The sequence below is a fragment of the Dioscorea cayenensis genome, chromosome 5 (assembly GCF_009730915.1).
Source record: "Dioscorea cayenensis subsp. rotundata cultivar TDr96_F1 chromosome 5, TDr96_F1_v2_PseudoChromosome.rev07_lg8_w22 25.fasta, whole genome shotgun sequence".
In the NCBI taxonomy this organism is placed as follows: Eukaryota; Viridiplantae; Streptophyta; class Magnoliopsida; order Dioscoreales; family Dioscoreaceae; genus Dioscorea; species Dioscorea cayenensis.
The window spans coordinates 326856-397022 of record NC_052475.1 but is presented as its reverse complement, the minus strand read 5'-3'; the positions used below and the strand labels follow the sequence as shown (position 1 = coordinate 397022).

Here is a 70167-nt window from a genome sequence, read left to right as displayed (position 1 = left end):
GTGACCACTTTGATACATTTTAAAGTTGGGTGACCGAAGTGATAATTAGTCATAGTTGGGTGACCAACTGAAAAATTAACCCGTACAAACAAACATAGTTTTTACGAGGTCATATCACCGATCACCAACTTTTATAAGGACTATACAAGCAATTTTCTCTCCCTAGTCCCTAATATATATATAATAAGTGAAAAAAGAGGAGGTAAATCTGAGCTTAATGGGATCCTGCGGAACACCACACCTAACCGCCTCTCAAGCTCTCCCGCCACCTTCCCGCCACCTTGTCTTCCCGCCAAACCCAACCAAATCCCCAACACTCTCGCTACTAAACACCGCCACCCTCCCCTCCCACCTCCCCCAACTCCACGCTCGCCTCATCAAGACCAACACTTTCCACAATAACTTCTATCTCTCCAAGCTCCTCTCTCTCTACATCCACCACAACCTCCTCGACGACGCTCTCCTTCTCCTTCACCGTGCCAAGAAGCCCAATGCTCTAGTTTGGAACACTCTTCTCAAAGCCTACTCCGATCATGGCCTCTTCTCCGATGCGCTCTTGCTTTTCCGGCTTATGCTTCAGAGTGGTGTGCGTCCTGACTGTTATACTTTCCCATTCCTTCTCAAAGCCTGTGAAGTAATTTGTGTTGGTTGTTCAATCCATGCTCTTGTTTTGAAGCTCGGTTTGGAAGCGAATCTTCATGCTGAGAACTCGTTGCTTGGTTTTTACTCTAGATGTTGCTGTGTTGACGATGCGCAGAAGGTGTTTGATGAAATGGCTGAGAGGGATGTGGTTTCTTATACGGCTCTGGTTTCGGGTTATTCCAAAGTGGGAGATGTGAAGAGCGCGATGGAGATTTTTGATTTGATGCCGGAGAGAGATGTGGTGTCTTGGGGTGCGATGATTTCGGGGTTTGCTCAGAATGGTTTCCCTGAAGAGGCATTGTGTCTTTTTCAAGAGATGCAAGCTGTTGGTGTTCCTATCAGTGAAGTGGCGCTTGTTAGTTCGATCTCTGCTTGTGCGAGTTTGGGGCTTCGGAGTTTGGGGCTCTGGCTTCATGCGTTCATAATTAGGCGTGGTATTGCCATTGGTGTTTTTACGGGCACTGCACTTGTTGATATGTATGGGAAATGTGGGGACTTGGGTTGCGCTAGCCAAGTGTTTCAGTCGATGAATGAGAAGAGTGTTGCGACTTGGAATTCGATGATAGGTGGGCTTGCTATGAATGGTAGTGTGACAAAGGCTCTATCATTAATTGAAGAGATGGTGGGAAGAGGAATAGAACCCAATGAAGTTACTTTATCTAATGTTTTGTCTGCGTGCAGACACGGTGGACTTGTCAATGAGGGTCGACATTATTTTGATAAATGGAGCAGGGAGTATGGGATTTTGTTGAACTTGGATCACTATGGATGTATGGTTGATCTACTTGGCCGGTCTGGTTGTTTGGATGAGGCCTATAGATTGATACAGTCAATGCCAATGGAGCCTAATGAGGTCATTTGGGGAGCACTATTAGGTGCTTGTAAAATTCATGGCAATCTAATTTTGGCTGAAGAGGCTCTTAAGAGGCTTGTGGAGCTAGACCCGGCAAATGGTGGCAACTACGTGCTTCTTTCTAATATGTATGCCGAGCTTGGAAGGTGGAAGGATGTCGAGAGAGTTAGAGCTATGATGAGAGATGAAACTGTTGTAAAAACTCGAGGTTGTAGTTCTATAGATCTGGACAGTGTTGCTCATGAATTTTCAGCAGGCGAGGAATCTTATCCGGGTGTCTTGTGAGCGATGATTGGAACTATGTAGATGAGGAATAATTGTATGGCTACAATGTAGAGTATGTTCTGCTGATATACTTTGGATGTATTATTCGTCAAAATTTATCTTATTGTATTCATGCACTTGTAATTCATCCCATGGTATGAGAAATCATTATTTCTGAGAACATTCATTGTCCATCTGAATTGTGGTTCATAATATATTGCCATTGCTCCTGATTTTTATGGCATTGGATTGTTGCCAAGTTATCGAATCGAACTTATTTGCCTGCAAAATATTCATTTACTGTATTTGCTTAAACATAATTAGAGATTTGTTGGGGTTCCAATCATTGTTTCTTGATTTATTTTATATTTGAATGTTAATTAGAAAATGATACAGTTTCTCAGATTTATTGATATACTTAAATTTGCATACATGCTCCTATTATCATGAGTGGTAAATCATAAACTATGATAAACTACAATATGATACGCATCACTCTCCTTTATCAGAACGGCAGCAGATTGACCATTCACACTGTCTAGAATTGGTTATATGTTGATTAAGATAAGAGCTTATACTAATTAAAAATACTCTTAACATTATTTATACCTTAAAATAAGGTTAAACACTTAGAACCGGTCCATTTGTTCATTCTAGACTTCTTTGAATCTGAATAACTCCAACCAAAGATAACAAAAATATCCTCTTTGCAATTGACCACCCCCCTCTGCTCCTTCAAAGACGTTTCTTATAAGTAAGATCAATCTAATGATAATCTATTTTATTAGTGCTCCACTCTCAAAATGTTCACTTTTGTGGCCAAAAATTGGCAATCAATTAAAAAACAAATAATTGACAAAGATAAAAAGGAGTATATAGAATATATTTAACAAATAAGTCAATATTAGAGATATTATATCTTATAGCCAACAAGTATGGAGTAACCATTTGTCTACTATTAGCTTAAAGATGAGATTAATCCTCATTAATTGGATAATCATAAGAGAAGAATATTTTCTCTTGATTGCCATTACCACTTGAGAATTTATTCCTTACCCACCCTTCCATCTCAATCCTTGGAGATTCTCATGAGATATAAAGAACAATCCATTTCCTTCCAAAGCTTTATGCTATTCTTGAGAATCATAGATAAAAAACTGGTTGGGAAATTAGAGGACCATAACCCAAATATGAGGGAGCCTTCATTTAAGATAATGGAAGTTCTATTTAAATGTTAATTTTTTTTTATTTTTATTTTTGATGATGTGGACAAGCCACAGTTCATCCGTTGGAGAAAGAATTGATTTATCCACCTCTCAGTAAGGAATAAAGTTACCATTGTTTTACTGCAAAGATAATAATGTTATTTCATTTTTTATAAAAAATTAATTTTATTATGAAATAGAGGGAATACTAATTTTCTAACTTCACTAGTGAATTGAAGATGATATTTCATGACAACAGATTTTTGGTCTAGCGGCACTGATCCCATTACAAAAAATATCGGTATTAAAGAAGTTTAAATGATGAGTTTAAGTTCCGTCTCATGCAATATCTATAATGATGGGTCATCAGTTGTGAGAACGAGGCATCAGATAAATGCACTTGTTCGCATTTATAAAAAAAAAAAATCATTTTTTAATTAAGTGTAAATTATAATGAAATTTAAAGTTATTTAAAACAACTAATATTACATTATTTATATATAGAGGACCCATCATCTAGGGACATCTCTAGATTTCAAATCTAGTAATGTCCATAATAGCCATCGGATAATAATCTGACAGCTCTTATCATTATAAACAGTAGAAACCACGTTATATAGTGTTGTACAGTGATCATAAACTGTAAAAAAGTGTACAGTGTTTATATAAACAATCAACCATCGGATGATGATCCAATGGCTTAGATTTAAAACGTCTCTAGATTTCAAATCTAGGGACTTACCTAGATGATCTTTTACCATATATATATATATATATATATATGAAGATATATAATATACAGATACCAGCTGCTAATAACCTTTGAATCATTATCTAACAACTATTATTTAGATAGACACTATATAGCAGTTTTTTTTTTTTTTTAGGGAAGAGCTCAGAGAGCTGAGACACTATATAGCAGTTGAATATAATAGATTTATGTAGAATTGAAATTTACAGACGTTCTAAGATAATGAGTTCCTTATATATATATATATTATTTATTTAAAGAAATTACATATATATATATAATAATAATTTATTATTACTAATTATATATTTTATTTAAAAATTTTGTTAATATAAACGGCAGAAACAAAGGCAAAAAAAAAAGGTACGGAGTGAAAAAAAAAATCACACTTTGCTTTATGAGAAGGTCAAGTAGCTTTTCTCCTGCGTTTCTGGAACGTTCCATTCACACTCGAAACGTCCTGGTTGTCGATCTCGTTCTAAAAGGACAATAATACCCTCCCTGGATTCCCGTATTTCCCTCCAATCCCGCCCAGATTCCTCCCAACCGTCAAAGATCCCTCCTCTTCCTCTCTGACCCGGCGTTTCCTTTTGCTTCCAAACCCTAGCTCCGGCTCCAGCTCCAGCACTTGGCTTCTCGAATGGCAACGTAGCCCTCAAAGGCGTCCATGGAGGAGGCCCTGGAGGACATGGGGGAAAGCTCCTCGCCTCCCAAGGGGTTCGGACCCCCTGGGGTCTTTGATATCAAGTATGATATCTATGCGAGGCTGCTGGAGAGTAGGAACGAGGAGGAGTTGTTGAATTCAGACTTTAGAGAGCAGTTCATGGCCCATTTCAATCGGTTGCCTCCGAGGTATACTGGATATGATTTATTTGTTTGTGGTTTTTGGAGATTTGTTTTTGAAAAATTTCAGCTTTTTGGATTTTGTTTAGTGTTTCTTTTGATTTACTCTGGTTTCGTGTCGTGCTTGCTTATCTTTTTGCATAAATCTCGTTTTTTTGTTTGTAAAGGAGGGATTTTGATGGCTTTCGAAGTGTGTGAGAAAATGTTTGCTTGTTTGAGAAATAAAAGAAATCTCGTTGGAGGAAATATATCGTTTTCAAGCTCTTTACGAGTTGCGTGTACTGTGATTGTTGGTTTTGGTAATTGTTCACAGTGTTAGGATTTGGGCTTCACTGTTTAGAGAATTACTCAGGCAAAATTGTTTGCAGTTATCTACTGGATTTGAATGTTGACAGAGCAGAAGATGTTCTGTTACATCAAAAGATTCTAACTGAAGCCAAAGACCCAGAAAAGCGTCCGGTGTTCCATGTTCGTTTCATAAAGGTATACAACATTAAACCTTATTTGGGTGGGTTGACTTCTCCATATTCCTAATGTGTTGTTTCTATCATTTTTACTGCCAGATTCTCATCTATGACTGCTTTTGATGGTATCAAATGAAAAGTTTGCATTATTGTCCGCACTGTGGGTTGAATTCTCTACATGACACTATGGGCTGATTACCCTGTATGATAATTAAGATAACTCAGAATGCTTCAGATGACTTCCATTGGTTGCATCACTCTGTCTCATTCTTCTTCTTCTTTATTATTATTTTAAATCTTGTCCATCCTGGGAGCATGCTCTGGAATAATCAGCTCAGGTCTCCTCCACCTTCTTTGTTTTCCTCTTAAAATTTTCATGGTTGATTTGGGTTTTACATCCACTCGAAAATCATTATCTAGAATATTCTTTTTGAATTGTTCCACGCAAGGGAGATGTGATTGCGTAAAATTTGATGTCTTTAATGTTGAATTTTTCTATCTGTCAGCAGTCTTTAGCTTTATATGCTTGCGGTCTTCAGTTTCATACTAGTCATCTTACATTACGTTCTAAATTAAGGCAAGGTTTGTCTGCACATTTCTATGTTTTGGTGCAAGCTTTTGCTATGAATCAGTCTTAACTTGCCTACACATTACTAGACTGACTTCCTACTGAAATATTAAGAATATTTGAGTAGAAGTAAGAATTCTTGGTTTGACTTTGACCTTTTTCATAGCTTGATGACCTAAATGTGGATGTGAGAAAGAACTTGGAGGACATCGAAGATGGAAGTTATCTCACAGAGGCTCTTTCTGTAAGGTATATATCTGATGAGCCATGAAGCTGCAACATATATTCTTGTTAATCTAAATGTCCGGTTGTTGTTGTTGACATCAGTTTTAAGAGACCAGTAAAAGCACATAATTTGTCTACAAATTGGTTTTAATTTAGTGCAGATATTAATTTGACCTTGCTCTTTTTGAGGAATAAAAGTGGTGATGGAGAATATGGCACAACTTCTCTGATATTTCTCTCCTAATTTTACTAGTCCTCATCATTAACCACAAAGCTGAATGACCATAAACTGATGGCTTCTAGAAGTTTTAACTCTGACTATCACCTTTTACAATACCTTCTAGATTTAATGCAGTAGGATTTCTGAACTTTTTAAAAATTTGTATATCTTTGAGTTACACAAAGTAACTTTATTTTGGTTTGAAAATTTTGCTATTCATAATTAATCACTGTGCTTTTTAGAGCTTGCAGGCATGATACCTTTGTCCCAATTCATGAGATAATATTTTCTACTGTTGACAAGCCAAAGCTTCTTAGCCAGGTTGGTTGATGGGGGACCATGTTCCTTGTCTTAATCCCGAACAACCACTTGTTTGGTTAATATGTATCTATTAATCTTTGCATGCATGTTTCCTACACAAGAACAATGCTATCTGAACTAAATAATATAAAATTCCTTAGTTTTCTTTCTCAATTTCAAATGACCTATGGATGATTTCCTCTGATGGTTGCTCATATATGGTCATGGATTCCATAACTTCTCCATGGCCCATTACAAACTCTCTTTATCAACTTTTACATTTAGCCATGCTGTTCTGACAACTTTGAGTTCTTACTTTTATTTTCTCCATCACATCAATCATGAAGATTGGTTTTAATTATTTTTTTGGTTAATACTAATATACGTTACATTTGCTGTCAAATATTGGTGTCTACCTTTACCTGCTAGAAAATGATATATACATATTATATGAGTGTATATATATCAATGTATATTGCCTTTTAGATTTTTCTCACTCTCCTTTTGATCTAATTTGCGTTACCTTCTGTTCTTTAAAATTTTTAACTTGCTTGCACTTTCTTCTAGCTGTCTGCATTGCTGTCCAATATTGGGCTGAACATCCGTGAAGCTCATGTTTTTTCTACGACTGACGGCTATTCCCTGGATGTCTTTGTTGTTGATGGATGGCCTGCTCAGGTGTGACTAGTTCTTGATGCTTTATTTTTTTCTCTGGGTTTGTCTGTAATGTATGTATGTAGTCTACATTTTGTGATATTTATGCTCCTTTTGGTTTCATTGCTGGTATATTCCTATAATAATAGTAGGTAATTTTGGATACACACCATGCCTAATTGCAGGAATACCTCAAGATTAAGTGACACTGTTATCTGAGAACTAAGGTTTGTGGCACTTTATTTCAAAAAGTGTTGGTTAATACAAACTTTTGTATAGGTGCATAGTGGGTAAGAGTTGAGGTGCCTATTATTAAGTTCGTTCCATGTCACAAAAAAATGTGTTCTTCTAGTTGTTTACTTCCTGTGGATGGACAAAAATCTAAAGGAGGGTTGAATGCAAGAAAAAAAAAATGAGTGCAATCCTGCAACTGGAAATATATTGGATTTTAATTTGAATTGATCAGAGAATGCTAGTCTATTTTTACATTTGGGAACTTGTCACCCAATTATAACTAACTATGCATTGTGGTCATCAGGATGCAAATGGTTTGAGCAAGGAGCTTGAGGCTGCTGTTGCTAGAATTGAGGTATTCTAGCTTTGTTATATCAGCAATTCTTTCATTATTTAGTGTTTATGCAGTTTCCTTTTCCTGAAAATTAATGTTTTTTGTTTTTGATCTAGACCTAAATGGAAGGCTCAGTATAGTTTTCTTGAATTGCTAGAAATGGAAATTTTCAAACACGTTTCAGTTTAAGCATATGTGGAATTATTGATCTTTTATATTTTATTGAGTGGTAATGGATTTTGTGGTGGGTATTTATGAAAATGTAGGGGTCTTGGTCTGGCTCAACTCATTCTTCAGGTGCAGATAAGATACTGGCCATGCAACCAAAAATTGGTGATTGGGAAATTGATAAAAGATTGTTAAAAATGGGAGAGAAAATTGCCTGTGGATCTTGTGGAGATTTGTGAGTTTGTGGCATAATATTACCTGATCCATACATTTACTATGCAAAATTTTCTCTATATTGTGTAATTTACTTCAAAACTCTTGCAGGTATCGTGGGAGTTACTTGGGTTGGGATGTCGCTATAAAAGTCTTAAGGTCTGAGCATTTAGATGAGGCTTCGGGGGTGGAATTTGCTCAAGAAGTGATGATCTTAAGGTGAAGTTGTATGTGTTAGCTAAAGGTTGCCCATATTATGTTGGTCCAATTACAACGTTTAATGGACACTTAAAATGTCTTTAACTGTTACATATTGCGAAATTGTGACTAGTCTTCATTATATGATTTTCAGTCATGTATTTGTTCTTTCGTGAACCAGGGAAGTTCAACACAGGAATGTAGTTCGTTTTATTGGTGCATCCACAAAACCTCCACAGTTCTGCATAGTTACGGGTATTGTCATGTGACTGTCATTGTCCTCTTTTTATGATTTTCATATACAAAGAATTATGACGAATAATTTTTCCCTGCTTTTTCAGTATGTGGTTATCATTTTTCATCTATATCTGTTTTATTTTCTACCCTTGTGTCCGAAACTCACAAATTGACACAACTCTATAAATGGTGACTTCTGCCCTTTCATGTCCTTGAACCTCTTGTGAGTCTTCTAGGCCTCCTCAACCCTTTCTTGGGACTTGATGCATCATATTAATATATTCAAATGAAACACAGACTAAGTAAGCAGGGATGTTTAGGACTGACAATCTCCAGATCAGTGGGTGGCATGACATGGTTATGCTCAACACCAACAATAAGAAGACCGACAATAAGAAGTGCTTAAGGTAACATGTAGTCTGATCATTGAAAATTGATGTCAATTTGTCAGTCTTGAAAGGCAGATGATTAGTGATGGCAACAATTTTGATGTGTGGCAGCTGAAATGGAAGAATTTGCTTGAACAGCCTTTCATCTTAACTTATAACATGCCATTCTAGTTTCTGCTGGATGTAGATCAGTTTCTGATGTTAGATTTGTTATTTGCATCAAGAGAACTAGCACAAAATAGAAAAGTATTATTTTCAAAAATGCAGTTGAAGATTTCAGGTCACATGGCATGAAAAATGGTCATTGATGACTAGGTTGTGTGCATAATAGAATGGCTACTTTATCTCGATCCCTTTAAAGGCCTTTTTTTTTATTGCTTTGGAACTTTTTTTTTCAGGAGTACCAATTTAAGGCTGGACTGTGACAAGTATTACTTAAATCTGTTTGTTGATGAATACTCTTGCTTACTGTGCATGATGGGGTATTTATTATATCTTTATGGTATTAAATTGTGAGCCTAGCTACCTTTCTTACAGAGTACATGCGTGGGGGAAGTCTCTATGACTTGTTGCATAAGCATCACAACATCTTGGAGCTTTCTATGTTGCTCGAGTTTGCTCTTGATATCTGCAAGGGGATGAACTACTTGCACCAGAATAATGTTATTCACAGAGATCTGAAGACAGCTAACCTTCTGATTGATGAACACCGTGTATGCTCCATTCCAATAATATATGTGTATTAGAAGATGCATAACACTAACTTCCCGTACTCTAGAGTGGCAACAATTATGATACACTGTTAGAATGCTTGCTTGTTTTGTATTTTGGAAGATCTTGCGGGTTGAACTTAGGCTCTTATACTGCTTCTTGTTACACATTTAGGTTGTCAAAGTGGCAGATTTTGGTGTAGCACGGTTACAGAATCAAGGAGGGGATATGACAGCAGAAACTGGAACATACAGATGGATGGCACCTGAGGTATGTATGGATGAGTTAATCATTCTTTGATCCAAATATGCATGAAAATAAACAAAATGAAGAATTTTAGATGTCTTTCCTCATTAATTGGGTATAAATTATGAACTGCGTTCTTGAAATTTATGGCGATACTTTAGGGGTTCAATGACAGATGACATTGATCATCAAGAGAACTGCTCAGTGAGCGGAATTTCTTGAAGTGGTTAAAATATTCTACTCTATGTGCATTAGTTTATTTAGAGGCCCGTGATTTCATTATGATAGGAAAGTCTTGTTGGGGGCCGGGGAATTAAATTCTATTTGAAGATTTTTCAAACTAAAATTTTCTGTTACGACTTTTAAAGCTTGTACTATAAACCTTGCTATAACTTCACTGTAATTTCTCATGTATTCTTTCCAATCTTTTCTAGGTTATAAATCATCAACGATATGACCAGAAGGCAGATGTATTCAGTTTTGCTGTTGTGCTTTGGGAGCTACTGACATCAAAGGTAAGCATGTCCATCATTTCTTTTGCTTACTTGACAATAGCATAAAAGTGGCTTTGGCTTTCAGATTCCATATGACACACTGACACCCTTGCAAGCTGCTCTAGGGGTAAGACAGGTATGCAGATATCGATTATCATTTTATAAAAACTTCATTGCTATTGAAACCAAACCACTTCATCTTGTTTTTCCTTTTACTTGAGGAAATTAGTTTTAAGAATAAAAAATAAGGTGAAGTAAGGTTGTTGCATCAATCTTGGACTGTGCATAATCAGCACGTAGATCCTAGAGGGACGGGCCTTTTTAGCAAACATTAACTCATGTTGATATATGGGTTGATGTTTCTGAAAGATCTATGTACTAGAAAATTATTGATGTTAGTGAAGTTATTCTCGAAGTAAATCGTGAAATTTCTTTCCTTTTGCCATCTGTAACTAGCAGGGATTGCGTCCTGAACTGCCAGAAAATACACATCCAATACTGTCAGACTTGATACAAAGATGTTGGGAGGCAGATCCTGCAAAACGTCCTTCCTTTGCCGAGATAATAGTTGAACTCGAGGAACTCTTGAAGCAGGTTAAGGTAAACTGCTGTCTTTTATGTTATTTGGATGAGCACCCACCCAGATGCAGCTTGTTAATTTAAATTCTATGAAAGATAAATCACTACATAGATGACCATTAGTCCTACTGTTTGGCAGTCACCAGAGGAAACAAGTGATGAAAGACGAGAAAATGCCAATGATGATTGACCTAAACATGAACCAAAGATATTCAATTTTGATTGATCGGCGAAGTCTGCAAGCTACCATTTTTGAGCTGTAACATATAACAATGTAGCTTTCTTTCTTGTTTTTTTGTTTCTTTTTTAAAAGTCATGTTGCATTTTACAGTTGCCAGATATCATCATAAGTATTAAAGAACATACTGGAATGGTTGGAGCTTGATAACTTGATTGTGTTAGTTTAAAGGACAGAGTGAGAGTAACCATGTAAAAGGCAGTTTCTTTGTTTTACCATTGTAAAATGTTCCTTGTTGCATTGTGAGGTTCTCTATCAGGGGATGATGGTATAGGACACATGGTTTGGAGATTTATGCTTCAATGTATTTCACCATCTTTAATTCATATTTTATAAATGTCTTTTGTTTTCTCTGTAGTAACTTTTTTCTGGAAGGAGCTGATAAATTTGATGTTTATTTATTAATCTTTCTTTTATACAGTTACACTAGACTTACTGGAGTGGTGCGCTTCTCTGTGCCTTTTGTGATCGCATGAAATTTTGTCCTTGAAGAGAAACGTGTGATTAAAAACAGAGATTCTGTATTGTCATGTTATTTGCAAAGTATGACCTGATCCGTTTAAAAATTACTATAACGTTTAAAAATTCCTGTTAATATATCTTTGTGATACCCGGTGGATAATAAATCGTCGTAACTAGTGTATAATGGGACGACAATTCACAGTACTTCAATATGATACATATGATATTATTTATTTATTTTTTTAAAAATTGCTGCTAAAGCACTCGTTCAAACCAAATATTCTGTTTGAGTTTTAGCCCTGTAGATTGTCCCACGGTTTTTTATAATTATATTAAATAAATCCATTAATATTTATTAACTAATATTTTTAAAAAAATTATATGAGAAACGTTTCTTAGTATTCAGTTTATTATTATTGTCAAACATTGGCTAACGTAATGAAAAGTATGTGAGTACGAATGGGGCAATTGAATTGGGGGTTGATTTTCTCTGACATCAGTATGTAAAGGGGTCATTTGTCATCTTTACCCAAAAAAAAAACTTATTATTAAAAATTAAAATGAATCATTTTAATTAAATATCAATTAAAAAAAAAATCAAATTTTATCGACTAAGAAGGCAATTTCAAACAATTAAGATAGTCTTTGATTACTGGTAACTCTATATCCACATGATGAAAAATAAATAATGATGTGAGAGGATGTAAAACTATAATTGCCCTTTGGTTCATTGTTCTAATTTCTCCTTTTGCAATGCATTAGTGGTTCATTTATTTATTTATTTATTTTAAAACTACAATTGTGTATTTGATTAAATGGAAAAAAAAAGTGGATGTGCACTTCTTGTATTTGTTTGTAAATTTATCTCATTATAGGTGGGGATATGATTATCAGTGTGTATTTTACCTTTGTATTAATCTTTTGAATACATTGATTATTTAGCTAAATTGAATTTTAAATTTTTTTCTTAGTAATTAGTAATCTTCGTACATGAAATAAATGATATCTAAATTAATAATTTATATTAATGTATTTTAATTAATAATATCTATTTTTCCCATAATGAGGTAACTTGTTATGTATTAATTATGTCATACTTGACAATAATTGGAGTAAATTTTAATTTAAATAATAAAAAATGAAAATATTCTCATAAAACCATATACACAATAGTAGTAATATTATCATTTTAAAAACTATGATAAAAACTTAAAATTAATTTAATTATAATTTAAAATAAACTTAATTTTCATTTTAAATAAAAAATCAATATATATATATATATATATTTGATAAAGATGGCAAGCGCCCCATAAGAGGTGTCAAAGACAGTCAAGTACGGTGTTACACCAGTTGTGTCTCAACGACTTCATAGAGCTTTATTAATTCTGTTAGACGTCACTTCAGACGATTAGAGTTTTATGACATGCTATTTAATAATATATGTAATCTATTTAAATAAAAAAAATCGGATGGACACACTGAAATTCCTATTCCCTAATTCAACCAACCCGATTGGACCATTTACTCTGAGCTCATCTTGCCTGGTTCCAGAACCATGGTATTCCCTGGTTCTAACTTATCACAGACTAGCACATATCCCCATAAAAATTAACAATATTATATATGTTTTAATTACTATACAGGTCCCTGTAATTGTGTACTTTCTGCCTTTTCAATTCTTGTAATATTTTTAGATACAATTAAGTCATTATATTTAGTCAAATTAGGTCATTTTAGTTCGCTGTGTAGATGAGCAAGTGTAAATTGCAATGACTTAATTGTACCTAAAAATATTATTGTGGATTAGAATGATTTAATTCGACTAAGTATAAGAACTTCATTGTAACTAAAAATATTAAAAAGATTAAAGGACCAGAAAATACACAATTATAGGGACCTCTATGACAATTAAACCGTCAGACTATCCTAGTTCTGGAACTAGACAGGATGAACTCATCTACTCCCGTGCTCTTTCCCCTTTGCAACCGCTATCACACCAATGACCTCACTAGCAAACGGTGGTTCCTTCTCAGATTAGGGTTTCTGTCTCCGGTGAGTGTCTTTTTTGTTTCCTTTGTTTTCCATGAAATATCATGCTGGTATGAACCAACAATGAAAACATGGATGATTGTTATCCATGTCCATCTCTTCCCAATTGCTGGATTTTGTGTTTTTTTATTAGTCTCGGTGATCGAATAAGGTATTAGGGCATTTAGAATTTGGTGTAGAATCACAAATTACAGTGAGGTTTTCTTTTTTATGGTTTTTGGATTAGTTTTTTGACACATTCCTCACTTTCGTTTTGTAAGTTTGTGATCATTTTGCAATTCTTAATTTCGTTTCCCACAATTTGTTTGAAGGTAGTGATTTGGTGAGAGAATACATGTGTTTTGGAGTTTTCAGACGATACCAATTTATATATTTGAAAATTAGAAAAAGGGCACAACTTAGGAAAAGCCATCAGAGCCACATGCTTTTAAAGTGAACATGAAAAAATAAAGGACAAATTTATTCATTACTGATGCATCATCATCACCCACAGTCTTCACAATATAGCAGCAAAGGTAACTTTAAATAAATGCATTGTGTTCTACAAGAAAGGGAAGGCATAATTAATGAATTGCTTGTGGACATAATTTCCATATTATTGAATGAAAAGTAGTAAACAAAGACGACTTACATAGCTATAAGAACCTTGTGGTCTACACTCTTGTTGCATTTCTTGTTAGTAGTGATGAGGAGGAGGAGGAGGAGGAGGAGAAGTGTACTTGTAGATTGGTGGCGGCGGTGACTTGTACTTGTAGATTGGGGGTGGTGGAGATGTATACTTGTAGATTGGTGGTGGAGGAGGTGGTGGTGATTTGTACTTATAGACTGGGATAGGAGGAGGCGGTGAATTGTACTTGTAAATTGGAGTGGGAGGTGGAGGTGATTTATATTTGTAAATGGGAGTAGGAGGAGGAGGTGATATGTATTTGTATGGAGGTGGTGGTGATTTATACTTGTAGATTGGGTGATGGAGAGGCGGTGGTGGTGATTTATATTTGTAGACTGGATCATGAGATGGTGGTGGTGGTGATTTATATTTGTAGACTGGGTGATGAGGAGGTGGTGGTGATTTATATTTGTAACCTGGATGATAGGGAGGCGGAGGTGATTTATACTTGTAAATTGGGTGGTGGCGTGGCGGTGGTGGTGATTGATACTTGTAGACTGGATCATGAGATGGCGGTGGTGGTGATTTATACTTGTAGACTGGGTGGTGAGGAGGTGGAGGTGATTTATATTTGTAAACCGGATGGTGAGGAGGTGGAGGTGATTTATGTTTGTAAACTGGATGGCGAGGTGGTGGTGGCGATTTATATTTGTAGACTGGATCATGAGATGGAGGTGGTGGTGATCTATACTTGTAGATTGGGTGGTGAGGAGGCGGGGGTGATTTATACTTATAAACTGGATGATGAGGAGGTGGAGGTGATTTATACTTATAAACCCGGTGGTGAGGTGGTGGTGGTGATTTGTATTTGTAGATTGGATCATGAGATGGTGGTAGTGGTGATTTATACTTGTATACTGGGTGGTGAGGAGGTGGTGGTGATTTATACTTGTAAACTGAGTGGTGAGGAGGTGGTGGTGATTTATATTTGTAGACTGGATCATGAGATGGTGGTGGTGGTGATTTATATTTGTAGACTGGGTGATGAGGAGGGGGTGGTGATTTATATTTGTAAGCTGGATAATAAGGAGGTGGTGGTGATTTATACTTGTAGACTGGGTGGTGTGGCGGTGGTGGTGATTGATATTTGTAGACTGGATCATGAGATGGTGGTGGTGGTGATTTATACTTGTAAATTGGATGAGTAGGTGGTGGTGGCGATTTATACTTGTAGAACCAATGTTGAGGAGGTGGAGGTGATTTGTACTTGTAAGCTGGATGATGAGGAGGCGGTGGCGATGCATACTTGTAGGACCAATGATAAGGTGGTGGAGGTGAATTATACTTATAAACTGGATCCGGTGGTGGTGGTGAAGCATACTTGTAAACATGAAGAGGTGGTGGTGGTGGTGAGGTGTACTGGTAGTGTTTGATGGGTGGTGGAGGACTGAAACCATAGAAGTAGTTTGCCTGAGTTTCAAGAGGAAGGCTAAGAGAGATGACAAGTATTAGAATGGTAGGGATGAGGGAAGCCATGAAGGCTCCCTCTCCTATCTTCTTACTCATCTTCACTAGCTATCTAAGCGTGTCTTTTGGTTTTAAAACACATTGTCTTCATCTTCTTATATAGCTAGACAATTTTACCTAGGGGCGCTGAGTCTGCTGACAATGATCAACTTGGGTAATTGAAAACAAGGAAAATGCAGGAAGCCCAATGCCATGTGGGACAACTTTTATTAACTCTCATCTTAGATTTGACTTGTAAACTCAATATTGTATTATGCATTTAGAGATGCCTTTGACTAGTCTCATCTTTGAAGAGAGTTAATATTACATTACTACTTCAAAGAGGGAATCTAAGAATCCTAGTAATTATATCTCATCCACGTCATACATTTAACACATGATATTTTTACTCTAATTTGCTATGAGACTATTTAGTGATACAACTATAATCAATGTGTCAGATTTGGCTAGTAATTTTCATCAAGTAGTGTGGTAACTTGCTCTTAATTGGTTTTCATGGAACTAGTATTTGATATGTTTAGTTTAAATATGCATGGAGAAGGTGCCTAGATTGTTCAAATGAAGTTCTAACTTTAATATTGGTGGATTGAGGCAAACCTTGTTAGAATACACATGCATGACTTCGAGCCAAATTGGGTCTAGAATCAAGACTAATATATTATTCGCAGATCTAAGCTTATATGTATATATATAAATATAGATAGCTATTAAATAATAATTGGGCCACTGATGACCAAGTCTAGTGAAGCTGGATGGGAATCTTATACAATCACTCTTTGACTATGAGGGAAAAAGCACATGGTGATAGAAGAAAGTGGACAGGACGTGAGGTAAATATGTATGGAGTGCATGTTATTTAGATAATTTTGAGATTAATGAAACAAAAAGTGACAATTAAATTATTTTGTCTGTATGTATTTTTCCAACCAGGCAACCACTATTTTAATGGAGGGAAGCCTGAAATTTAGGTCCAGTTCACCTCTCACACATATGCATCCAAAACTAATTTGACTTGTGGTCCCATAACCGATTCTTGTTAAATTAAAGATGTGACTGATTTACTGTTTTCTTGATGCTAATTATCTGCTGTAGTAATGATTTCACATTGATTAGTCAAATAATCATTAGTTTCAATGAATAAATATGTTTTTTTTTCCTAATTGTTTAACTTGTTTTTCTAATATGAACTCTTATTTAGATCAAAATTATAAGATGTTATTCATATTACATTTAATTATTCATCTTTCTTGCAGTAGAGTAGAGTAGAGTTTACATAATAATTAGGGGGTGTTTGGTTGGCATGCTTGGAATGGGAATGAGCCATCAATGAGTCCAACCCTTTGTTTGGTTGTACATGCATGGGAGTGAGAGAGGCATGGGGAAGGAGTAAAATCATGTGTCATTGGTAATCACAATCCCCTCAAATTTGAGAGGATTCTTCATTCCTTTATGATGCCTTGGAGATAAAATGACACTTTTGCCCTTGCATTGAAACCATGTATCCTATTTTACCATTTTTTTAATTTAATTTTTTTTACATTCATTTTTTAACATTCAATTATTAATGTCAAAGTATAAATTTTTTTTTAAAAAAAATGAAAGTTTATAATTAGCAATTTAAGTTTTATAAAAAGCTCTTTAATTTTGATATATGATTAACACGATAATTAATAAATAATTAATGATCCCAATGAGCTATTAAAATTAAATATTTATTTATAATATTGAAATCATTTTAATATTTTTAATATTTTTTTAAAAATAGTTGTCACTTAAAAAAATTAATTATTATATATATAATTATATTTATTTACATAAGCGTATAAAAAAGTTAAAAAGTTATTTTTATCATTTTATAATATTTATTTTATCTAATGAGTTATTAAAAATTAAATATCCATTTGTAATAATAAAAGTAAATTTAATATTTTTAAAAAAATAGTTATCACATACAAATCATAATTAAATAATAATTAATAAAAATTTAATCATAATACTAACAAATATTTAAAATAACAATTGTTTCAAATAATAAAGAAATAAATAAATAAATTTAATTATAAATAACAATTGATTCAAATATTTTTTTTACTTTAATATGTTATATATATTGTTATTTATTTCTATCAAGGTTATAAAGGTCATTTTACCATATTTTCTTCTTTTACTTTTCCCATTCCTAATGAACTACCCTCTTATACCTTACCAACCAAACACATCCTTCATTCCCAATCCCTCTCCACTCCTCCTCATTTTCATTACTCCTTCACTCCTTTCCATTCCCAATCCGGGAACCAAACGGCCCCTTAGTTCATTCTGACGCCAGTTGCAAGACATTTGTCTTCTACAAGGCAAACTGTTGTAAGTAAAAGAATTATGCAAGCGTACTGTGAGAAGTACTTACTGATAGATGAGCACAAACACTCAATTCTAACAATATTTCCACATTTCAATGGATGGGCGAGCACACACCACACTGATAATTTACTTATAATGCCTTATATACAGACCACATATACTGATCTAAGACTAAAACTAGTCAATCCCATTAAAACTTAACATAGATAAGTGCACCTTGAAGTATATTCCAACTATGGATGCGGAGGAGAAGAGATTTCTGCACACCCCTCCAGCATAATGATCACATTCTTCATAGTAGGACATTGAGTTGGATCAGTTTGGATGCACCAAAGCGCCACTTTGACCACCCTCTGAAACTCCACCATGTCTACTTCTTCATCCAGCATGACCTTCTCTAATTCCCCTGCAAGATAACAACTGTAAATCCACTCTGAAAGTATGATCTGATCTGCCTCAGTCTCCAATTCCATGTTCTTTCTGCAACACAAGATCTCTAGCAGCACAATACCGAAACTATAAACATCTGTCTTCACAGTTATAGGTATGTTCTTGTGCCATTCCGGTGCGAGATATCCTCTTGTTCCTCTGATGCCAGTGAATGTTCTTGACTGAGTAGGCATTAGCAGTTTGGCCAGCCCGAAATCCGATATCTTTGCGGTCCAGTTCTCATCCATTAGAATGTTCTGCGGTTTTATGTCGCAGTGAATGATGTGCGTTTCACAGTCCTCGTGCAAATAATGAATCCCTCTGGCCACATCCAATGCAATTCTCAACCTTTCTTTCCAAGAAGGTCTGTTTTGATGATCAGGCTTGAAGATGATGTCAGCCAGTGATCCATTGCTCATGAACTCATACACTAGAAGCCTATTAGAGCCTTCATTGCAGTAGCCGTGCAGTCGGACTAGATTTCTATGGTGTGTTCTTCCAATCGCCTTCATCTCTGTTTGGAACTCTCTTTCACCCTCTTCCACCACCTTCTCAAGCTTCTTCACTGCTACCAACTTCCTGGTGCTCGTTAAGGTGCCTTTGAACACAGTCCCAAAGGCTCCCTTCCCCACCTCTTCCTTGTAACCTTCAGTAGCCTCATATAACTCATAGTATGAGAAAGATCTCGGCGCAATCTCATCCGTCAAGGCCAGCTGTTTGCTTCTCCATATCATTCTACACATTCCAACTTGACACTTGAATACTATGAAAATAAAGACGAGATTGGAAATGATCAACCCAGAAACAATAGCTACGAAGACTATTAGAGGTGCACCACTGAACTCTTTCTTGATTACAGTACGGGGAACAACATCAAGGCCTTGAACTGTTGTGTTCCTGTGAGCAGTTCTCTTGATGAAGACTATATCCGGATCAGTTGTGTCTGTGGTTTTCCATGCATACTTCAAAGGCAGTGATTTTTTGGAGCAACTACCATTATTTTCGTAGTATATTGCAATGTCGCAGTTGCAATCATCCAAGCATGTTTGTCTACAATCGTCTTTGCTTGTCAATTTTGTCATGGTAGGTAGAAGCTCTGTGAACCCCTGGACATTCTTCACCTCATCCATGGTGTTGTAGTATGTATGATTATCACCAACACCCAGGCAGGCAGTCGAAATGAAGTTCCTGTGACATCCAGCCTGAGTATCCTCACTGATCTTATCAAAATGAGGCAAACACAAGCACACCTGCTTTCCTCCAGAGAACGTGCAGTAACTGTTGAGCCCACATACACCCTTCACAGCGCACTCATCATCTGGAAATTTACCTACAGCTTTAGATGTGTTCTCCAATGAATCATAGGCATATACATGCAGCATTCCATTTGGTTCAAGCCTCGCAAGGTGAATGGTATTTGGGTTGTAGCTCTGGTCACCTTGTGTTAAATCTTGACGCTGTGATTCATTATATTAATTTGTAAGAAAGAGGATTCCATCCTGACTGAGGTTCAGGTTGTCGTATGGCTCTGAGGCTGTATATGAAGCCCAGTAGGCATTGACAGTGTTATCATCAGTCCCCACAGGATACATGACCAGGTTGCCATCGAATTGCATTAGAAGCCGAAACCTCCCACTGGAATGATTCATTTCAGAGACGCTTGAGATGAGCTCAGTTTCTTTGTGCAGCACCTGTCCTACCATTAGTGTGTCAGTTGGGAAGTCGAATGTTTGCCATAGAACAGTGTTGTTTTTTTTTTTTTGGGGAAAGAGCTCAGATAGAGCTAATTTTATTAGAAACAAAAGAGGATTACAAAGAGTTTAATACAACCAAAAGATGGAGGAAGAAGAAAGCTAGAGCAAACGAAAACCGGAGAAAAATGAACAAAGATTACAAAAAAACTAAAAACAAAAAAACTAGAATGTAAAAGCCAAAAATCAGAGAATAACTTCATTAACCATCGGGGCAAATCCCGACGGACAGGAAGAGATTAAGGTTGCAATTGATGGAGCCGACGCCAAGAAGAGCGAGTGCGGGTCCATTCCAACGACTAGGAATGGCCACCAAAGAGGGATTACCAGCGAGCTTGGAGAAGATGAGAAGTATCCAAGATCGCAGGAGCGAGACGCCAAGAAACAGGATTGTCGGCCACCGATAAGATCGTAGAGATGTCGGGGTTGCAGTGGAGAATACGACGAATGTTCATCTGACGATCAATGGAAGCACGGACAGCAATCCCCAAAGCCATGATCCCAGCTACACTGCAAGACTTAGCAGGAAACAAGCCACAGCCTGCAAAATAGACAACATTGCCAACGACCTTTGGGTCTATTGGTACACGGGTCGCCGATAGAGCTCTCACCGAGTGGTGAGAGTTCGATTCTCGACTGAGGGCACATTTCTGGGAGTTGTGAATAGTGGTTGTGTATGGGTGGTTCCAGCGCCCATGTGAGCGCGGCCCCATCCCCATTTATTCCACCGAAGCTTGTGCACGTCCCTGGGTCTTTAGTGGGTTCGCCCCGCTCCTCTTTCCCAAAAAAAAAAAAATAGACAACATTAGAATGGTTGGAGACAAAGAAACCCAGTTTAGTTTACCTGTCTTAGAAATGTCGTTCCAGGTGTGAGCATAAAAAGCAGAATAGGCCATCTGCAGTGGAGAAATTATTCGAGGAAGACGACCCGTAAGACCGTAGTTTCTGTCGAGAGAAGTCTTTAACATGGGCAACAGCAAGAAAAGCAATATTAGAGAAGTTTGGAGCAATGTTATGAAAGATAGCATCACATCTAGCCTTCCATATGAACCACACGATAGGGCACGATAATGAGATATTGTATGCATAGAGTAATTACACTCGATGAATCCAATAACCAGAGAAATAGAATCAGTAAAGGATACATTGATATTAAGAATACGATTAATGGAACTCCAGCAAATATGGGCATAGCAACAGTCCTTGAATAAATGATCAATAGATTCAGATTGGATATTGCAGAAAACACATAATGTTCTGGGGCCAAGATTAATGCTACTGAGAAAATCAGTAGTAGAAACTCTGCCATGAAGCAACAGCCAAATGAAATGCTTAACTCGGGGGGCAACCATAATCTTCCACATCTTAATCCAACCATCCCAAACAGAGTTAGGATCAGAACAATGATTGAGATGATTATAAATAGCTGAAGAAATCTTTAAATTAGAAGACTGAGGATGCCAAACCCAAAAATTGCAGCTATCCATGTCAAAAGTGCAGGAATTGATAATCATGGAGCTTAATAAATCACCAAACAAAAATAAAAGCAGGTCATGATTCCAGAGACCATCAGCATAAAGATCCGAGAGACAAACCTCATGGAACTCAGCAAAAACATTGAAGTAAGTTGGTTTGAATGCTAAAGGAATTTCAAATAACCAAGGGTCCATTAAGAAAGAAGTTTTTAAAGGATTGACAGTTTTGATCCAAAGATTAGGTTTCAAAATACCCGCAACACGGCAAATACCACGAAAGATCCAGGAACAATTAGAAGGTATAGGGTTGGACCAGAAATTAATGTATCCATACTTGAGTCTAGCAATATCAACCCAGAAAATGTGATCAGAATTAAGATATTTAAAAACATTTTTTGCCATCAGGGAATATTTTGCATAAAGGAGGTTCCGAAGCCCTAAACCCCCCCCTCAGATTTTCTATCAGTCACACAGCCCCAATTGACTGCATGGATGCCCTTTCCATTGCCGCCTTTAAACCAAAAAAAGTCCATGACAATACGGGTGATATCATTTAGAACAGAGTCAGGAACAGGGTAGGCTGAAAGGTAAAAAGTTGGAATAGAAAGGAGAGAAGAATTGATAAGAGTAGCTTTGGCTGCCAAAGAGAGCTTGTAGGTTTTCCATCTAGCACACAGAAATCTAATCTTATCAATCATAGGCTTGAAGGAAAGAACACTAATTGGTTTAGGAGAAATGAGGATGCCCAAATAAGTCAGAGGGAAGGAAGCAGGATTGAAGCCCAAAATATGACAAATGCTGTTGGCAACTCTACTATTAAACCAAGAAGGAAGAAAGATTTGAGATTTGGCTTGATTGGATCTCTGACCAGTTAAGCGTGAATAAATGGTCAAACAGAGATTGATATTTCGTGCCACAGATCTGGTGGCACGAGTAATCAAAATGATATCATCGGCAAACATTAGATGATTGAAGTTTGATTGAAGATTGTGATTAAAACCAGGAATCATGCCCATCATCATGGCACGATTCAAAATAGCAGAAAGGTTATGAGCAACAAGAATGAATAAGTACGAGGATCAGTGTTGTTGTTGTCATAGATGACAAAGTTGCCAGAGTCCAGCATGGAGGCACAGTAAACAGATGTTTGACCCAAGTTAACAATGTTCTGGTCCTCGCCTTGTGAGGTTGCCAGGAGGAGCTTGAGACCTCCTTCGCCAAACATTAAAGTTGCATTTTTGGAGACTGGTGAGTCATCTCTGTGTGATGTCCAAATGACTGTTGTCTTATTTGGTAATTCTATGAACTGTATTCCGACTTTGAAGCCGTCGCTGCCTTCCAGGTAGAAACCAAAGGCGAAGCGGCCGGAAGGGGAGAGCCATGAGGAATTTGTGGAGAGTGTGGAGTTTAATTTTATCTGGCAATTGGCTTTTGGTGCTGCTGCTGATTCAGAATCTAGTGTTTGTAGGATTAGAAAGAACATGAAGAGAAGCATGTTTGGAATTGGTGATGATTGCGGGTGGTTTGGAATTGATGGAAATTGTTGGAAGATAAGCTTTGAGATTTATTTAAATCTAATAATTGAATTTCTTGTGGGAAATGACTACCTCTACGATAGCGGCTCTTGTCACCTTTGTTAAAGAAAAAGAAAAAGAGAAAAAGAGTACTAGAATAAAGGTATCATTGTTATGACTTGTAATCAATCTGCTTTATGAACAAAAAGCTCCAAAGTTTCAAGTTCGCCTGGTGATTTTAATGTGGAGGGAAATAAAAGAAGGCATCATTGAGATGACCTGAAGGCCTCTTTCTTACTGGAGGGGATGCTACAATGATCCATTTTGGTTCGCTGGCTCCAGCAAAGGCTTCTTTCTTGTGGGAGTGGAATCTGCCACTTTAAGCATAAGAGTAAGATTGAAGTTATTTAGCATGTTTCCGATATTGAGTCTTCTGATTTGAATGACACTGAAGATTGTTTCATAAAGTTGTACTCGAAGTTGTGGAGTTGCTCTAATATTGCACTCTTTAATGTGGGGATGCCTAAAATTTCGGTTGCCTTCACCTCTCGCCCAAATGCTTCCAAAGCTCATGTAGAGTGTGGTTCCCATTACCTATTCTTGTTATAGATGTGACCAACTCCCTGTTTTATTTATGCTTTATCTGCTAGAGTAATGATTTCATATCGATTAGTTAAATAATTATTGGTTTCAGTGAGAAATATGTTTTCTTTTCTATTGTTTGTCTTAATTTTTTTTTTGACAAAAATGGCAAGAACTACCTTATTAAAAAGTTGTTAGAGGACAAATAAATATAATAGTGTAATAGTTACAGTGGCTTATTGATCACCAATAAATTTATTAACTTAGACATCATATCAGGCGATGAAGGTCTTGTCATTGTTATGAAAATTTGTCATAAGTACATCTCTTGGATTCCAGTGGTCCCTGCTAGGGAATTACACAAGCTTGAGGAGTCCATTGCTGCGGTCCGGCGCTGCATTCAGTTCTCAGGCCCCCCTCGCGAGGAGTTGGCGCCCGATAATCACGAGGAGCTCTCTGGCTAGTGTTCCTCTGTGGCCCTGAGTCTTAGAAGAGTCCCTCCCTCCCCCCTTCTGTGTCTCAGGGTGTCCTTTCTGTCCATGTTGGACTGTCTTTCTTGTCTGTCTGTGTCCTTTTGTTTCCACTCCTAGTGGATGATCTGTTTGCCTTTTGTATTTTGTATTTGCTCCCTTTGTTTAATGCATTTGTGGTTTATCCACTTTATCAAAAAGGTCTTGTCATTGCACGTTTAAAAAAATTTTCATCAAAAACCAAATTGGGTCAATAAGTTCCTCTTGCTATGTAACTTTGAAAGATAGGGATACAACGGCTCCTACAAGAGGCCTACCGAACCCAATAAATATTTTTCATATTATTCATATTACATTTAATGATTTATCTTTCTTACACTAGAGTAAACATCACATAATAATTGGTTCATTATGACACCAGTTGCAAGACATTTCTCTTCTAACAGGGCAAACTGAACTGATAAAACACGGTTAGAAGTAAAAGAATTATGCAGACTTACCGTGAGAAGTATCTGGCTCAAATATATTTGATAGATGAACAAACACTCAATTCTAACAATCTTTCCATATCCCAGTGCATGGGCAAGCACACACCACACTGATAATTTGCATATAATGCGTATGTCCAGACCACATATATTGATCTTAGACTCAAACTAGTCAATCCTATTCAAACATAACCAAGATAAGCATAACTATAGACGATAAGGCAAATCAAGATGACACAAAACGCTAACTACTAATTATAATAAAAATTTAGAGGTAGCTATGGATGTGGAGGAGAGGAGATTTCTGCACACCCCTCCAGCATTATGATCACATTCTTCATAGAAGGACGTTGAGGTGGATCAGTTTGGATGCACCAGAGCGCCACTTTCACCGCCCTCGCAAACTCCACCATGTCCACTTCTTCATCCAGCATGAGCTTCTCTAATTCCCCTGCAAGATAACAACTGCAAACCCACTCTGAAAGTATGATTTGATCTACCTCGGCCTCCAACTCCATGTTCTTTCTGCAACACAAGATTTCTAGCAGCACAATACCGAAACTATAAACATCTGTCTTCACAGTTATAGGTGTGTTCTTGTGCCATTCCGGCGCGAGATATCCTCTTGTTCCTCTGATGCCAGTGAATGTTCTTGTTTGAGTAGGCATCAGCAGCTTGGCCAGCCCGAAATCCGATATCTTTGCTGTCCAGTTCTCATCCATTAGAATGTTCTGTGGTTTTATGTCGCAGTGAATGATGTGCGATTCACAGTCCTCATGCAAATAATGAATCCCTCTGGCCACATCCAATGCAATTCTTAACCTTTCCTTCCAAGAAGGCGTGTTTGGATGATCAGGCTTGAAGATGAGGTCAGCCAGTGATCCATTGCTCATGAACTCATACACTAAAAGCCTGTTAGAGCCTTCATTGCAGAAGCCGAGTAGTCGGACTAGATTTCTATGGTGTGTTCTTCCAATCGCCTTCATCTCTGTTTGGAACTCTCTTTCACCCTATTCCACAACCTTCTCAAGCCTTTTCACAGCCACCAACATCCCTGTGCTCGGTAAGGTGCCTCTGAACACAGTCCCAAAGGCTCCCTTCCCAACCTCTTCCTTGTAACCTTCAGTGGCCTCATACAACTCATAGTAGGAGAAAGATCTCGGTGCAATCTCATCAGTCAAGGCCAGCTCTTTGCTTCTCCAAATCATTCTATATCTTCCAGCTTGACACTTGAATACGATGAAAAACAAGACAAGGATGAAGATGATCAACCCAGAAACAACAGTTATGAACACTATCAGAGGTCCACCACTCAACTCTTTCTTGATTCTAGTGCTAGGAACAGCATCAAGGCCTCCGGCTGTTGTGTTCTTCCGAGCAGTTCGCTTGATGAAGACTATATTTTTTGTGTCTGTGCTTTTCGATCCATACTTCAAAGGGAGTGATTGTTTGGAGCAACTAACATAATCTTCATTGTATATTGCAACATCGCAGTTGCAATCATCCAAGCATGATTGTCTACAATCTTCTTTGCTTGTTGATGTTTCTGTGGGAGATAGAGGCTCTGTCAACAATTGTACATTCTCTAGGTAGTCCATGGTGTTGTAGTATGTTTCTTTATCACCAACACCCAGGCAGGTACTGAAAATGAAGTTCCTTTGGCATCCAGCCTGAGTATCCTCATCATTGATTTTATCAAAATAAGGCAAACACAAGCACACATGGTTTCCTCCAGACAAAGTGCAATAACTGTTGAGCCCACATATGCCCTTCACCTCGCACTGATCATCTGGCTTTTTATCTAAAACTGCAGAGGTGTTCTTCACTAAATCGTAGGCATATACATAAAGCATTCCATTTGATTCAAGCCTCGCAAGATGAAGGGTATTTGGGTTGTAGCTCTGGTCCCCTTGTGTTAAATTTTTACGTTGTGATTGATTGTAATTTGTAATGAAGAGGATTCCATCCTGGCTGAGGTTCAGGTTGGAGTATTGACCCTGCAGGTATGTTTCTGAAGACCAGTAGGCATTGACAGCGTTATCATCAGTCCCCACGGGATACATGACCGCGTTGCTGTCGCTTTGCATTAGAAGCCGAAACCTCCCGCTGGAATGATTCATTTCAGAGACGCTTGAGATGAGCTCAGTGTTGATGCTCAGCACCTGGCCTACCATTAGTGTGTCAGTTGGGGTGTCGAATGTTTGCCATAAAACAGAGCTGTTGGAGTCATAGATAATGAAGTTGCCAGAGTCCAGCATGGAAGCACAGTGTGCAGAAGATGTTTGATCCAAGTTGACAATGTTTTGGTCCTCGCCTTGTGAGGTTGCCCGGAAGAGCCTCAGACCTCCTTGGCCAAACTTTAAAGTGGCATTTCTGGAGACTGGTGAGCCATCTCTGTTTGATGTCCAAATGACTGTTGTGTTGCTGGGAGACTCTATGAACTGTATTCCGACTTTGAAGCCGTCGCTGCCTTCCGGGTAGAAACCGAAGGCGAAGAGGCCAGAAGGGGAGAGCCATGAGGAATTTGTGAACAGTGTGGAGTCCAAGTTTATTTGGCAATTGGCTTTTGGTGCTGCTGCTGATTCAGAATCTAGTGTTTGTAGGATTAGAAAGAACATGAAGAGAAGCATGTTTGGAATTGGTGATGATTGTGGGTGACTTGGAATTGATGAGAATTGTTGGAAGATAGGCTTTGAGATTTATTTAAATTTAATAATTGCCAACGACCTTGGGGTCTATTGGTACACGGGTCGCCGATAGAGCTCTCACCGAGTGGTGAGAGTTCGATTCTCACTGAGCGCATTTCGGGAGTTGTGAATAGTGGTTGTGTACGAGTGGTTTCATCGCCCACGTGAGCGCGGCCTCGTCCCCACTTGTTCCACCGAGGCCATGCACGTCCCCCGGGTCTCTAGTGGGTTCGCCCGCTCCTCTTTCCCAAAAATTGAATTTCTTGTGGAAAATGAGTACTCCGCAGCTCTTGTCGTTTTTGGAGAAAAAAAAACCCGTGGCTCTGTGATACGACTTTTTGATCAGTATCACCGTGAACTTTCTATTGCTGGGGCTGGCTTTTATATATTTGATTCTAATGCCAAAATTCTTATTGCAGGTAGTTACAGATTCAGAGCAAGCTCTAGTTTTGAAGCCGACACTGAGGCTATGAAGACTTTTCTACACTATATGATCCAAAAGAATTTGAAGGCAAGGCATCTGTTCAACACCAATGATGAGATTGTCAAATCAGTTAACCTTGGTGTTCAGCTTCACTGTTGGAGATCGAATAGATCGATGGAGATTATACGCAATCTTTTGAGGTCTTTGGGAGAGGTTAAGCTGTTTACTATCCCTAAGAACTGGGCTAAAATTGCATCCTGTCTAGCATCTCTTAGTGGGAATCTGCACAACTTATTTCTTTTCTTCCAAGTCAGAGAGCTCCCAAGATGGTTAATGATAAATGTGCACAAGTTTGGTTTAAACTTTTAGGTAGTGTTTGTTTGGAGGGTTTTTGAGTTACATGTAACTTGAGTTACTGGGTTTTCTGAAATCCTGTGTTTGGTTCACAGGATTTCAAAAACCAATGTAACTCATATTACATCCAATGAGGAATTTGGTTTTACGGCCAAATTGGGCGTAAAACCAAATCCCTTATCTTTGAATTTCTTCAAATGCATAACTTGTGACCTATATGTGACCAATTAAAGAAAAACAAATATAATTAAACATTTATGGATATTTTTGTGGAGTGAAAAATTATAAAATTTAATAATAAATTTAATAATTACTTTGATAATTAATTTAATAATAAAATTAAGAGTTAAAATGATCAATGTGATAATTAAAATCATTAATAACATGCTAAAAATATATGAAAAGTTCAAAATACTTTTTTTATTGGGTTAAAAATTAAATTTAAAAATTATAAATATAATAAAATAAATAAATAAATATACTAATAAATTTAATAACTAATTTAATAATAAAATTAATAGTTAAATTAATTAATACGATACTTAAAATCATTAAAAAATTTATAATGTAAAAAAAATTTCTAATTTCAAATTTATAAATATCTCTTATCAAATACAAAATCCTATAATACATCATCTACAGTACATCTAACCAAGCACTAGATTTGACTGTACTGTATTATAAAATCCATGGATTTTCAGTTACATTGTAACTGTATTTACAGTTACACTGAACCAAACGCCCCCTTAATGTATTTGTTTTGTCCTCTCTGTTTGTTAGTTTTAGTTTCTTATTTTCTATCTCTGGGTTAGGCTTTGTTCTGTGCCCCCAGTGTTTGGCCCGTCTTGGCTTTTGTATTTTTTCTTTCTGCAATAAATTAGCTGCTGAGCTCCTCTTTATTAAAAAAAAAAAAACCTGCTTTATGAACAAAACTCTACGAAGTTTCAAGTTTGGCCGGAGTTTTAATGTGGAGGGAAATAAAAGAGGGCATAATTGAGATGACCTGAAGGCCTCTTCCTTACGGAGGAGATGTTACAATGACCCATTTCGGTTGGCTATTTTCTTTTGGAAGGGGAATCTCTTCCTTACGGAGGAGATGTTACAATGACCCATTTCGGTTGGCTATTTTCTTTTGGAAGGGGAATCTGGCACTTTCACCTTATGGCCATGACTGGGGTGAGCAAAACCGGGTACCTGATCCGGTTTTTTAAACTGGATCGGGTACCCGGTTTTTCGGATCGGCAAAAGCTTGACCCGTATCCGACCCGGTTTAAACCGGATACTAAAAATCGGATACCCGGTTTAAACCGGATCGGATATCGGATATCCGGATCCAAATTAAGTTTCATCTACTCCATTGATTTTTTTTATATAACAACATCAACATTCATAAAAAAAAAAAACAAATATGAGAAACTTGTAACTTATAAATAGGATTAAAACCTTACATTATTCTCCCCACAAAAAAATTCAAAAAAATAATAAAGAGTTTCACCGATCTTAGACATAAAGATTTGAAATTTTTTTCCTTTTACTTTTAACCCTATAAGAGTTTAAATTTATTAATATGTATATATATATATAATAATGTAACTATATAAGTAACTCTTTAAGTATTTAAACAAGGGATTTTAATTTTTTTTCTACTTACGTCCTTGTAAAATTTTAAATTTATTAATATATACATAATAAATTTAAATTTTATATGGTCTAAAAAGTAAAAAAGAAAAAAAACATCTTAGAGGGTTTAAATGAGGGATTTGGAAAATTTAAACTAAAGGGTTTAAATGAGGGATTTGGATTTTTTTTTTCTTTTTTACTTTTTAAACCATATAAAAATTTAAATTTATTATATCTTATTATATATCTATATCTAATTATATATATATGAATGAATATATTAAAAACCTGATCGGATTCGGATACCCGGTTTTTAATTTCTCCCGACCCGTATCCGATCCGGTTTTCACCTTAAAAATTCGGACCGGGTACCCGACCCTCTTTTTCTGATCGGGTACCCAAAAAATTCGGGTAAAAAAACCGAATATCGGATCCGGATTTTTTTGCTCACCCCTAGCCATGACAAACCCCTCTTCTTTGGATTTAATAAGCTAAGGGCCCTCTATACTTGCCACAATGTTCTGCTCAAACAAAACTCCATTTCTTAGGTGCAAAGAGCTTGACTCTTACGAGTCAAGAATGGGGACATGAACACTAATCTTTTTCATAACTAATAGGGGTGGCCCACGCTAACGCTACGGGTATCTTTCAATATATATGAATAATATTTCATAAATTAGGGTTAATAATTTAATGATAATAAAATTTGTCATTAATTGTATTTTTAAATAAATTTACATATAAAGTTTTTACATAAGTAGGTTCTAAAAAATATTGGAGAAGAAAGTTCAAACATTGTAATAATTGACAAAATATTACATAAAAAAATGTATTTGCATTTTCCATGAATATTATCAAACAAAAAAATATCTTGAATTTCTATTCACACATATCTTTCAATATTCTTCTTCTCTACATTTAAATAGTACGAATAAAAAAACTAACAAACTCAAATTTTATATCAAAAATTCAAGCAAACATTTAAATTTTTTAAAAAAGGGAAATTAGTGCTTCAACTCTTTTTCTTTAAAACGTAATATCTGTCAAAAAAAAAAAAAAACAACAATATCAAATATTCAATTCAAATTCAATTTGGGGATAAAGATTGAGTTCTTTTTTAGTCTCATATATTTCATTAAAAAAATTTTAAATAAAAAATCAAGGGAAATTAATGAAAGAAAATATCACTAACTCTAATTCGCCCCTAATATTTTTCCTTATTCTTACACTTATATCTTCTTAAAAATAAATTTTCTACTCTTACTTTTTATCTTATCACTTGAGATATTTTTTTCATATTAGCAAATAAAAATAGTTATCTTTAGATGGACCGTCTAAATATAGTCGCTTTTCTCTTATTGTAATCACGGGTTTAGTTTATATTAAAGGATTCAAATAGGTTTGACTTTCAAAACCTATATTGCGGACACCTTAATAAGAGTTTAAATTTATTAATATGTATATATAATAATAATAATAATAATAATAATAATAATAATAATAATAATAATAATAATAATAATAATGTAACTATATAAGTAACTCTTTAAGTATTTAAACAAGGAATTTTAATTTTTTTTCTACTTACGTCCTTGTAAAATTTTAAATTTATTAATATATACATAATAAATTTAAATTTTATATGGTCTAAAAAGTAAAAAAGAAAAAAAAAATCTTAGAGGGTTTAAATGAGGGATTTGGAAAATTTAAACTAAAGGGTTTAAATGAGGGATTTGGATTTTTTTTTCTTTTTTACTTTTTAAACCATATAAAAATTTAAATTTATTATATCTTATTATATATCTATATCTAATTATATATATATGAATGAATATATTAAAAACCTGATCGGATTCGGATACCCGGTTTTTAATTTCTCCCGACCCGTATCTGGTTTTCACCTTAAAAATTCGGACCGGGTACCCGACCCTCTTTTTCTGATCGGGTACCCAAAAATTCAGTAAAAAACCGAATATCGGATCCGGATTTTTGCTCACCCCTAGCCATGACAAACCCTCTTCTTTGGATTTAATAAGCTAAGGGCCCTCTATAATTGCCACAATGTTCTTCTCAAACAGAACTCCATTTCTTAGGTGCAAAGAGCTTGACTCTTACGAGTCAAAAATGGGGACATGAACACTAATCTTTTTCATAACTAATAGGGGTGGCCCACGCTAACGCTACGGGTATCTTTCAATATATATGAATAATATTTCATAAATTAGGGTTAATAATTTAATGATAATAAAATTTGTCATTAATTGTATTTTTAAATAAATTTACATATAAAGTTTTTACATAAGTAGGTTCTAAAAAATATTGGAGAAGAAAGTTCAAACATTGTAATAATTGACAAAATATTACATAAAAAAATGTATTTGCATTTTCCATGAATATTATCAAACAAAAAATATCTTGAATTTCTATTCACACATATCTTTCAATATTCTTCTTCTCTACATTTAAATAGTACGAATAAAAAAACTAACAAACTCAAATTTTTATATCAAAAAAATTCAAGCAAACATTTAAATTTTTTTAAAAAAAGGGAAATTAGTGCTTCAACTCTTTTTCTTTAAAACGTAATATCATCAAAAAAACAACAATATCAAATATTCAATTCAAATTCAATTTGGGGATAAAGATTGAGTTCTTTTTTAGTCTCATATATTTCATTAAAAAAATTTTAAATAAAAAATCAAGGGAAATTAATGAAAGAAAATATCACTAACTCTAATTCGCCCTAATATTTTCCTTATTCTTACACTTATATCTTCTTAAAATAAATTTTCTACTCTTACTTTTATCTTATCACTTGAGATATTTTTTCATATTAGCAAATAAAAAAATAGTTATCTTTAGATGGACCGTCTAAATATAGCTGCTTTTCTCTTATTGTAATCACGGGTTTAGTTTATATTAAAGGATTCAAATAGGTTTGACTTTCAAAACCTATATTGCGGACACCTTAATAAAAGTTTAAATTTATTAATATGTATATATAATAATAATAATAATAATAATAATAATAATAATAATAATAATAATAATAATAATAATAATAATGTAACTATATAAGTAACTCTTTAAGTATTTAAACAAGGAATTTTAATTTTTTTTCTACTTACGTCCTTGTAAAATTTTAAATTTATTAATATATACATAATAAATTTAAATTTTATATGGTCTAAAAAGTAAAAAAGAAAAAAAAAATCTTAGAGGGTTTAAATGAGGGATTTGGAAAATTTAAACTAAAGGGTTTAAATGAGGGATTTGGATTTTTTTTTCTTTTTTACTTTTTAAACCATATAAAAATTTAAATTTATTATATCTTATTATATATCTATATCTAATTATATATATATGAATGAATATATTAAAAACCTGATCGGATTCGGATACCCGGTTTTTAATTTCTCCCGACCCGTATCTGGTTTTCACCTTAAAAATTCGGACCGGGTACCCGACCCTCTTTTTCTGATCGGGTACCCAAAAAATTCGGGTAAAAAAACCGAATATCGGATCCGGATTTTTTTGCTCACCCCTAGCCATGACAAACCCCTCTTCTTTGGATTTAATAAGCTAAGGGCCCTCTATAATTGCCACAATGTTCTTCTCAAACAGAACTCCATTTCTTAGGTGCAAAGAGCTTGACTCTTACGAGTCAAAAATGGGGACATGAACACTAATCTTTTTCATAACTAATAGGGGTGGCCCACGCTAACGCTACGGGTATCTTTCAATATATATGAATAATATTTCATAAATTAGGGTTAATAATTTAATGATAATAAAATTTGTCATTAATTGTATTTTTAAATAAATTTACATATAAAGTTTTTACATAAGTAGGTTCTAAAAAATATTGGAGAAGAAAGTTCAAACATTGTAATAATTGACAAAATATTACATAAAAAAATGTATTTGCATTTTCCATGAATATTATCAAACAAAAAAATATCTTGAATTTCTATTCACACATATCTTTCAATATTCTTCTTCTCTACATTTAAATAGATACGAATAAAAAACTAACAAACTCAAATTTTTATATCAAAAAAATTCAAGCAAACATTTAAATTTTTTAAAAAAGGGAAATTAGTGCTTCAACTCTTTTTCTTTAAAACGTAATATCTGTCAAAAACAACAATATCAAATATTCAATTCAAATTCAATTTGGGGATAAAGATTGAGTTCTTTTTTAGTCTCATATATTTCATTAAAAAAATTTTAAATAAAAAATCAAGGGAAATTAATGAAAGAAAATATCACTAACTCTAATTCGCCCTAATATTTTCCTTATTCTTACACTTATATCTTCTTAAAATAAATTTTCTACTCTTACTTTTATCTTATCACTTGAGATATTTTTTCATATTAGTAAATAAAAAAATAGTTATCTTTAGATGGACCGTCTAAATATAGCTGCTTTTCTCTTATTGTAATCACGGGTTTAGTTTATATTAAAGGATTCAAATAGGTTTGACTTTCAAAACCTATATTGCGGACACCTTAATAAGAGTTTAAATTTATTAATATGTATATATATATATATATATATAATAATGTAACTATATAAGTAACTCTTTAAGTATTTAAACAAGGGATTTTAATTTTTTTTCTACTTACGTCCTTGTAAAATTTTAAATTTATTAATATATACTTAATAAATTTAAATTTTATATGGTCTAAAAAGTAAAAAAGAAAAAAAAATCTTAGAGGGTTTATATGAGGGATTTGGAAAATTTAAACTAAAGGGTTTAAATGAGGGATTTGGATTTTTTTTTTCTTTTTTACTTTTTAAACCATATAAAAATTTAAATTTATTATATCTAATTATATATCTATATCTAATTATATATATATGAATGAATATATTAAAAACCTGATCAGATTCGGATACCCGATTTTTAATTTCTCCCGACCCGTATCCGATCCGATTTTCACCTTAAAAATTCGGACCGGGTACCCGACCCTCTTTTTCTGATCGGGTACCCAAAAAATTCGGGTAAAAAAACCGAATATCGGATCCGGATTTTTTTGCTCACCCCTAGCCATGACAAACCCCTCTTCTTTGGATTTAATAAGCTAAGGGCCCTCTATACTTGCCACAATGTTGTGCTCAAACAGAACTCCATTTCTTAGGTGCAAAGCGATTGACTCTTACCAGTCAAGAATGGGGACATGAACACTAATCTTTTTCATAACTAATAGGGGTGGCCCACGCTAACGCTACGGGTATCTTTCAATATATATGAATAATATTTCATAAATTAGGGTTAATAATTTAATGATAATAAAATTTGTCATTAATTGCATTTTTAAATAAATTTACATATAAAATTTTTACATAAGTAGGTTCTAAAAAATATTGGAGAAGAAAGTTCAAACATTGTAATAATTGACAAAATATTACATAAAAAATTGTATTTGCATTTTCCATGAATATTATCAAACAAAAAATATCTTGAATTTCTATTCACACATATCTTTCAATATTCTTCTTCTCTACATTTAAATAGTACGAATAAAAAAACTAACAAACTCAAATTTTATATCAAAAATTCAAGCAAACATTTAAATTTTTTTAAAAAAGGGAAATTAGTGCTTCAACTCTTTTTCTTTAAAACGTAATATCTGTCAAAAAAAAAAACAAAACAATAATATCAAATATTCAATTCAAATTCAATTTGGGGATAAAGATTGAGTTCTTTTTTAGTCTCATATATTTCATTAAAAAAATTTTAAATAAAAAATCAAGGGAAATTAATGAAAGAAAATATCACTAACTCTAATTCTCCCTAAAATTTTCCTTATTCTTACACTTATATCTTCTTAAAATAAATTTTCTACTCTTACTTTTATCTTATCACTTGAGATATTTTTTCATATTAGTAAATAAAAAAATAGTTATCTTTAGATGGACCGTCTAAATATACCTGCTTTTCTCTTATTCTAATCACGGGTTTAGTTTATATTAAAGGATTCAAGTAGGTTTGACTTTTAAAACCTATATTGCGGACACCTTAATGTATAATGTATTGGCATTGAAATCAACTTTTTTTCTATGAATGTGAAACATTGATTTTGTCATTCCATGATTGATTTGAACTTTAATTTTAAAAAAAAAGTGGAGATTCCCTCATCATTGTACTTGAATATTTTTTAATAATAATAATAATAAAAAACAATCTCTGGAACCAAAAAAATAAAATAAATCTAACCTATACAAAAGTCACATTAGGCTAATAATCAATGCTAATTCATTCCAAAATTTCATATCTGTCTTTGAAAAAGTCAAGAACGAAACTATTAAGATTAAGATAACGTAATTACACCTTATTATTTGTTTATTATTAGTATTCTACTTAATATTTATTTTTTCTATCATTTTTTTTTCTAGGGAGAAAAGAGGACAAAGTATTTTTAACTTGCAGAAAAAGGCGCACGAGTTTGACATCTTGTGTGAGTTGTAGGCTTGCTTTTAGATTTGTGCAAACAACCATCTTGATAGAAAGAAATGGTAAGATTTCAGTTTTATGTGAGTTGTTTTCCTTCATTATAGAGAGAAAAAACATTGTGGATAAGCACATGTAATTTATGTTTTGCCATTAAAAAGTAAAACTCTATTTATTGTTTATTCATGTCATCCTATCCAAACTTGAAAATTTGTTTTAAATTGTTATGAAATAAAACAAAATAATATTTTACTACTTTTTAAAATTACATTTATCTTTGATATCAGTACACATTTTTTTATTAATAATCTTATAAAACAATAAAATTTTATTTAAGTTGTTAAAAGAGAATTAGTTTTTACTAATGAAAAAAAAAACATGATTTATAATTAAAAAATATTGGAAAAATTTTGAATTTAAAAAAAATAAAAATTGAAAAAAATGTGAAAATTATAAGGTTTTATAAGTAATGGAAATAATTTTGTAATTTTCAAAAATAAAATAAAAAGGACTGAACTCAAAATAGGAGTAAGAATGGATTTCCTTTTCAAGATTTTTTTTTAAAAAACTCATTCATTAATTCATGTATGATCATTTTTTATGTATATTTCAATCAATGGTTATTAAAAAATTTAAAAATAAAATAGATCATGAAATAAAATAATTGATAAAGTATATCAGAAAAAATCTTACAATTACATTGAAAAAATCTCATGAAAAAAATAAATTTTCATTCATTAATTTCATGCATGATTATTTTTATCTATATTTTAATCTATGATTATTGAAATTTTTTTTAAAAAATAGATCATTACATAAAAAATTTGAAAAAGTACATCAGGGAAAAATCTTGCAATTACATTAAAAAAAATATCATGGGACAACAAATAAAAATTTTGTCATTACTGTTATCAATCTTCTCCTATGCATCTAAAAAAACATTTTAAAAAAAAACAAATAAAAAAGTATTCAAAATTAAAATGAAAGATATTTACGTGAAATTTTTTTTTTCAATATTTTTCTCTCCAATCTAGTAACTGTCAGAAAAAATAAAACAAACAAAATAAAATATTTAATCAAAATTTAATGGGAAAAAATTGAAAGAAATTGGTAGTAGAGGACATTGAAGCGGGCAGGAAATCTTCAGACTTTACCATCCAATGGAAACTTCTCTTCATACAATTCAAAAAGCTGGTGGCCTTCATCTTTTGCACCATCTACTAATTTATGAAGGGGTGCGTTTTCATCTTCAAGCGGAACAACTCACTGAGGGCAAATGCATAACCATAAACGAAAGGTGTTCAACAGAATCGAAATGTTGATGATAAGGAAAATTGGAGATTATTAACTTCAATAAAATATGAATGAATGGACAACAAAATTAAAGAGGTTCTTCTCTTCTTTTGGCGTGGAATCAGCCTCCGTCACACTTGATGAAAGATTTTTCCCAGTATTTGGTGGCAAATAGATGAAACTTTTTTCCAAAACTTGACTGGATCTAAAGCTATTCGTGCTCCATCAGATTAGCTCTGTTTCACATCAGCTAATTATGTCATCTTTGTTAAAAAACCAAAAAAAAACAAACAAACAGATTCAACTGTGGCAGATCTTCGCTGGCGCCATATCTCCTAACTTCTTGCAGTTTTCCTTCTCCGGTCATCGATGCCGGATCTCACCATGCCGCAACAGATATGGCTCTCTATTGTGCCGCGCTAGATCTTCCGCAAGATTGCTTGTACAGCCAAATCTCTTTTCCTCCTCCGGTTATTGATGTAGAGGCAATCTCACCACATCCCACCAGATCTGCCACCGGCTTGCCTATCAATCGATCCGTCTCTTGTTCTCTTTTTTTTCCCCTTCTGACATATATCCGCTTTTGGTGGACAATAATGGTGGACGAATGCATCATTTTTTTTTTGTTTTTTGTTTTATATATTTCAAAAATATCCGAAAAATGTTAGTATTGCTTCTTCTACGGACCATCAAAAATCATGTTGACAACGTGTCATTTTTTAAGATCATATTTTTTTAATAGATTTTTGAAAAAAATTTGGAAAATGTTAGTATTGCTTCTCTTGCGACCATCAGAACTCATAATTTCCAGTTTTTGAAAAATATTCTGAAAATGTTAGGATTTCTTCTCCAACTGACCATCATAACTCATAATGTTAGGTTCACCACGTGTTAGTTTTTTAGATAATCAAGGATAGAATTAATATATAGTATAGATTCTGCTACTGTGGGCCCCACCATTTTTAAAAAAAAATTCTAATATTAAATTCTACAGTTTATTTATTATTTATTAATTTTAATTTTATATTATATGTTTCAGTTATTTTTTTTTTATAAAACTCTACGCATCCCTTCGTCTCCTTCTATCTTAGTCTTATTGTTTAAGAAAAGTTAGATCCAACATTTTTCCTTGATTACGTGTGGTGCTGGGATGAGGAAAAAAGAAGGATCTCGCTGTCACAGGTTTGGTTGATTCACAGGTAAGAACCCTCTTCCTCGGATCTTTGAAAAATATTGTAGAATTATTATTGTTATTTTTATAAATCTTGATCAATTAATGTCGGAGTTTGAGATTAATTTGATAGGTTTCAGATTTTGTTTTTGATAATGGCAGAAACCCCTCTTCGATTTTAGGGTCTTAAAGGCATAATTTGGAGGAGACTAAAATAAAAAACTTGTAGAGTTTGACGTTAGCTAAGGACCTGCTAAATTTCAGAATTTTTGGAGTGGTAACCTGTAAATTATAGGCTTTAAACTCAGGTGACACGGACAACATTTCTGTGCAACCCTTGAGAAATTATTAATTTATTTCATAATTTTAGAGTCTGATTTAGATTTATACTTATATAATAAAGTTGTAGAAGATGATTTTATCTTTGCCTCTGCCAAATTTTAGAATTTTTACCATTGTAAATTGTGAGATATGATCAGATTTCTATAGGTGTGCTCAATGGCATTTCTGCAGAAAGCATGAAGATTGATTTGAGAATTTGATGATCTTAGAGGTTGAATCAGGACTCATGTTTAATAAGAAAGTTGTTCCATTTTGAGTTAGTTATATGCTTTTAAATTTTGATCTTATTTGAAGTTATATGTTGTGAGATATTTTTATTGGAAGAGGCATGCCTGAAATTGTTGGTTTGCATAATTATGATTTTTAAAAGTGATCGCTTAGATTTTGCGGTTCTCAAATCTTTGTGAGATTTGGTATGTTATAGATGTAGATGTCTAGTTTTTTAGAAGTTTGAAATTTCTGATTTGGGTTAGAATTTGCAAAGCTATGCTGATTTCATTCTTAAGGGGAATTAGTTATGAGTCTCGACTTTTGTAGCTTCGTTAGTGTCTTGAAAATGTTTTTGCATTCATGTGAATTTTAGAATTTGTTTTGTCTGTAATTATGATGGGTTATTCCCAAATATAGGATTTTCTGAGAAAACTCGATTGATGTGAATTCGAAATCTGGTCGTTAGACAGGTAAGTATCCCACATATAAATCCTACTATATGTATATACTCGAACATTCTAGTTTTATGAGCTTCTAAAATTTTTGAGAAAAATAATGATTATTTCGATTTATATTTTGAATTACTTATTTATCTATTATTTGCAATTCATATGTAACTATTTAGATTTGGAAATGAATTGGAATTATTTTCTATATGAAAATGGGGTCATTGAATCTCTGTATTATGTTTTGATAAATGTTTGGACATAACTTATTTTGACATAGCAACTTGTAGTCCCCAACTAACTTTGCAATAACCCTGTCAGTGGGAGTTAAAATATTGACCGTGTCAACGTGTACCTCTGAAATAGAAACTATAGTTTCCCACCACTTTCTGTCGGTGAAGACTAACGACCTCTGATAATTCTGGCTCCGGTCATCGAGGGTAAACATATGATCTCTGATATTCTGGCTAGGGTCACTGAGTGTAAACATATGACCTTTGACATTTTGTTTTGGCAATAGTTATTTGTGGAACATATATACTTGACTTTTTGATTAGTTATGTTTTATTGAAAAACTTGATTTCTGAATTTGATTCTGATAAACTTGTATTTTATTATATTTTGGTTGTCTTTTGAAATTTTGAAACTTTTATGATCCCGATATGTTTAGTGGGTACTTACTGGGCTGTCAAGCTCATAAATAGTTGTTTTCTTCTTTTTAGATCAGGAGTAATATCCGGGTTGTAAATTAGCGGGCGGTCAAGTATTTTTTTTTCTCAGTGTAGCTGAGTTGTAAATTCTCTTGTTGCAGTCCTTGAATTTGTACTCAAAAGTTGTTGTATTTTGTTACTTGTATTATGTGGCTTTGTTAGATCATTTTTTGCTTTGAGTCAGGTTTTAGGCCTTGCGTGCCTGCGGGGTTTTTGCCCTGTGTGTGTGCTGCCATTTGTCTGCCACTAGCCTGGGTTCAGGGCATAACAAATTTAGTGGTATCAAAGATTTAGTAAAATTTTGATGATATTATTGTGTCCGATAGAAAGTTTAGTTCCAGTTTTGACCTAACCTATAGCTTTGATTTGTATCCTTGAACTTGTTCTTGATTAGTCTTTTGTTACTGACTTGGTGTTTTTAGCACCATTCGAGGGATGTCTACTAGTGACCCTCTTTATTCTTAGTAAAGAAAATTTTGGTGGTCATGGACTGTTGGTAATTAATTAGCATGTGTATTAGTTACCTCCCTGCATTAATTTTCTTAGACTTCCATAATCTTGTTGATTGATAATGTTAAGACTTTATGGGGCTAGAAAAGGATTGGTTGTCGCTATATTCTTGTAGATGCCATTTTTTTCTTTTGTTTTCGTTGTCGGAAGTTGCATGTCAAAACTCTTACTTTGGTTGGAATTTGTGATTGGATCTTGTAGGATTGTATTGTATTTGATTTTATTTGACTTGGCCATTTGATATGAGGAGAATAAAAGGATTTTGAAATTTTCAATATGATGATTAGAAAAAAAAAATGATTAGAGTTGAGCTCTTGTATGGTTGTATATTGAAGCATAAGAATTGTGACTTTCGAGATTTTGATTTGAGCTGCCTGAAATTTTGTCCAAATTCAGAGACTATAGATATAGAATTTGGGGGATTTTAAAACTAGAGAAACGTGAAATTATCCATAGCTATCTACCTGCAAAATTTTGAATTTATTAGTGTGTATCCTAAGATATATTCTCTTATAATTAGGTCTACTCCGGATATTACTGTTGTGCAGGACTTGAATATTAAATGGTATTTTTCATGATTCTAGATGAAGATTTAGCCAAAGTGCATTATAGAGAACTTGTTCAATATGGTCTTAGCTACTTGTATGTAAAATATTTCTACAATTGGATGTGTAGTTTGAAAGATATTCATAATCTTGTAAGACTAACCTGGAATATAAATGTGCTGAAATTGGGTGAGATTCATATTGATGCCATAATTTGAGGAAAGCTAAGAATATTATGGAACTTGGCCACATTGTATCTTGGTGAGTCTAAATTTATTTGAAATAGGAATCGTGAGGTTTGGCAAGTTTAAGTACTGCTATAATATTAATTTGGGCATCTGGAATTTTTTACTCAGATTTTTCATCTACCTGATCCCCCACTGACTTTACAAAGCATGTGGGAACAGTGGAGACCCTGGCTATCTAGTGCAGTTAGCGAAGCTAGGGATCTCATCATTAGGGCTATTACATGGAACATTTGGCTAGAAAGAAATGCACGCATATTAAATAATATTTATTGTGATTATTCTGTTGTGATTTTCAAAATCATTTACATGTTTCTATCATGGGTGGCCACAGCTCTAGAAGCAAAGAGAATTAGATTGGAAGGGCTTGTTGCAATAGCTAAATGCAGTCTGGTCTTCCTCGGTCAGCGTATAGATTCAGGCGATGAGGTGCTAGCAAAGTAGTGAGAGAGTAGGGAGCGAACCCCTTTGCTTTGCTCGCAAGTTGGGGTTCTTAGGCTCCTGGGGATCTCTTTATCTTTGTTTGTTTTGTTTTGTTTCTCTTTTGGTGTTTGTATTTCTTTTTGTGTTTCCTTTGTACTTTGTCGACTTTTCATTTCCGTGGACCTGCTTTTTATTGCTCTTTCTTTTAATGCATGTGGTTTATCCACTTTTTCAAAAAGAAGTATATGACACTTTTGAATGGAATATTATTTTTGTTACTCTTGAAAAAAAAATGATTTTTTTTTTTTTTGCTATTTGGATATTTCTTAGATCAAAGCATGTATTAGGTCGACTATTGTTTTCTTCTTGATTAATGGTCAACTTAGGATATGGATAAAGGTTAACAAGGGAGTGAGACAAGTGGATTTGATTTCTTTTTACTTTTCAATCTTAGTAACCCCTTGAATCATACACTATGCTCATGTTGACACTAGTTTGTTTATGGATTTCAATTGCTTTTTTTGTGCTAATGATTCGATCATTATTGCTTGAGTCTTCATATTTGTGTACATAAATTCTAAACTTTGCTTGAATATCTATAATGTTTTCATTGGTCAAACCCCTAATTTGGGTAGATCTGTGATCTGTGCAACAAAAAGGATTTTAGGGAAATTGGCCCCATTCTTAATATTAAGCTAAGCTAGGCACCTTTCCTTTTCTTTATTTAGGTTGTTGATCTTTTTGAGCAGACTTACTATCAATTAATTTCATTTTTTTTACAATAAGCGACAAGCACCTTCCATTTAAGGGTTTGTCAAGAAACATACATGTATAGAGTTGCGCTAGTTATGGTGCTTATTGACTCTCTAGAGACTTATCAATTTAGCTAGTCACCATATGGGGCAATGAATGTCCATCACGTGTAAGCTCAGAAGATTTGCGGGAACTATACCAAATTAACAAGTCCTCATTACCATGCAAACTGGAGGGAAGAGATATGACTCCTCCTAAGGGAGATCCACTTGGGACATATTTGAACAGTTTTGTGAATAGTACCTAAGCTCGGGAACAGTAGATGAACAATATTGCAAGAGGATTTTTTCCAAGGAAGTGAAACCGCGCAACTAGGAAATGATTTACTTTATAGAGTGGGATTTGGTATGGTAATTTGAGATAAAATACTCAAGTCCCACTTTGGAACAAATTAAACTCTTTTATAATATTTATATATTTTTTTTTGAGAACTGGGGACTAAGTTATGAGTTGGAATTGAATGAAATATCAACTGCTATTTCAAGGGTGGTTTTTTTCTAATTAATTTTTTTAAAATATTATATATAAAATATCTTGAGAAAAATTAAAAATTATGTTTATACCCATATTTATATATAAACCCTTTATAAATCTAAGAAAAAAAAAACCCTTTGCATGCTATTACATATTTACATGGCTATACATTTATATATATATATATATATATATATATATATATATTATAAAAGTGGATAAACCACTAATTAATTAAAAATAAAAGATAAATATAATATAAAACAATAATGTCCATTGCTACGCAATCAAATGGGTATGAGCCCAAACCAACCCATTCTAACAGGCTCGAGTCCAAATCAAACCAAATTAGGAAGAAAAGGTCTTACTCCATTGAAGCCCTAAACTCTAAGAAAGCCAAGTTGGAAGACTTAGCTACGATTGCTAAGCGTGGCTTCGAGTTCCTAGTCTGCATTATAGTTATAGACAGTCCATAAAGAGGCATCAATCAGCTATGGAGGCCTTCTCACTTCCTGGAGACCCCAGGATTTTCTCCTATTCTTCTATCTTGCTACTTCTTCAGTTGTTTTTGTTGTTGTAGTTTTCTTGTTTGGTGTCCAATTCTAGTGGGCCCGCTATTCTCTATGTTCTCTTTGTTCATCTGTTGTCCTTGTACCTCTATTTTATTTATTTTAAACGCACGTAACTTATCTATTTTTTTAAAATAATAAAACAGATAAATGGGCTCATCCACTAATTATGGAAGAAAACACACAAAGTTGATTCCTGGCCTTGCATTTAAAGTTGATTTTGTGAAAGCTTTCGATTCCTTGGACTGGAATTTCCTTTTAGAAGTCCTAGCGGCCATAGGATTTGGCCTTCGATGGATCTCCTGGATTCAAACCCCATTATCTCCTCTACCAAAAATCGAATTCTAATTAATGGCTGTCAGCATGGATATATCAAATCAAAGCGGGGCCTTCACCAAAGGGATCCCATATCACCCTCGCTCTTTGCCCTAGCAGTAGACACCTTAAGTGCCATGCTCACCCATGCGCTTAGCTCCAAAGTCTTGCTAGGAGTTCTTATAGGCCAACAAGAAAAGATTATCCACCTGTAGTATGCGGACGATTTGATTATCCACCTGCAGTATGCTTGTATTCCACTAATTTTGGCTTTCAACTAATGCGAACGCATATGAATTGCTTAACTGTTCAAGGGACTGCCTTCCCTTAACCTATTTGGGTGTACCAATTTCAAGAAGAAGACCAAGACGACAAGATTGGTTAAAGCTCATCTTAGTGGTCCGATCTAGGCTAACTTCCTGGAAAGCCAATTATTTATCTCCAGGAGGAAGACTCACTCTTCTAAACTCAGTCCTGTCTTCCATCCCTACCTACTAGATGTCAGTTTTTAAATTACCAGTCTGGGTGTCCAAAGAGATAGATAGGATTCATCGAGACTTCCTCAAGAAAGGACTTGATTTGGGACCCAAAGGAATTCGACTAGTTTCTTGAGTAGGATTTGCAGGCCTTGCAAGATGGGTGGTTGGGGTATCCTCAACATCCTAGATTTCAACAAAGCCCTTCTAGGAAAATGGTGGTGGAAGATTATTACTAACAAGAATAATCGTTGGCTTAAAGTCATCAACTTTAACTACTTAAATAGAGGGTCTTTCGAACCCCTATACCACACGCCTCCTAGAAACAAATCTTTCTTCTTGGCATGAATCACACCCATCTTGCCTTTCTTCAGATTTTGCTCCTCTAAGATAGTCAAGAATGGTGCTTCCACTCTTTTCTGGCATGATAATTGGTTACATGGTCAAACTTCTAAAGACATTTGGCCGGATCTCTATAATGATTACATCTTTCCTTGGTCTTCCGTAAGAGACCTCCTCTATGAAATTCACTCTCCACAAAGAATTTTCTGTTAAGCTATTCTAGCAAATATTTCGCCTCTTCTTTCTGCTATTCTAGAACATCTTGATGAGCAAGATGATGTGAGAATCTGGAAACTTGAAGGCAAAAGGATCATCTCGATAAAATCCTTTTATCAATTCTTAGTGGACGGAGGTACTCGTAGTCCCCTCTATCACAATTTTTGGAAAATAGGTTGCCTTAGCAAAATTACCCTCTTCTGTTGGCTTGCATGGGAAAAAAATGCTAATTCTTCCTAATTTAGCCAAGAAAGGTTGTAACATTCAATGTGCGACAGACACTTGCGTTCTTTGTTACAGGTGCTTAGAATCAGTTGACCATCTTCTAATTAACTATGATTTTTCCAATCGTGTTTGGTTTTTTTCCAGTAAAACCTATCATTGTCTTATATTCCTAGATTTATTTATGAGGTGTGGACCACTTGGATTCCCACCATTGATGATCAACATCGACTTCTCTAGGATCTTCTCTCTAGAGCTATTTTTTTTGGAATCTTTGGCTTGAAAGAAATAACTGCATTTTTAACATGCAGGCACATTCCCCCTTTACTGTTATTTTCAAAATCAGTGACATGTTACTTTCTTGGATTGCCACAGCTAGGGACCTGGACCAATGCTTCCCAGGAGATTCCATTCGCACCCTCAAGCACTCTCTCGACTTTTTGAGTACTAGACCAGAAGACCACACCGCCGCATCGACCTTGCCTACAGCTCAGGAGTGATCCGCCACATCGTTAGCTAGAAAAAACCTCGGACACCAGAGGGTGGACTTCTCCTTCTCAGCTGCCCCTTCTACTTTCTCTCTCCTTTTGTTGTGTGGTCTACTTCTGTAGAAGCGTGCTTCACCCCTGGTGACTGCGTCCCGCTTCTACTCTGTTGTGTTAGTTGTTGTTCTTCTCTTCTTTTGTTTCCTGTTTGTCTTCAGACTTGTGTGGTTTATTGCTTTCATTTTTAATAAATTTGTGGTTTATCTACTTTATTTAAAAAAAAAACACATACACAAAGTAAATAAAAAAAGAAAAAAAATACACACTAGAACAAAACGATCACGTTACTTCCAAGAGACGATCAATGGTGTAGACGTCTGTCCAAGTGGCATGGCCGAGCAAAGTTGGAGCAGATCTTTTATGGGGTGCATATAGATATATATATATATATATTTCCAAAAAATCACAAAACCTAATGCCACCTCTAACATCTTTATTCAATCTAATTCCTTATAATTTGATTAATCGTGTGTCCAACTAGCAGGGATTTTCTCTCTATTCCTTGAAAAAGGTTAAATTTGTTTGAAATGATAGAAATATTAATTTTGTAAGATCTGAGTTTTATGGCAGTCAAACTGGTTTGCAGATGGTTGTCAGGTTGTGTTGATGAATTGGCAGGTACGTTACTGTTAAAAAACATTTGCTTCATTTTATCAGACATGGGAAGTTATGTGTTGTCTCTAAGGTAAAACGTAGAGTTGTTATAAAAAGGAGAGATCAAGGCTAACACAACAGAAAAGTTTGGAGTTTATATTGATGCCAAAGGGTGAGCTGAGTAGCCCAGAGTGATGCGTGACAGGCAACAACAGTGGCCCAGTTTGATCAAATGTCTCACTTCACTAGAGCTCTCTTAAAGAATCCTTACTCTCTTGGACGGGCTTGTGAGTTATTGTAGTCGGATTGTGATATTTGTTTCTATTTGTTCCATGTCTGGTGGACTATTATGTCTCTAGTTTTTGTTGCTTTCTACTTTGTTTATGTTAAATCTTCTGTTATACTTCGTTTGTCCCAAAAAGGGAGAGATCAGCACTGGTGTTTTTGCTGACAAAAAGCAAGTGTTGCAGGGCAGTGAACAAGTATATTTAAAAGAGATACTAAAAGTAACATGCATGGGTTGACTTGACCCTCCATTGTTTCCAATTCACAGGAAACTATGTGGGGACCTGACGTCCAGTTTGGAGTTACTGATAAAGAGATTCATTAATGATAGTGAGCTTGTTAACCATTTTGGATGATTATGTTAGCTTACAAAAGACAACATTCATATAAATAACCTACAATAATTTATTTTCTTGTTGTGCAGTAGAGGAAACATGATAAGTGGTTCATTCTGGTAACTGATACGACACAATAACTTCTATTAAGGCTACTTATGGTGATACAAAACACAAACGGCTAATTAATTATAAGGAAAATTGAGTAAGTAGCTATGGATGTGGAGGGGAGGAGATTTCTACAAGCCCCTCAAGCATTATGATCACATTCTTCATAGAAAGACGTTGAGTTGGATCAGTTTGGATGCACCTGAGCGCCACTTTCACCACTCTCTCAAACTCCACCATGTCTACTTCTTCATTCAGCACCAGCTTCTCTAATTCCCCTGCTATACAACAATTGTAAACCCATTGTGAAAGTATGATTTCATCTACCTCAGCCTCCAAATCCATGTTCCTTCTGCAACACAAGATCTCTAGCAGCACAATACCGAAACTATAAACATCTGTCTTCACAGTTATAGGTAAGTTCTGGTGCCAATCCGGCGCTAGATACCCTCTTGTTCCTCTGATGCCAGTGAAAGTTCTTGTTTGAGTAGGCATCAATAGCTTGGCCAGCCCGAAATCCGATATCTTTGCGGTCCAGTTCTCATCCATTAGAATGTTCTGCGGTTTTATGTCGCAGTGGATGATGTGCGTTTCACACTCCTCATGCAGATAATGAATCCCTCTGGCCACATCCAATGCAATTCTCAACCTGTCCCTCCAAGGAGGCCTGTTTGGATGATCAGGCTTGAAGATGAGGTCAGCCAGTGATCCATTGCTCATGAACTCATACACTAAAAGTCTGTTGGAGCCTTCATTGCAGAAGCCGAGTAGTCGGACTAGATTTCTATGGTGTGTTCTTCCAATTGCCTTCATCTCTGTTTGGAACTCTCTTTCACCTTCTTCCACCACCTTCTCAAGTCTCTTCACAGCCACCGACTTCCCGGTGCTCGGTAAGGTGCCTCTGAACACAGTACCAAAGGCTCCCTTCCCTACCTCTTCCTTGAAACCTTCGGTAGCCTCATATAACTCAGAGTAAGAGAAAGATCTTGGTGCAATCTCATCAAAAAACGACAGCTCCTTGCTTCTCCATATCAATCTGTACCTTCCTGATTGACACTTGAATATGACGAAAACAAAGATGAGGATGAAGATGATCAACCCAGAAACAACACCTACGAACACTATCAGAGGTCCACCAGTCAACTCTTTCTTGACTCTAGGAACAACATCAATGTCTCTGCGTTCAGTTCGCTTGATGAAGGTTGAAGTTGGATTACTTGTGCTTGTGTTTTCCTTTCCATAATTCAAAGGGAATGATTGTTTGGAGCAACTATTATCATTTCCATTGTATATTGCAGCGTCACAGAGGCAATCATCCAAGCATGATTGTCTACAATCATTTTTGCTTGCTGTAAATGTTTGCTTGGCAGATAGATGCTGTTTCAACCACTGGACATTCTCCAGATCATCCATGGTGTTATAGTATGCATCATTATCACCAACTTTGATGCATGACTTATAAGTGAAGTTGCTTTTGCACCCTGCTTGAGTATCCTCAGCATCGATATAATCAAAATTAGAAAAACACGAGCACACCTGTTTTCCTCCAGAGAAAGCGCAGTAACTGTTGAACCCACATATGCCATTCACTTTGCACTCATCATTTGGTCGTGTATCCAAAACATTAGAGGTGTTCCCCAATAAATCATAGGCATATATACATGCAGCATTCCATTTGGTTCAAGCCTCGCAAGATGAACGGTATTTGTGTTGTAGCTCTGGTCACCTCGTGTTAAATTTCGACGCTGTGATTGATTGTTATCTGTAAGGAAGAGGATTCCATCTTCGGATAAGCTCAGGTACAAGTATGGCCCCAAGTATGTGTTTGAATCCCAGTAGGCATAGTCAGCAGTATAATCAATACCCACAGGACACATGATCAGGTTTCCATTGGTTTGCATTCGAAGCCGAAACCTCCCACTGGAATGATTCATTTCAGAGACGCTTGAGATGAGTTCAGTTTCGTTGCGCAGCAACTGGCCTACCATTAGTGTGTCAGTTGGGTAGTCAAATGTTTGCCATATAACAGAGCTGCTGGAGTCATAGATGACGAAGTTGCCAGAGTCCAGCATGGAAGCACAGTATACAGAAGAAGAAGATGATTGATCCAAATCGGAAACATATTGGTCTTTTCCTTGTGAGGTTGCCCGGAGGAGTTTGAGACCTCCTTCTCCAAACTTTAAGGTGGCATTTTCAGAGACTGGTGAACCATCTCTGTTTGATGTCCAGATTACTGTTGTCTTGTTGGATGGCACTATGAACTGTATTCCGACTTTCAATGCGCCACTGCCTTCCGGGTAGAAACCGAAGGCGAAGCTGCCGGAAGGGGAGGGCCATGAGGAGCTTGTAGAGAGTGTGGAGTCAAAGTTAATTTGGCAATTGGATTCTGGCGGTGGTGGTGGTGGTGGTGCTGCTGCTTTTGGTGGTGGTGGTGGTCGTACTGCTGGTGCTTTTGGTGGTGGTGCTGTTGTGGGTGCTGCTGGTGCTTCCGGTGGTGATAGTGGTGCTGCTATTGCTGGTGGTGGTGGCGCTGCTGCTGCTGATTGAAAGTCTGGCGTTTGTAGGATAAGAAAGAACATGAAGAGAAGCATGTTTGGTTGGATTGATGATGATTGTGGGTGACTTGGAATCGATGAGAATTGCAGGAAGATTAGCTGTGAGATTGATTCAAATCTAACAAATTAATTCTTGTGGAAAATGAGTACGTGTGGGTGCCCCCGGAAGAAGACAATTGTTGATGTGACGCAACATTTCCATTAATTGTTATTGACTTGTAGCCAACCTGATTAAATGAACAAAATCTCCAATGTAGCATGATAGTCAAGCTCATTGTGAAAAAAATGCAGTATTCACTTTGCCGTGGAAATTTTTTTTTTGAATAAATGTAGATAAACTACAGTTTTATTAAAATAAAAAATTGAACATGACACATTGTAAAGAAAAAAAAACAAGAGGCGTGTAGGAAATTGTCAAAACACTTTAAAAGCCTTTTTCTCTAAGTCTTTAGGGGAGTTGTTTTTGTTTTTGTTTTTATTTTTATTTTTATTTTTAAAAGAGCTGCAAAGCAGCTAATTTATTAAGAAGCCCAAAAAGGACTAACAAACTACAGAAGAAACCTGAAAAACCAGGAGAAAGAAAACACAACAGGAGAAACTATAAATTGAAAAAAAAACTAAAAGGTTAAACAAAACTATAATTGTTCTTTGAAAACCATTTCATCAGCCACCTTAGGAGATCCAGGCCCTGATGAAACAAAGAGATGCCATGTCTTGATCTGCATGTGTTGCAAGCTTATCATCTAAAGTATTCCACTCCCCTGGGATAACTTCAATATTCACTTGATCAATGTTCAACATACTCTGAATATTGGAAATTCTAAGCTTCAACCTCCAAGCTATCACATTATTTGTATTAGTCAATGCTCTTTGAAGGCCAACACTGTTAGTGAAAATGGGAGCTTTTGGAAGGAAAATTAGAGGGCAACCAAGACTTGGGAGGAAGAGTTATTACTAGTAATCTCATTCTCTATGGATTAGACTATCCGACCTTTGGGTATATTGTATTGCTTGTACAACCTCTGCACTTGCGGCACTCGTTAAGGGTTGCTCACACAAAGCAATCAGTTTCCATGTTACAAAATATTCAATGTTTTTCTGTATATTGTGATGCTTCATAGGTTGGAATTGATACTCCTACTAGACTAGGGCTCATTATTAACTCTAATTTCAATCAAAATTGTTATTGCAAGTGCAACAACAGAGTTTGCTGAATCTAGTTTAGCTACACAGCTTCTCGTTGTCAAGCTATGGTTGGAGCAATGTTGTTGGAGGAATTTACTATATTCTATGTATATAGATTGCACGGGTGTGGTGGGGGTTCTAAGGAATGAAGATGTCCAAGTCACTTGGCGAGTTTTAAAAGGTACATAGGAGATGAAATCCTTGATGCATTGAGCCTCTGTGTTGAATATGGGGGCTATTCTTAGAGTTAGTGATGTTGTGGTTGATAGCTTAGCCTGTTAAAATGTTGAATATAAAGATGAAATTAACTTTTGGAGGTTGTCAATAGTGATGGTCTAAGGTTCTATATTCTTTGTTCACAATGTAGATTACATTTTTGAGCTAAAGACCTCTTCCGGAAATGGAAATTACAATTATCTATTTCAGTTAGGGGTGTATTTGAGCCGAGCCGTTCATGAACGGCTCGGTGTTCAGCTCGATAAGAGCTCATTCGTGTTCAGCTCATATTGTAAACGAGCCAAGCTTGAACATCATTTTCAAACTTGATTAATAAACGAGCCAAGCTTGAGCAGGCAAAAGCTCGGCTTGTTTTGTCTCGCGAACATGTACAACTCGTGAACAAGCTCATTTATATATATATATATATATATATGTATATGTATGTATATTAAGGTGTATATGTGACTATGTCGTTATTAATTTGAGTCACACATATAGGGCTCCAAACTACTATTTAAAGGCTCAACTCGTTAAAAGCTCGGGTCAACTAGTTCATTAAATTAAATGAGCTCATAAGATAAACAAGCCAAACTTGAACACTACCAAGCTAAGCTCATTAAACCTTGTGAACAACTCATTTATTGTATAATTAAAAGTTTTTTTATAGTATCATTTATAATTTTATTTGTAACAATCATTAATATAATCATTTATAGTGTCATGAACAAGCTTATTTACCGGATCGTTAATAATATTACTAAAAAAATATATTTATAGATAGTTACATTACAATGTGTATTTTGTTATTATTGTAATTATTTGTTAACTTATTTAATGAAGATTTTTACAAGCTTGAACTAACCTTAATGATTCCATAAATAAGCTTAAATTATTCTTTTACTAAAATGAATCTCAAACTCAAATCGAGTTGAGTCACACTTGATAATGATTCATCAAATAAACTTTAAATGATACTTTAGTAAATAAAAAAAATATAATATAAAAAAATAGTTAAGCCTTAATCAAGCTAACAAGCTAAGTCTAAGCTTTGAATTTTCTTAATAAGTTGAGCTCGAAATAAGCTCGATTAGAGCTCGAGCTCGGTTAAAATAGTAACGAGCTAAGCTTGAACATGAAAAATGAAGTTCGAAGAAAGCTCGACTCGAGTTCGAGCTCGATTAAATAGTAACGAGCCAAGCTTGAACAAGGCAAAGCTCGGCTCGGCTCGTTTACAGCCCTAATTTCGGTTGACCCCAGTGAAGTCCTTTACTCTTGTTAATCTGGGCAGACTTTGACTTCACAAATGGAAATTCTTTTAATTTCTATATGCTTAGTGGTTATGTTTATTAAAAAAAAGAAAACCCTTTTATATTCTATTTTTTTTTTCAGTTTTCCAAACACTAGCCGTCTCTTCATTTCTTCCGTTTAGATCCCCGTTTGGATCAAAAAAGGGTAAGAGATCTAGCCTCATTTCTCTTCTTTCTTTTTGGTGTGTGGTGTTGGCGGCGAGGACAGAGATAGGTCTCATTGTCAAGGGTTTTGTGTCACTTTGGTTGTGAGGTAAGCGTTCTCTTCCTAGGATCTAGGGCTAAGTGGTGGAATTCTTTTTATCTTTTAGATCTTGTCATGACATTGTTTAATGTTTTTGTTTAGTGTTTATGTTATGTGCTTAGAGGTTTGATTATCTCATGATGAAACCAACCATTGCACAATGAATTTTCTACATTGATTTGCAAGCTTATTGTTGTCTTCGTTCATGCTCAAGTTCTCTATGTTTTAAAAGCATTATCCTTGGTTTGGGAAAAATCAGATTTTCTTTTTCCAAATTCTGTTTTTCATTGAATGTGGAATTACATTTAGTGTGCTGGCGTTCACTATTTTAGCGCACACACATATTATATATATATATATATATATATATATATATTAAATTTATGGGTAGGAGGGTTGTGTTTAGTATAAAGTGGTTTTTTTTTTTAAATATTGCTTTTTTTAAAGTTAATTACTAGAATAGGCATTTTCACAATTATTTACCAAACTAGGCATTTTTATTTTTTTAATATTAAATTTTAAATTTTTGTAATAGCTGTGGGTTCCACTGGTTTTTAATATTAAAATTTTATTTTTTTTAAAAATCAACCGGTCCCACTAGTTTTTTAATATTAAAATTTATTTTTTTAAAACTGAGATGGGTCTTACTAGTTTTTTTTAGATTAAAAATAATTTTACACTAAAACCCTTATAATTTCATAATTTTTTTAACTAGTTTTATTCCCACTTCTACTTTCACTAATTCTAACATAGAAAAATTATGGGTAATATTTGGTCAAAAATTTAAAAGATGAATATTGTTGTGGTTAAAATTTTTATATATATAAAAATTAAAATTATCTTCAATATTAGAATAGTCAAAAATGTAATTGTTAGGGTAGGTGGAGAGTATTATTGGGGGTTGATGGGATGAATTATGGTGGCAAGTTGCACCTACCCCATTCACAAGAGATATTGGATCAAATTGATCATTACCATCTATTTGTTAGGTGGATGCCTAAAAATTATCTCATAGTTAAAGACGTAATTGTTAGGGTAGGTGGAGAGTATTATTGAGGGGTGATTAGACAAGTGGCACCCCGGATTATTATTGGGGGTTGACCTAGACCCGGCCTTAAAATCGGTCTGGTTCAAAATATAAAACCGGATTTTGAAAAAACCGGGATTGAACCGCCAACCCGGCCGATCGGACCGGTGACCTGGTGACCCGCCTAGGTCATCAACACGGGTTTGCACAAATTTTTATTTTTAATTCTTATTTTATTTTATAATATACTAATGTTTGGGAGTTATAATGTAAAATTATAAAACTAAAGAAGGGAGAGACCAAGGAAATATTTTTTATTTTTATTTTTTTATGAATTTCTTAGTTGTGTATTTCCTAGTGAATATTTATGTTTCTCAATTAATTTTTTATTAGTTTATTCTTATGTTATTTGGTGTATTTCACATTTTTAATGTGGTGTCCTTCAATATTTATTTATGTAAAATACTTGCTTAAATTTTTAAAAGTCATGTTTTTATTTTTTTTATTTTTTATTCTTGAAAATTTGATTTTTAATTATATATAGCTACAAACTATATTATTTTTAATAACAATTATTGACCCCGGTTCAACCAAGGTTCATTTCCTCAACTTCTGACCTTTACCTTTCTCCGGGTCGATGCTCGATTCCGGATGTAAAAACCTTGGTGAAAAGCTAAATTTAAAAAGAGGTAGAATAAGATGCATCATTTCATCATTTGACTAGACACTACATTGTTTCCAATTCACAGGGAAACCAGGTGGGGACCAGATGTCCATTTTAGAACTATTGACAAAGAGAACCAGTATTAAATTACTAAATAATGAAGTTGCCGTAAACCTTCTTGGCTGATTATGATAGGCCACTCACCACAAAAAAAAGTATAGCATTCTTCCAGGTCAGATTTTGGGAGCTTATGGTGAAGATCTTTTTGACAGTGAGAAGTCATTAGGAAGACATCCGGGATCAGAGTATGTCGTCAAAGAATTAAGCGCACTAAGCAGGTGTGCTTCGACCGTGTTTCCAGGGCACAGTTGAATGTAGATATCATTAACACATTGCTCAGGAGACCAGCTGGACCAGAATGAGAGGTTTCTACCGTCAAAGTTCCAACATAGGCCAAGTCTACGGGAGATGTTTCAACCAATTTCCTCAAGGTAACCTGTGGATCCAATCGATGAATCCAGGTCGGCAGGGCCTGTTAGATATATATATATATATGTTTGATGCTTGGTCGTATGCTACACAACATAATAAGCACGTCTAATATAAGCAGTGGACCTTTCCAATTTTGATTTTTTTTACACACTATTTTGTGTAAGTGGCTTTATTAAAAAGGTGTTAAAAGAATATACATATATTGAGATGCATTAGTTACGATTGTTTAATAGACTTTTAGAGATGGGATCCATCAAACCAGACCTCGAACATGTATTAAAAGTGAGAATGGAGGATTAAAGTTTGTTTGAAGAAATGTCAAATACATATAGAATAATCACATTCTAGTAAGAGATGTGGTCCACACAAGTATTTATTACTCTTTTATAAATTTTATTTTACTTTAATTTTTATTTGTTGTTTTTTTTTTTAGACAAAGTCGACAAGCGACAAAGCAAAGGACAAACGGGTACGGATGTGCACTAGTTATGGTGGCTTGAATGACCTCCTGAGAATAATCCCCCCGCCATGCAACCCTGGAGGGGAGAACGAGAGGTAATCATCACACAGAACTCCCACAGGGGACCCTAAATATGAATTGTAAGCTGAGACGTTCGAACTCGAGACCTCTCACTTACAATCATAGGTAGTTACCATCGGGCTAACCCAAGGAGGATTTTTATTTTTATTTTATTATTATTATTTTTTTGAAAAGGTGAATAAACCACTTTTATTAAACTGAAGAACAAAATAGTTATTGGATTTTTATTTTAAAAAATATTATTTAAAATGTGTTTTCATTATAAAAATTCAGATATGTAAATCAAAATTATCATAATTCAATTATCAAAATAATATTTATATAAATAAAATGCAACAATTTGTCTTTCTTGCTGTACAGTAGAGGAATTAAACATGATAAGTGGTTGTGGTTCATTAAGGTGACTGCTACAACACAATAACTTATAATAAGGCAAAAATATGATGATTGAAAACACAAACTGCTAATTATAACGAAAATTTAGTGAGTAGCTATGGCTGTGGAGGGGAGGAGATTTCTACACACCCTTCCAGCATTATGATCACATTCTTCATAGAAGGACGTTGAATTGGATCCGTTTGGATGCACCAGAGTGCCACTTTCACCACCCTCTCAAACTCCACCATGTCTACTTCTTCATCCAGCACTAGCTTCTCTAACTCCCCTGCAAGATAACAACTGTAAACCCACTTTGAAAGTATGATTTCATCTACCTCAGCCTCCAACTCCATATTCTTTCTGCAGCACAAGATCTCTAGCACCACAATACCGAAACTATAAACATCTGTCTTCACAGTTATAGGTGTGTTCTGCTGCCATTCTGGTGCTAGATACCCTCTTGTTCCTCTGACGCCAGTGAATATTCTTGTTTGAGTAGGCATCAATAGTTTGGCCAGCCCGAAATCCGATATCTTTGCAGACCGGTTCTCATCCATTAAAATGTTTTGCGGTTTTATGTCGCAGTGGATGATGTGCGTTTCGCAGTCCTCATGCAGATAATGAAGTCCTCTGGCCACATCCAATGCAATTCTCGACCTGTCATTCCAAGGAGGTCTATTTTGATGATCAGGTTTGAAGATGAGGTCAGCCAATGATCCGTTGCTCATGAACTCATACACTAAAAGCCTGTTGGAACCTTCATTGCAGAAGCCGAGTAGTCGTACTAGATTTCTATACTGTGTTCTGCCAATTGACTTCATCTCTGTTTGGAACTCTTTTTCTCCCTCTTCCATCACCTTCTCAAGCCTTTTCACTGCCACCACCTTCCCTGTGCTCTGTAAGGTGCCTCTGAACACAGTCCCAAAGGCTCCCTTCCCCACCTCTTCCTTGAAACCTTCAGTGGCATCATACAACTCATAGTAAGAGAATGATATCGGTGCAATCTCATCAGTTAAGGCTAGCTCTTTCCTTCTCCACATCATTCTATACCTTCCAGCTTGACATTTGAATACAATGAAAAAAAAGACAAAGATGAAGATGATCAACCCAGAAACAACGACCACGAAGACTATCAGAGGTCCACCACTCAACTCTTTCTTTATTACAACACCGGAAACTCCATCAAGGCCTGGAACTGTTGTGTTCCTGCGAACAGTTCGCTTGATGAAGACTCTATATTGGGATAAGACTTTGTGTCTGCGATTTTCGATGCATACTTCAAAGGCAGCGGTTGTTTGAAGCAACTACCATCACTTGCATAGTATATTGCAGCGTCACAGTTGCAATCAACCAAGCATGAGTGGCTACAATCGTCTTTGCTTGTTGTCAATGTTTTGCTTGGGAGTACATACTCTTGTAACCACTGGACATCCTGCACATCATCCATGGTGTTGTATCACCGACACCCACGCAGGTACTAGACATGAAGTTCCTTTGACATCCAGCCTGAGTATCCTTATCATTGACAAAATCAAAATAAGGCAAACAGAGGCACACCTGCTTTTCTCCAGATGAAGAGCAGAAACTGTTGAACCCACATATGCCCTTCACCTTGCACTGATCATCTGGCCGTGTATCCAAAACATTAGAGGTGTTCTCCAATAAATCATAGGCATATACATACAGCACTCCATTTGGGTCAATCCTCGCAAGGTGAATGGTATTTGGGTTGTTGCTCTGGTCACCTTGTGTTAAATTTTTACGCTGGGATTGATCCTTATTTGTAAGGAAGAGGATTCCATCCTGGCCGAGGTTCAGGATGGAGTATCCTTCCCTGCTTGTGCCTGAAGACCAGTAGAAATCGGAAGGTATAAGATACATGACCAGGTTGCTATCCGCTTGCATTCGAAGCAGAAACCTCCCTTTGGAATGGTTCGTTTCAGAGACGCTTGCGACGAGGTCATTTTCGCTGCGCAGCACCTGGCCTGCCATTAATGTGTCGGTCGGGGAGTCGAATGTTTGCCATTTAACAGTGTTGTTGGAGTCATAAATGACGAAGTTGCCAGAGTCCAGCATGGAAGCACAGTAAGCCGAAGATGATTGATCCGAGTTGGAAACGTTTTGATCTTCGCCTTGTGAGTTTGCCCAGAGGAGTTTGAGACCTCCTTTTCCAAACTTCAAAGTGGCATTTTTGGACACTGGTGATTTATCTCTGTTTGATGTCCAAATGACTGTTGTTTTGTTAGGAGACTCTATGAACTGTATTCCGACTTTGAAGCCATCACTGCCTTCCGGGTAGAAACCGAAAGTGAAGCGGCCGGAAGGGGAGAGCCATGAGGAACTTGTGTTGAGTGTGGAGTCTAAGTTTATTTGGCAATTGGCTTTTGGTGCAGGTGCCAGTGCTGGTGCTGCTGCTGATTCATAGTATGGTGTTTGTAGGATTAGAAATTAAGAACATGAAGAGAAGCATGTTGGGACTTGGTGATGAATGATGATTGTATTTGTGGGTGACTTGGAATTGATGAGAATTGTTGGAAGACAGGCTTTAAGATTTATTTAAATCTAACAATAGAATTTCTTTCAGAAAATGGGACCTGTGGCATGTGCCGATGCCCTTGGAATCAATGCTATTTTCGACGTGTTTGATCAGCATCACTGTTATTGACTTGTAGTCAAGCTGATTAATTAACGTAAATCACAACTCAAGTTTGCCAGGCTGCTGGTTGTGATATAGAGCCAAACAAGTGAGATTATATTTTTTACCTAAAGGCCACTTCTTACTTTGGCTCATATGTTAGTAGACGTATTTGAATTTACCCCATAGAGATTACAGAGCCAAACAAATACCGGCACAATAGAGATTACATTGTTTGGAATTGGTGATGAATGTGGGTGACATGGAATTGAAGAGAATTGTTGGAAGGCAGGCTTTGAGATTAATTTAAATCTAATTTCTTGTGTAAAATGAGTGCCTGTGGCCCAGGAAGAAAGGCAATTGAGACAGAGCCGTATAGATGCTAATGAATTTACATTGCTTTTGACTTGTAGTCAACCACGTTTCATGTGTGGCTGCCCGGAAATTGTGATACACAGCACCTCTTCCTTCCGGAAGGGTTTGTTACAACCCATTTTGGTTGGCCCCAGCGAAGACCTCTTCCCTTGTCGATCACCGCGTTTTTATTTTTATTTTTATTTTTTTTATTTAAGAAAAGAGCCCTTGGCTAATTTTATTGAAAAGAAGAAAAACAAGAACAAACTAACAAGCTAGATACAAATAGGTAGAAAACTAAGGAGCTAAGAAAAGAAAGTCAATTAAATTGGAAACCAGAGACATCAAAACAATTCATTATCCATCTAGGGAGGTCTCTACCTTGATGGAACATGGTAATAACATGAAGGCTCAAGCCATGTATAGCCAGTTTGGAAGCAGGTCGACTCCACTCCTTGGGAATATGGTGTAAACAAGGATTGCCCGCTAGGCGAATAGCGTCCGTGATGCAATTGATCCAATGAGATAATCTCCCATCCGGGTTGAAATGATTGCCGCGATGGAGTTGATGCACATCCAAATTAGTAGTGAAGATATGATGCGGATTTAGTTGATTGGTTGATGCAGCTTGAATGGAGCTCACAAGAGCTTGTAACTTAACCAAATTAGCAGAATTGGAGACGAAGGAGCCACATCCTGCAAAAGCCACTTGATAGTTACAATTGGAAACAAAAAAAATCCAAATCCTCCTACCTCCAAATCTGGCTTCCACATATTATAAACCTTTCACTTTATTTCTCAACACAGGCCTTGAACTTCTTGAAATTTTTAAAAACTTGATCTTTGGGTGCTAACTGATAAAGCCAACATTTTCTAAAATAATTATCCAAGAAAGTGACAAAATAAGAAGCACCACCAAGAGACTTGACATTCATATGGCCACAAACATCCGAATAAACCAATTCCAATACCTTCAACTTTCCGTGAGATTCATGCCTCTTAAAATTTACTCTATGTTGCTTGCTCATGATGCAATTCACACATAATTCAAGAGATGAATTCTCAAATAAAGGAATAAGCTTTTTATCCTCCAAAACGTTCATTCCATGCTCACTAAGATGACCAAGCCGACTATGCCAAACATACACATCATCATGTTCACTTGCCGATAAACATCTTTGAGGTGAACCAAGAAAAAGTATACAAACTTCCATCCTTTTGCCTCTTCAACACCGCCATATAACCCTTCGAGATTTTTCACAATCCATTGCCAAAAGTGACCACATAACCGGCCTCATTAAGTTGCCTTGCCAAAATAAAGTTCTTTGTTATCTCGGGAACATACCTCATATTAGTCAATGTATGCTCCTTCCCATTTGCATGCTTAATAATCACATCACCAATTCCTAAAATTGTACAAGCACGATCATTGCCGAGGTAACCATTACCACAATCAACCATCTTTATAGATGGAGAAAAATGATCAATCCGAACATATGTGAAATGAAGCACCAGAGTCCAACACCCAAGTATCTATGGAAGAAGGTACTATACAAGCAATGCTCAATGTGACTCCATCATCACTTTGAGATGCTATGCTTGCTTCACCATCAATTTGCTTCCCCTTTCACTTAATCTTCAAGAGATTACAATCATTCCTCACGTGACCTTGTTTCTTGCAATACCATTTAGTAACAACGCTGCCCTATGACTTTGAACTCCCTTTCCTTGTGACTTACCCTTACTAGCCAAAACATCATCCTTTTGTTGAGACCTTCCTCTTTCACCGGCCGCTAGTGCTTGACTTAAGTCACTAGACATTTGTGAAGAGCCCTTCTAGTCTTTTCACTACTCAATGAAGAAACAACATCATTCAACTTAAACTTGTTTCCCATTATATTCGCCATGGTAGTAACAAGAGTATCCCAACTTGGAGGCAAAGAGCTCAAAAGTAGCAAGCATAAGACCTCTTCATCAAGCTTTACCTTTAGAGCTTTTAATTGTACCATAATAGAGTTAAACTTATTACATGCTTTTACACCGTGACATTATCCTTCATTTTTAAGAGAAATAACCTCCTCATGGCATGCATTTTATTGATACCCAATGGTTGCTCAAAATATTGCTCCAAAGTGCTCCAAATTTTGTGAGTAGTCTTATATTAATAAACATCAAACAAGATAGATGGTGAAATACATGGTCTTATCACTGACAATCATTTTTGATCAAGAACCTTCAATTGTTTATCACTCATAGATGAGGGTTTAACATCATTCTCTAATAATGATAGATCTAACTCCTTATAGACAAGGTGATCCTCTATCATTATCTTCCATATTGGCCAATTACCCTCCTTGAGCTTTTTAAACTCCATTGCCTTATCCATTCCTATGAAATCGAGTCACCACTAATACAAGCCCCAAATACTTCAATTGCAAGCTTAGATAACCTCCAACTCTTAGAATGAAGCTCTGATACCAATTATTGTGTGTGAGGAAGTGCAAAACTAGTGTGGCAATTCGTCGAACACTTGGTGTGCAATATCACAATACTTAGAATGACACAATGAATAGACAATGCAAGGACAGTATACAACTAATCTCACAAGAATAAAATAAGAGACACTAATTTAACGTGATTCGGTTAAGAACAAGCCTACATCCATGAGAGAATAATGTTTCACTATATCATGGGGAATACCAAAAGTACAATAGTACAAGAAATAGGCATAAAACTACAAGAGAATTACCAAACTCTAAGAGTTAGCCTTACCTCAAAAACAAAGATATTACCTTGTTTTAATGAGATTAAGCAAGAATAAGAGCTCTCCTTTACACCTTCTTCACTCTTTATACTATCAAAATACAAGAGAGCTCACCCTCTCTATCTCTCTCTCTCTCTCTCTTTTCTCTTTACACAACACTCAATAAACATAACTCTATATAAACAATAGAGTAGTAATCTAGACCGTTAGATTAAAAAAGATTAAGATTTAGCTTCATCCCAAGGATATCAAACTAATATTTAACAAGGATCATATACACCACTATCACGGGATACCATGAAAGTAAGGCTTCACTTTATTGAGCAGGTTGCATCTTCATGTTTGACCCTCTTCGATTTTAGAGTTGTAGACACCCATCGGGTGAACATTTGATTAGTTTTTATAATAATTGATAATAGTTGTCGTGCTATAAAGTTAAATATTGTTCATTTTACTCCAACCATATATTCTAGATGATTGCTGATAATAAGTCCCACATTCCTTTGAACTTCCTTTGGAGGGACTTGCCTTTGTATTATTAATGTTATGTTTTTTTTTTTTTGCTTAAAAAAGTTATAATTTAACCATTTTTCAAAATAAAGAAAAAAAACTTCTCACTCTAGTAGATTAGTGTGGTCCTACCTCTCTTATTTATTATTCGTTTTGACTTTCACTTTTATTTGTCATTTTTGTTCAAATAACTATTATTTATTTTAAAAAATAGATAAACCACAATTTATTCAAACTAAAAGCAATATAGGACAAAGAAACTAATACAACAAATTAACTGAGGCAGAAAAAAATTGAAAAGACTAGATGTCCACTAGGGGTGGATGGGAACAAACTACAATGAATCTAACAAAACGAAGCAGAATTGACAACTATCAAATGACTGAATCAGGAGGATTACTCTATGGGGCCGTTTGGTTCATGGTAATGAGAATATTACCACGTAACGAGATTACCATGGTAATATGAGTGGGAATGTTATATTGTTGGGAATATTGGGGTAATTTAATATAACCATGTTTGGTTGAGAACTCTTATTAATGGGAATAATTCATTACTGTGTTTGGTTGTTATTGTAATCTATTTGTTAAAATATGAAAACTTATAAGATTACCACGGTAATCCAAGATAGACACCAAATTTGGTGGTAATAGGATTACCACTTCCTTGGTAATATTTATAAGTTGGTAATGTGATATTACCATCTAGATTACTACTTGTGCAATGCCAAACGTGGTAATATTTTCAGATTACCACGTAACACGTGGTAATCTTTCTACATTACCGCGAACCAAACGGCCCCTATGGGTTGTTTGGTCCTCCAAGAACAGAGACCAAAGGTCCAACAAAGTTGATGTTTCATTTAAGTGACTCGTCAAGTTAGGCTTTCGAAAATCTAGAGTTGCATTTATGCAAGCACTATGTTATTGTTGTTTTGGTAATAGTTCTCTTTTTTAATAGCCGCCGTGAGCTATTTTTATAAAAAAAAAATCTTTTAACTTGTCAAAATACCATTTCATTTTAAAAACTTTTTTATGGTTACACTCCAACTCACTTTTCTTAAATTGGGTGCTTATCACAAATTTGTCTTAAAAAATATATACTTTTTAAATTAAAATATTATAATTCAAATGACCATGATAATATTCATATAAATAACAAGGGACGATTTAATTAAAAAAAGGATGATTATATATATATATATATATATTTGTAGTTGTTTTGTTACTTATATCTTTGTTTGTTTTTCCTGATTTTTTTTTAAAGTTTATATAAATCAGTGGTTTAACTATTTTATTCAAAAAATAAAAAATAAAAAACCCAAAAAAAAGGTAACGATTTATCTTTCCTGCATCAAGAGCAAAGGAAACATTATTTTTTAAAAAAAAGCAAAGGAAACATGAGAGTAATTCATTCTGGTAACTGCTACAACACAAACTTCTAACAAGGCAGATTAAGATATACAAAACACAAAGTGCTAATTATAACGAAAATTGAGTTAAGTAGCTATGGATGTGGAGGGGAGGAGATTTCTGCAAGCCCCTCCAGCATAATGATCACATTCTTCATAGAAGGACGGTGAGTTGGATCAGTTTGGATGCACCAGAGCGCCACTTTCACCACCCTCTCAAACTCCACCATGTCTACTTCATCACGAACCAGCTTCTCTAATTCCCCTGCAAGATAGCAACTGTAAACCCATTGTGAAAGTATGATTTCATCTACCTCAGTCTCCAACTCCATGTTCTTTCTGCAACACAGGATCTCTAGCAGCACAATACCAAAGCTATAAACATCTGTCTTCACAGTTATAGGTGCATTCTGGTGCCATTCTGGCGCTAGATACCCTCTTGTTCCTCTGATCCCAGTGAATGTTCTTGTTTGAGTAGGCATCAATAGTTTGGCCAGCCCGAAGTCCGATATCTTTGCAGACCAGTTCTCATCCATTAGAATGTTCTGTGGTTTTATGTCGCAGTGGATGATGTGCGTTTCGCAGTCCTCATGCAGATATTGAAGCCCTCTGGCCACATCCAATGCAATTCTCGACCTGTCCTTCCAAGGAGGCCTATTTTGATGATCAGGCTTGAAGATGAGGTCAGCCAGTGATCCGTTGCTCATGAACTCATACACTAAAAGCCTGTTGGTCCCTTAATTGCAGAAGCCGAGTAATCGGACAAGATTTCGATGGTGTGTTCTTCCAATTGACTTCATCTCTGTTTGGAACTCTCTTTCACCCTCTTCCACCACCTTCTCAAGTCTCTTCACAGCCACCAACTTCCCGGTGCTCGGTAAGGTGCCTCTGAACACAGTCCCAAAGGCTCCCTTCCCCACCTCTTCCTTGTAGCCTTCAGTAGCCTCATACAACTCATAGTAAGAGAAAGATATCGGTGCAATCTCATCAGTCAAGGCCAGCTCTTTGCTTCTGATCCGTGTCATTCTATACCTTCCAACTTGACAGTTGAATACGATGAAAACAAAGACAAGGATGAAGATGATCAACCCAGAAATAACAGCTATGAACACTATCAGAGGTCCACCACTCAACTCTTTCTTGACTCTAAAAACAACATCAAAGCCCCCAGCAGTAGTGTCCCTGCGTTCAGTTCGCTTGATGAAGGTTAAATTCGGATTGCTCGTGCTGGTGTTTTTATTTCCATACTTCAAAGGGAGTGATTGTTTGGAGCAACTATTATCATTTCCATTGTATATTGCAACGTCACAATAGCAATCATCCAAACATGATTGTCTACAATCGTCTTTGCTGGTAAATTTTAACGTGGGAAATGGAAACTCTGTTAGCCACTGGACATCCTTCACATCATCCATGGTGGTGTTGTAGTATGTATCATTATCACCAACACCAACGCAGGTACTAGAAATGAAGTTCCTTTGACATCCAGCCTGAGTATCCTCATCATTGACATAATCAAAATGAGGCAAACACAAGCACGCCGGCTTTTCTCCAGATAAAGTGCAGTAACTGTTGAACCCGCATATGCCTTTCACCTTGCATTGTTCATCTGGAAATGTAGCTAAAACTTCAGAGGTGTTCTCCCATAAATCATAAGCATATACATGCAGCATTCCATTTGGTTCAATCCTCGCAAGATGAACGGTATTTGGGTTGTAGCTCTGGTCACCTTGTGTTAAATTTCGTATCTGTGATTGATTGTTATCTGAAAGGAAGAGGGTTCCATCCTGGCCGAGGTTCAGTTGCGAGTATGGCTCGAAGAATGTTTGTGCGGACCAGTAGGCATTCTCACTGGTAAAATCAGTCCCTACCGGATACATGAGCAGGTTGCCATCTTTTTGCATTCGGAGCCGAAACCTCCCACTGGAATGATTCATTTCGGACACACTTGAGATGAGGTCAGTTTCATTGTGCAGCAACTGGCCTACCATTAGTGTGTCAGTCGGGGAGTCGAATGTTTGCCATAGAACAGTGCTGTTGGAGTCATAGAAGACGAAGTTGCCAGAGTCCAGCATGGAAGCACAGTAAGGTGAAGATGATTGATCCAAGACGGAAACGTTTTGGTCTTCGCCTTGTGAGGTTGCAACGAGGAGCTTGTGACCTCCTTCTGAAAACTTTAAAGTGGCATTTTCGGAGACAGGTGAACCATCTCTGTTTGATGCCCAGATGACTGTTGTCTTGTTAGGAGACTCTATCAAGTGTATTCCAACTTTGAAGCCATCGCTGCCTTCTGGGTAGAAGCCGAAGGCGAAGCGGCCGGAAGGGGAAAGCCATGAGGAGCTTGTAGACAGTGTGGAATTAAAGTATATTTGGCAATTGGCTTTTGGTGGTGGTGGTGCTGCTGATTCAGAGTCTAGTGTTTGCAGGATTAGGAAAAACATGAAGAGAAGCATGTTTAGGATTGGCGATGGTTGTGGGGGATTTTTGATGAAAGGTTGTGGGGATTTGGAATTGATGAGAATTGTTGGAAAATATTTTATTTATTAAATCATCGTAATTGGTCAACATTGTAATTGCCCGTCAACCATTGGATAGCCCAATGGTATAACACCAAAGTATAAGGAGGAGGTCATGGGTTCAAATCCCTCCCCCGTCAACACTGTTCACTGTACTGTTCATATACTGTCTACCTGAAATTCTTATATTATTTTCATACTGTACATATACTGTACATCCGGGTTTCAATACTGTTTGGTACTATTTATATTCATATAAAAAAGGGCGCTTATCGTCTATTATTCATTAGTAATTGCCTGTTGCTTAATTTTAGTTTGTTATTTTTGTAAAAAAAATAAAATAAAATCTTACCGCTTACCAATTGTGGCTGGGACACTATAAGATTTATTCAAATCTAACAATCAAATTTTTTTTTAAGGAAATCAGTATTTATGAGCCAACAACCCCGGAAAATCCTGCGTGTGATGTAATATTTTGACTAGGAGTCTAGGATCATTGTGATTGACTTGTGGTCAACCTGATTGATGGACAAAAATCTCCCACGTTGCAAGTGTGCCAAATAAAAAACGGCACAATGGAGATTACATTTTTGACCGAAGGCCTCTTCTAGAAGTGGATGTTACAATGACCAATTTTGGTTGACACCAGCAAAGGCCTCTTCAGCCTTCCCTTGTCAAGCACGGCAGAGTTGACTTCATAAAATATAGCAAATAGAATGGAAAATTAATCATTTGTTTTAATGAGGTTTATTCATTAAAAAAAAAAAAGGAAAAAGAAAATTAAAGTTTTGAATTGAATATTTCATATAGATAGCAATCCTTGGAGAAAAAAAATATTTAATATGATTGATGGATCTAATGTTTTGAGGATGTACCATTATATAGCAATTATTTTTTGAAAAAGTGGATAAACCACAATTTTATTAAAATAAGGAAAAAAAACATGACAAACTCTTAAATTAGAGAAAAGAAAACACTAAAATTAAGAGTAGATTGAGGTCTCTCACCAGCAGTGAGGCACTCACAACATAAGGAAACAAAGAAGTAAGCAAACTAAGGAAGCGGAAGAAAAGAGAAAGCTGGGCCAGGGGAGACAACCATCTGAAATCATAGGTTTGTTCGGGCTACTTGGGCGAGTAGACTACTCCATGACTACATTATGCTCTGTATCACCGGTATGGTTCGCGACTCTTGCACTCATGAAGTTGAGGGAGCGATTATTCTCTGAGATGCTTCACTGATGGATTGTTGTTGTAGGTCTGTGGCTGTGGTAAACCAAAAAATAAGCATTTTAGCAATTTTACAGATAACAGAATGAATAGGTAATGCAAATAGTTGAAATATGCTATTATTTCGTTCCAGCCATATAATCCTCCGAGATGCAAATGATTGACAAGTTTTACTTATGTATTAGAGTAGTCAAACTCTTGGTTCTTCTGGTGGTTGATGAAGAGTAAAATTTATGTATTTATTTATTTAAAAAAATAAATAAACTATTTAAATTAAAATAGAAAGGTATAGGGGGTGCACAAAGGAGAATGGCCTACTAACCATCATAGTATGGCTCTATTATGAGTCTTAGCTTTTTTATTTTTTATTTTTGGATAAACCACAATGCATTAAAATTGAAAAGATATGGTACATAGTATAAATAAGAGTGACTACAAAAAATACGAAGAAAAAACATAACATAGTCCTGTCACGCCCTGAACCTAGCTTGCTAGACTCGATGCATCGATAAACGGCCGCACACCCATAGTGCATAGTACAATAGGCATGCAAGGCCCCAGTACCCACCTCAAGATAGAACATACAATCCAACAGAATTGTAAAAAACCCAAACCCAAATCTAGAATATATAAAATTTACAAAATCCAAATAACACAGTTTATAATACATACAAAATTTTTATCTCAATTAGACTAGAGACAGGCTTGCTACTTGTTCACTTTCGGTGAGCTATTAAACTCCCGATCTGAAAAAAAAAAATTAACAATAGATTATGAGCTTGACATCCCAGTAAGCAACCACTAAAAACACTGGGATCATAAAAAGTCTCAAAATTTATAATAAAAAATCAGTAATATGATTTAGCAGAACAATTACCAAAATGCAATCTAAAAAAAAAAAAACACATCCAACAGAGCCTAATTTTTAGATAAATACAGTATATATCTCCCAATAACTATGATCAAAATAAAAATATCAAAGTTTATTTGTTTACCCTCAATGACCCCAGCCAGAATATCAGAGTTCATTGGTTTACTCTCGGTGACCCAAGCCTAAATATCAGAGGCCGTTATTCTTTACCGACGGAACGGTCTAAAACTATAGTCTCTTAATAGAATACAGGTCGACATGGTCAGTGTTTAACCCCTAGTGACAGGTTTAGTGCATAGTTAATTAGGGACTAATTTCTATGTCAAAAATACTTCATGTTTACAAAACAACAAACTATTAAAGTTCAGATTGAGCAAAAATAAAGTAATTTGCCAAGCAAAATTTTAGTAATCACATGATCCCATTTTTAAAATATCAAATTAAACCAATTATTTGAATAAAAACTTGAAGAGATAATTTATACCATTTCCAAATAAATGAATAATTAACATAATTCAAAAAAATATAATTATTTAGAAATTCAATGAACTAAAAGATTCGTGAAATAAATGAGAAATAAATAAAATATTAGAAATTAAATAAATAACTGAAATTTGATATATAATATGAAAATTCAAATAATAAACAAAATAAATCATACTATCATTTTAACAAATGTCGAATAATACATATATATAGTAGGATTTATATGTGGTTACTTACTTGATACTCGCTAATACAGTAAACTTTAATTCTGACACTATAAAACTTTTGGCATGCCCTATAATTAGGGAAGAAAGCCTCTGACAAGCCCTAAAGAAGAAGTGATTCAGTCCACGATCAAAAACCACGATCAGAGTGTAATGAGGAGATGGGAGAAAAGGCGGACAAGTTAGGGATAAGTCTCTCTTTTTTTTTCTAACAATGAGAACATGATTATCGATGGCCCAGGGGTTACAGAGGAGAGGATGAGTCTTAGGTTACGCAATAGGAAAGATTAGGAAAATATTAATGATAAGATCAAGGGTTACTTTAAATTTAAAATTCAAAATATCAAAATATAAATCTTAAAAAAACGCTTAATTGGGGGTGGGGGTCCACAAGTCCACTAGTGGTGGATACGTAAAAATAAAAAAAAAGGAGGATAGTAAAGAGAAGGCCCCTAAGGATGGAGAAGATCTTCTCCTAGGTGTACACTCAGGCAAGATCATGCACTAGTCAATGATCACATGGGGACCATTGTTAGGATCGCGCTCATCTTGCGTGGAAAGCCTTGTGAACTATATATCTCTTTATGGAGGTAGTCGAACCCTCTAGCTTTTGCCTCTTGGCTTCAAGGGTGGCAAACACCCAGAAAATGGAACATATGACTTACTTACAAAATTAAGGAAGATAATGAAAGTGTTTTGAAATTAAACATGAATTCATTTCTTCCAAGCCAAATTTTCCAAACAATAGCTCAACTAGTAGGGACCATGGCACTATATGTGAAGGGCCAATGCCCTTGTACCATCCATTCTAGAGATTACCCATGGAATTCAGGATCCTGTGTGTCCCTAGGACTTGCATGGAGTGATATTAAATAGACATTTTAATAGTACAATTAATGAAGAGGTGGTCCATAGCTCCAACCACATTCTGACAAAAAATACAAGAAGCCATTGGTAGCTTATTGCAACCCGTAGCAATGAGGTTGTCTAAGATAAGAATCTTATTGTCCCAGTTGAGCCAATTGAAAGCATTGACTTTCTAGAGACAAAAGCTCTTAAGGATGGTTGGCATTTTGCC

The 70167-nt window shown here is 35.4% G+C and overlaps 10 protein-coding genes across 18 annotated transcripts; 2 read left to right on the top strand and 8 right to left on the bottom strand.

The window, feature by feature from the left end:
* The first annotated feature begins 208 nt into the window (after positions 1 to 208).
* On the top strand, positions 209 to 1985 carry LOC120260628 (pentatricopeptide repeat-containing protein At2g29760, chloroplastic-like). 2 transcript variants are annotated; one of them, XM_039268156.1, is made up of 2 exons: positions 427 to 584; positions 677 to 1985. In XM_039268156.1, exons 1-2 carry the CDS (start codon positions 534 to 536, stop codon positions 1778 to 1780), a joined length of 1155 nt encoding a protein of 384 aa, XP_039124090.1. In that variant the 5' UTR covers positions 427 to 533; the 3' UTR covers positions 1781 to 1985. The 2 variants fall into 2 exon arrangements, with proteins under 2 accessions (XP_039124089.1, XP_039124090.1); XM_039268155.1 differs by having other exon boundaries at positions 209 to 1985.
* Positions 1986 to 4124: 2139 nt separating this feature from the next.
* LOC120261131 (serine/threonine-protein kinase STY46-like) lies at positions 4125 to 11635 on the top strand. Of its 7 annotated transcripts, none has more exons than XM_039268861.1 (15): positions 4125 to 4567; positions 4927 to 5041; positions 5757 to 5839; positions 6278 to 6356; positions 6903 to 7013; positions 7528 to 7578; positions 7824 to 7960; positions 8050 to 8157; positions 8318 to 8391; positions 9300 to 9475; positions 9648 to 9743; positions 10154 to 10234; positions 10299 to 10349; positions 10670 to 10813; positions 11452 to 11635. In XM_039268861.1, the coding sequence occupies exons 1-15, from the start codon at positions 4383 to 4385 to the stop codon at positions 11458 to 11460; spliced, it is 1500 nt and encodes a 499-aa protein (XP_039124795.1). In that variant the 5' UTR covers positions 4125 to 4382; the 3' UTR covers positions 11461 to 11635. The 7 variants fall into 7 exon arrangements, with proteins under 7 accessions (XP_039124795.1, XP_039124791.1, XP_039124793.1 ...); XM_039268857.1 differs by lacking the exon at positions 11452 to 11635 and adding an exon at positions 10932 to 11356 and having other exon boundaries at positions 4132 to 4567; XM_039268859.1 differs by lacking the exon at positions 11452 to 11635 and adding an exon at positions 10932 to 11356 and having other exon boundaries at positions 4133 to 4567; positions 6287 to 6356.
* A 1924-nt stretch (positions 11636 to 13559) lies between these two features.
* On the bottom strand, positions 13560 to 16839 carry LOC120261077 (extensin-like). The gene is made up of 2 exons (XM_039268753.1): positions 14176 to 16839; positions 13560 to 14085 (listed from the first exon to the last, which is right to left on the bottom strand). Exon 1 carries the CDS (start codon positions 15715 to 15717, stop codon positions 14221 to 14223), a length of 1497 nt encoding a protein of 498 aa, XP_039124687.1. The 5' UTR covers positions 15718 to 16839; the 3' UTR covers positions 13560 to 14085; positions 14176 to 14220.
* A 1212-nt stretch (positions 16840 to 18051) lies between these two features.
* LOC120261076 (G-type lectin S-receptor-like serine/threonine-protein kinase LECRK2) lies at positions 18052 to 19880 on the bottom strand. Its single transcript, XM_039268752.1, has one exon. The coding sequence runs from the start codon at positions 19845 to 19847 to the stop codon at positions 18270 to 18272; it is 1578 nt and encodes a 525-aa protein (XP_039124686.1). The 5' UTR covers positions 19848 to 19880; the 3' UTR covers positions 18052 to 18269.
* Positions 19881 to 19907: 27 nt separating this feature from the next.
* On the bottom strand, positions 19908 to 23208 carry LOC120261079 (G-type lectin S-receptor-like serine/threonine-protein kinase LECRK1). Of its 2 annotated transcripts, none has more exons than XM_039268755.1 (2): positions 22772 to 23208; positions 19908 to 20206 (listed from the first exon to the last, which is right to left on the bottom strand). In XM_039268755.1, exons 1-2 carry the CDS (start codon positions 23184 to 23186, stop codon positions 19938 to 19940), a joined length of 684 nt encoding a protein of 227 aa, XP_039124689.1. In that variant the 5' UTR covers positions 23187 to 23208; the 3' UTR covers positions 19908 to 19937. The 2 variants fall into 2 exon arrangements, with proteins under 2 accessions (XP_039124689.1, XP_039124690.1); XM_039268756.1 differs by having other exon boundaries at positions 19908 to 20216; positions 22782 to 23208.
* Positions 23209 to 24993: 1785 nt separating this feature from the next.
* On the bottom strand, positions 24994 to 25748 carry LOC120261078 (G-type lectin S-receptor-like serine/threonine-protein kinase LECRK2). Its single transcript, XM_039268754.1, has one exon. It carries the CDS (start codon positions 25729 to 25731, stop codon positions 25024 to 25026), a length of 708 nt encoding a protein of 235 aa, XP_039124688.1. The 5' UTR covers positions 25732 to 25748; the 3' UTR covers positions 24994 to 25023.
* On the bottom strand, positions 25730 to 27473 carry LOC120261075 (G-type lectin S-receptor-like serine/threonine-protein kinase LECRK3). The gene has a single exon (XM_039268751.1). It carries the CDS (start codon positions 27373 to 27375, stop codon positions 25756 to 25758), a length of 1620 nt encoding a protein of 539 aa, XP_039124685.1. The 5' UTR covers positions 27376 to 27473; the 3' UTR covers positions 25730 to 25755.
* A 19946-nt stretch (positions 27474 to 47419) lies between these two features.
* LOC120260549 (G-type lectin S-receptor-like serine/threonine-protein kinase LECRK2) lies at positions 47420 to 50149 on the bottom strand. The gene is given in 2 exon segments (XM_039268042.1): positions 47420 to 49065; positions 49068 to 50149. Coding segments are annotated over 2 exon segments (2484 nt in total). The 5' UTR covers positions 50069 to 50149; the 3' UTR covers positions 47420 to 47582.
* A 5874-nt stretch (positions 50150 to 56023) lies between these two features.
* On the bottom strand, positions 56024 to 60539 carry LOC120261461 (G-type lectin S-receptor-like serine/threonine-protein kinase LECRK1). Its single transcript, XM_039269367.1, has 5 exons — positions 60424 to 60539; positions 59992 to 60254; positions 59460 to 59774; positions 57647 to 58503; positions 56024 to 57393 (listed from the first exon to the last, which is right to left on the bottom strand). The coding sequence occupies exons 1-5, from the start codon at positions 60537 to 60539 to the stop codon at positions 56203 to 56205; spliced, it is 2742 nt and encodes a 913-aa protein (XP_039125301.1). The 3' UTR covers positions 56024 to 56202.
* Positions 60540 to 63765: 3226 nt separating this feature from the next.
* LOC120261459 (G-type lectin S-receptor-like serine/threonine-protein kinase LECRK2) lies at positions 63766 to 66216 on the bottom strand. Its single transcript, XM_039269364.1, is given in 1 exon segment — positions 63766 to 66216. A coding segment is annotated over 1 exon segment (2358 nt). The 3' UTR covers positions 63766 to 63858.
* Between the last annotated feature and the right edge of the window lie 3951 nt (positions 66217 to 70167).

What these genes read in the sequence shown, in the direction of transcription:
- LOC120260628 (XM_039268155.1), top strand. Translation starts at nt 218, where the DNA reads ATGGGATCCTGCGGAACACCACACCTAACCGCCTCTCAAGCTCTCCCG.
- LOC120261131 (XM_039268857.1), top strand. Translation starts at nt 4,383, where the DNA reads ATGGAGGAGGCCCTGGAGGACATGGGGGAAAGCTCCTCGCCTCCCAAG. An exon ending in TGTGGATCTTGTGGAGATTT is followed by an intron (nt 7,961 to 8,049) that starts GTGAGTTTGTGG and finishes AAACTCTTGCAG; the next exon opens with GTATCGTGGGAGTTACTTGG. An exon ending in ACAGTTCTGCATAGTTACGG is followed by an intron (nt 8,392 to 9,299) that starts GTATTGTCATGT and finishes CCTTTCTTACAG; the next exon opens with AGTACATGCGTGGGGGAAGT.
- LOC120261077 (XM_039268753.1), bottom strand. Translation starts at nt 15,717, where the DNA reads ATGAGTAAGAAGATAGGAGAGGGAGCCTTCATGGCTTCCCTCATCCCT.
- LOC120261076 (XM_039268752.1), bottom strand. Translation starts at nt 19,847, where the DNA reads ATGCTGCATGTATATGCCTATGATTCATTGGAGAACACATCTAAAGCT.
- LOC120261079 (XM_039268755.1), bottom strand. Translation starts at nt 23,186, where the DNA reads ATGCTTCTCTTCATGTTCTTTCTAATCCTACAAACACTAGATTCTGAA. An exon ending in CTATGACAACAACAACACTG is followed by an intron (nt 20,207 to 22,771) that starts ATCCTCGTACTT and finishes AAAACAACACTG; the next exon opens with TTCTATGGCAAACATTCGAC.
- LOC120261078 (XM_039268754.1), bottom strand. Translation starts at nt 25,731, where the DNA reads ATGAAGGCGATTGGAAGAACACACCATAGAAATCTAGTCCGACTACTC.
- LOC120261075 (XM_039268751.1), bottom strand. Translation starts at nt 27,375, where the DNA reads ATGCTTCTCTTCATGTTCTTTCTAATCCTACAAACACTAGATTCTGAA.
- LOC120261461 (XM_039269367.1), bottom strand. Translation starts at nt 60,539, where the DNA reads ATGGTTGATTGTGGTAATGGTTACCTCGGCAATGATCGTGCTTGTACA. An exon ending in TATTACCATGTTCCATCAAG is followed by an intron (nt 58,504 to 59,459) that starts GTAGAGACCTCC and finishes ACTATGAATCAG; the next exon opens with CAGCAGCACCAGCACTGGCA. An exon ending in CTTCATCTGGAGAAAAGCAG is followed by an intron (nt 57,394 to 57,646) that starts GTGTGCCTCTGT and finishes AAGTGATGGTAG; the next exon opens with TTGCTTCAAACAACCGCTGC.